We start from the raw sequence: 60,597 nt of genomic DNA on the forward strand, positions 1-60,597 counted from the left end.
TATTGCTCATTTTTATTTCAAAACTATCATCAATAATTCTGTGACAGTCCTAACAAAAATGGATGTATACAAATCTGTATATGTATGTATCAATGTGTAATTTAATTACCATGTTATGACATCCTTTATTGCGTAAATCTCCATTATATCCACAGCATCTTCTGCTTTACTCTTGCAGTTGTGTGATCTCCGATCTGGGGTAGCCTAGCAATAAAAGCGTTCAGTAACATGTGTGACATGGGTAACATGTGTGAAGCCAAAGTATAGTGTCTTTGGCTGGAATGTTGCAAACAGCGGCGTAAGACTCATTCACTCACTTACTCACAGACCTTATATAGTATAGATGAGCTGCAGAGCCCAGAGGCACTGTTCGTACTCCTCTTAAATCTCTTTCCCCCCCTTTTTAACAATCGACCATTCTCTGGAAACAACCACGATGTAGTTTTGCGTCATGAATTATGTATGAGGCCAACTGTATACACCCATGATGGGTCACACATACATATTTATGCTCACGAGTCCAGATTCTCGAAAAAGAATTTGTAAGAATTATTAAATTGTTTTGTTTCGCTTCTGGGTCAAGTTTGTTTGCCACGATACTAATCCACAGTCAAGAATTCTGTAAACATTTTCAAGTGTAGATGCATGGCAGGTCAGGAAAATCATAACAGCGCCTTCTAATCCTTGAAGAATGTCACAGATTAGATATCTTTGTCGCTTAAGTATACATGTGTAAATACTCCATGCACTGCGTGGATTCCAGGGACAATAGAGTGGGTGAATGTGTGAAATTTGGCGCCGCCTTGAGCTCTCTGCAGCTTTATCACAGCGACCTGCTTACTGCGGGAAAGGACAGCTATATGGTATAGCTACAGGAGAAGGATACTGCTAGATGTTGTGTGATCTGTCTTAATGTCTGTCATCGCACCTCGTCGGGTAGATCATTACATGTGGCTATTATAGTGTTGTAAATACTGCTGACGCGGCACAAACATTCACTCATTCTCTCTCTGTTCTTCATCATAATAAGTCATTTAGCTGCGCCATCAAACGAGAGCAAACGATTACTAGAATGTGTTCCACCTATGGCATCGTATCCCAATTGCATAGATCTATGCTCATGATGTTGATCACTGGATTTTCTGATCCAGACTCGATTATTTACAGACCGCCGCCACATAGCTGCAATATTGCCGAGTGCCACCTTAAACAAATAAACAAACAAACAAACGTTCTTCCTGATTCGGGGCGGTGGGGGCTAATGAAATATACCATGTGTGAAGCCCATTTCTGGTGTCCCCGGTATGGAAACTCCCAAAACGTTCAGCCAGACCACAGGACTGGTTAGATGTAAAACTTGCCAGCCCTGACCAAAACTTACCTGCCTGCAAATAATTTAAGTTTGACAAGCGACGTAGTTTATCATCCAATTGGAATTCATCATTTATGTTTATGAGTGAATTTATAATGATTTATTATGCTGAACTATGATGAAGCAGTCGCCTGTGACTGTTCTTGATGAGGCGCACTGGCTCCGTGGTCTTAAGTTCAGTTTTAATTTCTTTTTCGATTTGTAAACCAGTTAATAGAAAAAGACAATGGGTATCGAAAGATACTGGTGAAGTGACTATCAGGCGAGGACGGAGAAGTTGGAAGGCCAAGACTCGGCTGCAACAAGGCTTATCATGTATCATCGTAACACCAATCGGAGTTCGCACCACCGACCATTGGTTTGTCTGACCCTGGCTCCTTCACTGCACAGGCCACCCGACAGCTGACTTACCCGAGGAGACACTGCGCTGCCTAGCCCTGCTCCAAAGGGTGAGTGAGTTTAGTTTTACGCAGCACTCAGCAATATTCCAACTATATGACGGCGGTCTGTAAATAATCGGATCTGGACCAGACAATCCAGAGCTCAACAGCATGAGCATCGAACTACGCAATTGGGAACCGATGACATGTGTCAACCCAGTCAGCGAGCCTGACCACCCGATCCCGTTAGTCGCCTCTTACGACAAGCATGGGTTACTAAAGATCAAGGGGGCGGTGGGGTAGCCTAGTGGTTAAAGCGTTCGCTCGTCACGCCGAAGACCCGCGTGGGTACAATGTAGTAAGCCCATTTCTGGTGTCCCCCGCCGTGATATTGCTGGAGTATTGCTAAAAGCGGCGTAAAACTAAAACTCACTCACTCACTCACTGAAGATCAATTCTAACCCGGATCTTCACGGGTAACCTTGCTCCAAGGCTGTACTGAATGCTAAGCCCATGGATGTATAGTTATTATATCCTTTAAAGAGGCAAGTCTAGATAAGCGGACAGTAAGGACGCCAGTCTATTAGAGGCATTTTCATATTTATTTAGAAATTATCATTTAAACTATTAATTATTACTTCAGAGACTTGTGCAAGTCTAGCTGTCTGTGTGTTTAACCAGCATCATATAGGTATTTCAGTAGTCAACAGTTTAGATTGTAAAGGTGGTTCTTACTTTCCCAGGCTGAGTCTAATTTGAAACCTGTGCAAAAAGATATCACCTGAAATTCCTTTCCGCTGACAGCTTTGTGGAAATCATCCCATCAAATGCTCCTATAATATTACTCTAATCCCTCCGTGTCCATTAAGAAGCCACAAATCTATTACATGCCTTTGCGGGACACCCTGCCATGACATAACGCTCAAAGCGGCATATCATTATGCATGTTCAAACACCTTTTGAAATTCATATCTATATGGGCTACTTATCATAGCGGGTTAGGATACATGATATTATTTTTTATTATTTTTGCAGACATTGCGTCGCCACCCTGAACATTAGGCTTGAAAGGTAATTAAATCTACGCTAACGGTGTTAGTTAGTTAATTAGAGTGGCCTCGTAGAGTCAATTGGTCTCGCTGTACACGCCGGTTGAGGACCTCTATGTAAGTGCTGCTTTTATGAGATGTAATATGCATCCTAATTACCGTTGTCTTTTATCGTGATGGCTTGTTATTAGCACGTGGCTTTACACTTGCGTGGTGGACGGCGTGTTCGGCTCTGAGTTTTGCACATATCTCGGTTTACTACTGACTGACTGACTGAGTTTGGTTTTACGCCGCTTTTAGCAATATTCCAGCAATATCACGGCGGGGGACACCAGAAATGGGCTTCACTCATTGTACCCATGTGGGGATTCGAACCCGGGTCTTCGGCGTGACGAGCCAACGCTTTAACCACTAGACTACCCCACTGTCCCTTGGGTTTACCGACACATGCTATTTATGTATGGTGTGATTACAAAATTCAATATGACATGCATTTGTGAATATATTTCTTTCATCTCTCATATCTTTACATCATTACAAACCGGCGTTAATTGAGATCTTAGTTTAGGCTTGTTTGGGTTTTTAAACAGGGCATGAGTTCATCTTTCAGGTGCTGCACACTTCATTTCTATAGAAAGCCAGTGGCAATAACTAATTCAGAATATTGGTTCGAATTGTTACTTTGGTAAACAGTCACTTCGGTACGGTACCAACAAACTGGCAACACCAGGGACCGGCAAAACGTCAACGAGTAACGTCGACAATGTCTGGTTCACCGGCGTGAACGGCTTTTGAAGGCAACTATGATTGCCCACATCATCGATTTTACGTCCGATCATTGTAAGAATGAGGAATCAATTATGAGAGGGTAGGATACGACCACATTGTCCACAAAGTCACATTTTGCCAGAAGGTCATCGACCTTGACTCTTGGCATGGTCTGGAGATATTGTTGCCGTTATATACAGCGTGGTCATCGCAATTCCCAAACCTTAACGTAGACTTCGATAGTCGTAGTGCTAGGGTTACGAAGTATAACGACACCCTGGTTATAACACTGGAGGTTCGCCCTCTTCACAGAGAGAGAATTCCACGTTTCATTTTGACAGCTATAATGGCCGTCGGGGTATTTACCGACGTCGGAAGCAACGTTACAGGTGTGTTCTTCATTGTTAGACATTCGGTGGTTGAACTGTAATGGTGTGGAGAGACGGCACTGCTCTTCGTATGACCCCCTCTTGCGGTCAGCGATTGTAAATGACATCTGTTCGGTACCGTGACAAAGTTACACCTCCTCCAACCCTGTCGTTCCGTCGGCGGGAAGAATGTCACTTTACAGCAGGGAATCACACGCCTTCGTGAAGTACGTGTAATGATTCCCAGACTCCCTTCCTTTAACGTAACGTCAGACATGCAGACAAACCGATTACTGTGGTCTTCGTCCAGATCTTGAAGGACACTGGTACTGATCTTGAAGGACATTGGTCCAGATCTCGAAGGACATTGGTCCAGATCTAGAAGGACATTGGTCCAGATCTAGAAGGACATTTGTCCAGATCTTGAAGGACTTTAGTCCAGATATAGAAGGATATTGGTCCAGATCTTGAAGGACACTGGTCCAGATATAGAAGGACATTGGTCCAGATCTTGAAGGACATTGGTCCTGATCTTGAAGGACATTGGTCCTGATCTTAAAGGACTTTGGTCCAGATATAGAAAGACATTGGTCCAGATCTAGAAGGACATTGGTCCAGATCTACAAGCTCTATCTTGAAGGACATTGGTCCAGATCTAGAAGGACATTGGTCCAGATATAGAAGGACATTTGTCCAGATCTAGAAGGACATTGGTCCAGATCTAGAAGGACATTTGGTCCAGATCTTGAAGGACATTGGTCCAGATCTTGAAGGACATTAGTCTAGATCTTGAAGGACATTGGTCCAGATATAGAAGGACATTTGTCCAGATCTTGAAGGACACTGGTCCAGATATAGAAGGACATTGGTCCAGATCTTGAAGGACATTGACCCAGATATAAAAGGACATTGGTGCTGATCTAGAAGGACAGTGGTCCAGATATAGAAGGACATTGGTCAGATCTTGAAGGACATTGGTCCAGATATAGAAGGGCATTTGTCCAGATCTTGAAGGACATTGTCCAGATCTAGAAGGACATTGGTCAGGATCTAGAAGGACATTGGTCCAGATCTAGAAGGACACTGGTCCAGATTTTCTAGTACATAGGTCCAGATATAGAAGGACATTTGTCCAGATCTTGAAGGACATTGTTTAAGATCTAGAAGGACATTTGTCCAGATCTTGAAGGACATTGGTCCAGATATAGAAGGACATTGGTGCCGATCTAGAAGGACAGTGGTCCAGATATAGAAGGACATTGGTCCTGATCTGGAAAGACATTGGCCCAGATATAGAAGGACATTGGTGCAGATCTTGAAGGACATTGGTCCAGATCTAGAAGGACATTGGTCAAGATCTAGAAGGACATTGGTCCAGATCTAGAAGGGCATAGGACCAGATCTAGAAGGACATTGGTCAAAATCGAGAAGGGCATTGGTAAAGATCTAGAAGGACATAGGACCAGATCTAGAAGGACATTGGTTAAGGTCGAGGAGGGCATTGGTAAAGATCTAGAAGGACATAGGACCAGATCTAGAAGGACATTGGTTAAGGTCGAGGAGGGCATTGGTAAAGATCTAGAAGGACATAGGACCAGATCTAGAAGGACATTGGTCCAGATCTAGAAGGACATTGGTTAAGGTCGAGAAGGGCATTGATGCAGATCTAGAAGAACATTGGTCCATACCTAGAAGGACATTGGTCCAGATCTAGTAGGATAATGGTCTAGATCTAGAAGCACACTGGTCCAGATCTAGAAGGACATTCAGCAAGCGGCCATCAACCATTCCGTGTCGTCAAGGAGGCGCCGTTGTAAAGCTTGTGTCACTATTGTGGTCCTACCCTGACTTGTGGAACTAAATACTGACCCTGTGCCACTGACACGTGTCGACGCGTGTGTTCTGTTGCATTATCGTTCTTTTCGGTGTCTTTATATCATTTGTACCAGTGATGCAGAGGAAGTTTTCACAGGTATATACAGGTGTGGAATTGGTCGAGCCTAACGTAGGTCGTGTACGTATAGGTCTTATTTCGTCAAACGGACGCAGGGGCCACGGCGCTGATATCTACTCATGGTATCCAGTGGTCTCAGGTGCTGATATTTCATTCCTTTCTTGTGGGTCCAGCGGTCCGATATGTCCAACGGTTTGTGTTGATATGTGTCATTCTGGAACTGGGTATATGGTCGTCGATGCCATATTCCTTCTCACAGGTCCAGTGACCTGCGGCGCTTATGTCTTGTTTCCAAGGATGGTGCATGTGGTGCTTCGGCTACTAAAACAAACATACAAAGGAAAGCACACACCTGCTGTTTTTGGATTATTTAAAAACAAAACAAACAAAACCGCGTGGTGTCTTAGCAACACGTACACAATCAAAACACCTTTCAAAATATTAACGTTTAATTTGAAAGAAATACTCCCAAAGCACCAGATAAGTACTTTTTATCCTTTTCTGCGTCAGTTCAGTTGTCTGAGGAGCCTGAATTCGCGCCAACATCCTCTAATCATGCATTCGAATCTAAATAGGTTAATGGGTGAATGTAAACAGCTATAACCCCGACGAACTTTTCAGTTAATTCCCTCATTCCTTATAACATTACACTGACTCACTGTGGTACAGTTAAACTAATTAAAAAACTTAATCAGTTTTACTCATTAGATGTTGGAAGTCCAGTCGTCGAAGGTGCCGGAGCTCATGTAACTTAGGCAAGCTATAATAACATGATTGTGGGTTCGAATCTCTGATGAATAACATTCTTGTTTTGTCAGCACCATAAGCCTACTTGTTAGTCCCACACATCTCAGGCCTCCATCACAAAGCGTTGTCCTCCCACAAGAAACTGACTAGCCGCAATATTTCTGAACTATTAGTGACCCGTGAAGGTCCGGGTTAGAATATTGATCTTCAGTAACTCATGCTTGTCGTATGAGGCGACTAACGGGATCGGATGGTCAGGCTCGCTGACTTGGTTGACACATGTCCTCGGTTCCCAATTGCGCAGATCTATGCTCATGCTGTTCGTCACTGGATTGTCTGGTCCAGACGCGATTATTTACAGACCGCCGCCATATAGCAGGAATAATGCTGAGTGCGCCGTAAAACTAAACTCACTCACTCACTCTGAACTATTGGTCAACTCAAGTTATTCACCCAAAGACATACCGGCGGGATAGTGTACGTCTAGAAACGAACACGTCCTTCCGTTCTCTGCATCCTCCCTCCACCAGTATAGCTGTTGCCACCTGCGTTCTTACACAACCAGTAAGTAGTCCCCCTCTCACCGACCCCCTCATCAATATTTCTCTTCTGGCCCGGGGGTATCGTCAAACTATCTAAATGGTTACAGGTCGTCTCAGAGGTCACCCTGACATTTTCATCAAACGCTTTCGCGATACGAATCGGTTGGCGGGAAAACATTAACTGTTACCGTTACAAGTGATAGTTCTGACCCTGGTTGTTACACCGCACCCCAGGGTTGTGCTCGGGGGTGGGGTGTAGATGTTGCAGATGGGGAACGGACTATAGGTGATATCCGTAGACTTATACTTCGTAACAGATGATTTCTGATTCGTTAACCTGCAGCGTGTCTCTCTCTTTGAAACCCGTTTGCATGTATTTACTTAACTATATTTGTTGAAAGTTTGTCAAAAAGTGTTTTGTAAAAATAACATTCTGTTATCTTCTTGTACTTCAAAGAATTGTGTTAACCTTGAATACTCCACTTTTAACCATTTTAGTCATCACATGTCAAAAATGTTTACCTGGTAAAAGAAACCAAAACAACCTATCTTTGTGAAAACTCAGGATTCAAATAACAAAACAAGACCTGAAACACGTTCTAATGCAAAACAAGACGATTGTTGTTTCAGGGTTTAAAAAAAACTAGTTCCAACTGTGTCGCTGTTTGACGGGACTCCGCTCTACCCGATATACAATAACGCATAACTAAATCACCGCGCACCACCACAGGTACCATCCAGCTGGTTCAGGAACTGGTACATCTAGTCTGGTACCGCCTGAGCTATACAGAAGCTGGAAGCGATAATACCCCGCTCGCTAGGAAAAGACAATAGGCACGAATTATGACTCGGAGATTGGGTCGTAAGATCGGAAGAGGAAAAATAGCCTCTATGACGTGTTTATTGTGTTGTAATATCTGGATGATATTTATCTAGACTTCTCTGCACGTTGTCGGCAGAACGTATTAATTTCCCCAACAATTGACTATTTGTTCCCTGTTTTTACGACTTTTGTTCCGTTGCCAATGTTCAGATCGTCTAATGCATTAGCTCTCTAGGTAATTGTGTATAAACAAACCAGCAACAATGCCCGATTCAAGTGTGGGGATCAGAAAAAATAGCAGTTCTCTATGACCTTCGTGCATATTCTGCAGTTCCACATGTGTATAACGGCGAGCGTGCGGCACTGGCGGATCATTGTGGAAATACCTGGAGTACCTATACACCTGGAAAAAGTGGAGCACAGAATAATTTAGTTTAAAATATACCTATGTTCTGTCTATATTTTGATAAAATCTGGACATTACATTGATATCATTTTGATAAATGGCCACGTTGCTTCCGATAACTGCCAACACGCTGGATCATGATCAGTATGACTTATAACATGCAAAGATAAGTGAGCGAAGAGAGAGGGGGTGAGGTTTTACGCCGGTTAGTAAAGCCTTCCAGTTACATTAAGACGTGTACTTAATGTGGTAGGAAAGCGCGCGTGCGTGCGTGTGATGATTATGGTTTTAAACCCTAGATCATGGGTTTCTGACGTGCCCGAGGGACGCAACTTAACACAGCGACTAGGCAGTTATAATATGTTGTTTGATAACCGATTTTGATTTCTGTGTTTCATGCATGCTTCTTTGGGGAATTATTTTAACGTCTTTATCATTATCGTCCGAATTTCAGTTTATTCAAATATAACCCAGTTAGGATTCCGGTAATACAGACCTGAACACAAACAGACCCAATAGTGCCCATTTAAGTCTAGAATAAGTCTCCATACATCAGGTACAACAACAATGAGTGCCGGTCAAAACATGTCAAGAGTTCAAACAATAAAACAAGAATATATATGCTAAGTGCCTGTTTAGGCAATCCACAAGTATTATGTGTTCAAGAGTTATTATTACGTTAAGTGTACGAAAATATTCAATGTTGGACACAGTATTAATTCGAGTTTTACACAGTTTTCCGTCCCTTTTAGCAATCAGGGATCAATATAGCGGGATGACATGTACTCATGGAAACGAATAAAGGAACACACAAAAGTGCAAGTGTTCCTATACTCTCTTCCGGGTTTGTTATCATGCTTTATATAGCACTGTGGTTGAAAATCTGGAAATAAGTAAGGAACACTTGTATTTTCATGTACTTTTCCTTATTCGTTTCCATGATTATATATAAGTATTGGACGAAATGCTCAGACATATACCAGTTTGGAGGAAACACCAGAGTGAGCTGGAACCCGGTGCCCATGGAACCCGAACCCTTGTGGTCCTGGACCGCGTTTCACAAAGCGATAATAGCGCTTACGCAAAGGGAGCCGGGAACCAGCTTAGGCCCCGTCTCGCATATCGCAATATACAATAAATTGGCGAACGTTAGCGCGCGCAAAGGGAGCCGGGAATCAGCTTATCATAGCGCTACGGCTATCGTGTCTCCTATACTTTAACATAGAGTTACGACAGTCCAGGGATACTCTACAACATATAGAGTCTCCCTGGACAGTCGTAGCGCTAAGATCGCTTTGTGAAACCGGGCCCAGCGACTTATAGACCGCTGGCTTACCCGACCGTGTGGTCAGTGACTTTGGACGTTGTGAGGCTAACAAGGGACGTTACACATAATATCACTCATTGGATAGTCTGGTCCAAACTCGATTATATACGGACAGCCTTAAAAAAAAAACCTATCCATTGTTGCGTAACACAAACAACAATTTTTTTGTGCATTTCATAGTACGTGACCTCGACCAAAGTGATACATCACAGCAAATACAGCCTAGGATGGCGACTTGACAACACGCAGTATTTTAACTGTCGTTTTGCTGTGACCCGGAACGGAGAACATGTGCGGTCTGAGATACTCCGTACTTTAGATGTAGGTGGCGCGTGCTTGAACCTTGTTTATTATTCGGGCTTATCGCCTGTCGGGTTGACTGTGTTAAAATAAACAAATGATGCACATAGAACTGACATTTATTGAAAATCAGATGTATGTTCAACGCATCATAAACTATACGGGATTGTGCAAACCCGATTAGAATTTAGTCCCTATCCGACAAAACGCGTTGCTTAGCACCTAAAATATCTTCGCCACTTCGTTGAACCATGATTCCATATCATCTTCTGAGGAGGTATAAACGGACATTATTATGCTATCGTAAAAATGTTAAATCATCCTGTCAAAAATTTGATGAAAACAATTAAAATATACTCTCCCAAAAAAGAAACGCATATAGGAATTTCAACTGTATTTTTATGTTTATTTTGAAACATCTTGTAGGCTTTATGAGTCAATGAAATACAGTGTATAGCGAAATTGCACACTGGGAATGCAGACTGATCCGTCTTTGGCACCAACTCGAGGAAAGTCTGTTTGAGTGTCACATGGAGACGTGTGGTGGCGCTGAAGTCAATACCTCGTGTAACTACCGTGGGCACCTAGAACCGCACGGCATCGCCTCGGCATCGAACGAATAAGTCTCAGAATCTCGTGTTGCCCAATCGCAGCCCAATCTGCCTGTAGTGCCTGTGCGAGTTGCTGAAGTGTCTGGAGCTGAGGGTTACGGCATCCCACAGATGTTCGATCGGGTTTAAGTCCGGTGATCTTGAGGGCCAGGGGAGCACATTGATGTTGTGGTTCTGGAGGAAGTCTCTAGTGTGACGTGCTGTGTGGGGCCTGGCATTGTCCTGTTGAAACAACTCCCTCTGGCGATCAATGATTGGAATGAGTTGCGGGCGTAGGATTTCGTCACTGTAAGGTTGCGCTGGATCATCACCAAATCACTTCTCCTACGGCAGATGATCGCTCCCCACATCATAACACTTTCCCGGACGAATCTGTCAACCTGGGGAACGCAAGCGTCGGCGAAACGTTCACGTCGACGTCTGTACACCCGCATTCTTCCATCGCGTCGTTCCAATAGAAATCGTGATTCATCACTGAACCAGATTCTACGCCAATTCGGTAGGTTCCAGGCCTGAACGTTGGTGCACCATTGAACTCGATGTCGACGATGTTGTTGTCGAAGCACGGGACCAAAATAAGGTCTTCTGGCACGTAAACCAGCCTCTCTCAACCTGTTCCTGGCGGTCTGTGCAGAAAGCCTTCTCAATCCGGGTATTTGTCGAGCGGTACTGGTCGCCGTAGCTGTTCGATGACGCAGGTGATGTACCCGGATGTAGCGATCCTGCGCGGCAGTGGTCGCTCGAGGTCGCCCACTACGAGGGGCATCTGCTACCGCATTCTGCCGGCGATATCTCTCCCAGAGCCGTGAAAAGGTGCTTTGGTGAACATTCATGTGTCGGGCAACTGCACGTTGAGACTGGCCAGCTTCAAGCAAACCAATGGCGATATGACGGTTGGCTTCACTTAGACGTGGAATTTTGCATTCGTCAACAATATTCCAAATACAGTGAATAATCGACAGACAGCGATCAACCTTTCATACCCATCATTGAGACTATCTGATCCCCAACTTTCACGTGCATTACATGTGAATATTGTGTATTCTGTGACACTACACGCCGAAATTGAAAATCATACTGTTAAATACGGGTATTTGACGGATGGTGCGTTTTGTTGTGATGTTTCAAAACATAAACACCATAGGACACATAAACAGAGCAAAACCTTTTGTAACATGAATCACGTTTTAATTCATTGCTACATGAAATTGCTATTTTCATGATGCGTTTCTTTTTGGAGAGTATACATCGTTTTGATATTCAAATTAGGTGCAAAATGCTCACAAAGATCTGTGGAGTAGCCAGATAATCAAATATATGTAATATGTAGCTTGTAGATTTTTTGTAATTATTGAAACGATAACTCACTGTGTGTTGCCACAGCCCACGACAGAATGACAACAAAGTTTGATCATACTTCTTGCTGTTTTTCCCTACAGTTCCTTCTGCTGGAGGGAGACATGACGTAAGGTTTTTTGAAAACCTCCAAGGCCATTCGCGATGGTGTCCCCGCCATGATGTTCCTGGGAATTTGTTAAAAGCGACGTACAACATACGTTTAGACACCCAAATGCGAGTTTAGAAAAACTACTTCTGATTACCAAGATATTTTTATGGATTAAACTTCTTTTTTAATTTCTCTCACGACGTTTCGAGACCATTCCAGCTCCCTTCATCAGGTGAACTGATTTAGTTCTAAATGCCACTGAAAAACATCATACTTCTGATTACTTTCAAATCTATTTTCAAAGATGGTTCCGTCTAAAAGTGCACTTTGCATCTTTTTCTGTTCCTTTTCAACATCTTTTCATATATATTTAAGTGGCTTTTAAGAAGCCGAGGTAACTATGACGTCAGAGTTGATTTTATGGGTTTTAACATGTTTATTTTCAGTTAACATTTCTGTACAGGTGTAACGTTTTTGAAGAAAGTGTAAAAATACAATCTGTAAGTCTGTTTTCACTTGCTCTTCTGAGTTTCGGAAAACAAACTACCCCCTAATTAAGGCCCCTCTGTCAGCGTTCAGTGTATCCAGCGTCTGTACCCACCTGTACAGGGCCAGGTCACGTGTACCCATTGACAGGTACACGCTGCCATCACAACAGCTTTCTGTTTGGTATCCGTCCATGGCATGGAGTTGTTGATTCTATCTATATATCTGTGTTCTCCCACTTCTAATAAGCCTAGATATACCAATGCCATGCCTCTGTATTGCCTTCCCAGCTGGTCTGTTTCAGCTGATTGCGCTCTCTCTGCAGATGTCAGACTTAAGTATGTTTATACAAGTGTCCATTGATTCCGTGCCTCTGATTGGTGCGTGGTTTGTCCATTTGGATGTGCATAATATTAAATATAGAGTAAGTGGGGGTTTATGCTGATTTTTAGAAATATTCATGAGTGAGTGAGTTTTAGTTTTAAGCCACTTTTAGCAATATTCCAGCAATATCACGGCGGAGGACACCAGATGGGCTTCACACATTGTAGCCATGTGGGGAATCGAACTTGACGAGCGAACGTTTAAACTACAAGGCTACCTTGCCGCCCCAGAAATATTCATGCAATAGTACGGCAGGTACAAGAATGTTTGACACACTGTACCTAGTTCTTTAGTGAGCTGTTTTAACGCCTGGAGGGACCGTTCATAATTTATGGGTAGGAAGGGGATGATGATGATTTTAAGGGGTCACGCATTTTGTTCTGGTGAGGTAGGGGGGTCATCAATTTTGTACACATGTACTAGGGGGTGGGGGTGGGGTGGGATCGGTCATCAATTGTGTACACAACATTATTAAAAAAAAGTACGCTAAAAAAATATGGGAGGGGGTCAGGGGGTCACTTACTTTGTATATAGATGTTGGGGGGGTCACTTACATTGTACATGCTTCTCCATAAAAATCATCAAACACCCCCAAACCAGTTCCACCTTGTCAAGCAGAGGGTGGCTGGAACCAGCTCCACCTTGTCAAGCAGAGGGTGGCTGGAACCAGTTCAACCTGTCAAGCAGAGGGTGGCTGGAACCTGTTCCACCTTATCAAGCAGAGGGTGGCTGGAACCAGTTCCACCTTGTCAAGCAGAGGGTGGCTGGAACCAGTTCCACCTTGTCAAGCAGAGGGTGGCTGGAACCAGTTCCACCTTGTCAAGTAGAGGGTGGCTGGAACCAGTTCAATCTGTCAAGCAGAGGGTGGCTGGAACCAGTTCCACCTTGTCAAGCAGAGGGTGGCTGGAACCAGTTCCACCTTGTCAAGCAGAGGGTGGCTGGAACCAGTTCCACCTTGTCAAGCAGAGGGTGGCTGGAACCAGTTCCACCTTGTCAAGCAGAGGGTGGCTGGAACCAGTTCCACCTTGTCAAGCAGAGGGTGGCTGGAACCAGTTCCACCTTGTCAAGCAAAGAGTGGCTGGAACCTGTTCCACCTTGTCAAGCAGAGGGTGGCTGGAACCAGTTCCACCTTGTCAAGCAGAGGGTGGCTGGAACCAGTTCCACCTTGTCAAGCAGAGGGTGGCTGGAACCAGTTCCACCTTGTCAAGCAGAAGGTGGCTGGAACCAGTTCCACCTTGTCAAGCAGAGGGTGGCTGGAACCAGTTCCACCTTGTCAAGCAGAGGGTGGCTGGAACCAGTTCCACCTTATCAAGCAGAGGGTGGCTGGAACCAGTTCAACCTGTCAAGCAGAGGGTGGCTGGAACCAGTTCCACCTTGTCAAGCAGAGGGTGGCTGGAACCAGTTCCATCTTGTCAACCAGAGGGTGGCTGGAACCAGTTCCACCTTGTCAAGCAGAGGGTGGCTGGAACCAGTTCCACCTTGTCAACCAGAGGGTGGCTGGAACCAGTTCCACCTTATCAAGCAGAGGGTGGCTGGAACCAGTTCCACCTTGTCAAGCAGAGGGTGGTTGTAACCAGGTATACTGTGTCAAGCAGAGGGTGGCTGGAACCAGTTCCACCTTGTCAAGCACAGGGTAGCCTGAACCAGATCCACACTGACAGGTGTAGGGAACCAGTTCCTAAGCTGTAGGGTGAAAGGGGGTTAGTTCTATACGGATATGCTGACCGAATCAGATCAATGCCGGCAGTTATAGATTATATACCAGGTCTGCCCGACGAGTATAAGATAACGGAGTCCTGATCTGGGACATATCAACTGTCTTCAACGGCTTATCTGAAGAACATGCTTCAAGATACCAACTGACGTGATCGGCTAGGGCGTTGGTTTGGACTCGGGTAACAGGTTTACCCAGCTCGACAAAACATACAGTTGTTGTTTAAAATATTTTCAATTTACAGATAGTGTTAATCTCATTGGTAAGTCGTCAGACGCTCCCGTCAACAGCTCCGCGCACAGCGTGCAACTTAACACAGCTCTCTGTGTGTATCTAGACAGAAGCGCTGATGGATCTTGTCTGGGCTGCCAGAACCAACCACTGGTCTCCCCCTCCCAGACAAGCAAACAACTCATTAGTCTAGTCTACATGTGTGAATACTGCTGGTGGTAGTCAGCACTGAGGTAGTGAGTGGAGTTTAAAGGCCGGGGACCCAACATTCGCAGGACCTTAGCACTAAGACTATCATTAGGGGATCAGAAGATCCGGGTTACAATTGGACTTCAACAACCCATGCTTGTCGTTAATAGGCGACTAACGGGATCGGGTGGTCTGACTCGCTGACTTGGTTGACACATGTCATCCTATCCCAGTTGTGTAGATCGATGCTCATGTTATTGATTACTGGATTGTATGGTCCAGACTCGATTACTTACAGACCACCGCCAAATAGCTGGAATACTGTTGAGTGGGTCGTTAAACAACAAACCTAATCGGCTGGGAACATTTGATGATTCCGTGGTCCCTTCCTTTTACAAAGCAAGTAAAATGAACATAAACATAGCCTTTAATGAACACTAGCCGCATCACGTTTCTTCGTAATACGTTATATAGTATTTGAACATTGTTCTTCTCAAGGAGTCGATTTTGAGGTACTATTCAAATAGTGCATACACTTCCACGCGTAGTTTAAGGGTAGGGAATGTCTCAAACGTTTTGAATTGTTAATACTTCATCTCATCATGTTATTCACCCCTTACCTTAATATCCAGCCCCAGTTGCAGTAAGTGTTTAGTACAGGTCATCAAACCAATATTTATTCAATTGTATGTCTTTCTTCAATTCATTTCTACTATGTACCATTTTAAGTCTGTATACTTGTGCATTCGTGGAAAACGTCCATTGTTGACCCTGATGGTTAAACTTAAAATGTTTTCATTTCTTATCAAAATAATGCCATTTACTACAACATTCAGATTGACTAGTAGTGAACCCAAGCTCACTACTCTCCCCAAGACTCCCTATGTACTTAGTTAGCCTTAGTTTTAAAACAATGCTATTATATCAGGCTTCTCACCAAACTCAATGTCAAACTATTTCTTAAATCAAATTCCATTTACGTTAACATTTTTATGAAGTCAACATTACTATGAAATCAAAATTTTACTTCAAAATCAACATTTTTATCAAAGTGATTTTTTTTCTATAAGAAACCAAATTATTCATCAAAGTCTACATAATTTTACAACAAAATCAACATAAGATTATCGAGTAAAAAAGATTTTATCTTTGTTGATCAGTCTATACTTATACTATCAATTGCGCATGGGGGTGGCGTAGCAGAGGTAACGAACCAGTCATGAATTCTGGGATATCATCCGGGTACTGACTGGAGAAAAACAATAACAAAAGCAACAACCAGTCCACGGAAATTGCTCCGGATCAGTGGCCCTTTAACCTAGGACATGGGCTGTATATAAAAGAGACCTATGTGAGACGGAATATCTAAACTGTGGAGTCAAAGGAAACAAATATTTCTTATTCTCAGTTGAAAAAAGTAAGCTTTAAATTGTCTGAACTGTACTCGTGCTTCGTTGGTTATCTTAAAAATCATATTTCTGAAAAACAATCTGCGTTTTCTACGCACAATTCTACAACATTTCAAACATGATAGGGGTATATTGGTTGCAGATATTCTTCTTACCCAAGTCTTCATTGAACCAGTTCATTCTTTCCTAAACACAGAATAACCAATGGTTAAGTAGGCGTAATGAATTTGAACAAAAATTCTTTCAATGTTCAATTTCATTAAAAAAACAACAACTCAGCTTACATCCTTTTGTCCCTCAGATTCTGTGAAATATATTATGGAAGTCAGTTTGCTATTATGCTAGTGTTCGAAATATCTGCCTGCCCGACCGCCCGGGACGATTTATTTTCAGATTCACCTGGCAGATGGTCGGGTTAAAATTTAGACATGTATATGAAGATATTCATCATATTTCAGGATAATAAATCATCATTAATTCACTCGTAAAAATAAATGATGAATTCCAATTGGATGATAAACTACGTCGCTTGTCAAACCTAACTTATTTGCGGGCAGGTAGTTTTGGTCAGGGCTGGCAAGTTTTACATCTAACCAGCCCTGTGGTCTGGGTGAAAATTTTGGGAGTTTCATACATTGAAATTATGCTCCAATTAATGCTCAGGTCTCACTTCCATTTCTCTGAGCAGCAAGGCCTTCAAATATTAGCATCTATGCAGTGAATGTAAATTACCTCTATCATGACTTCTCTCATATCACACATTTCACAACATATATAACATACATATAAACATCAACACGTTTGTATTTATTCTAAGAACATTTCTTATTTAATTCATACAAATGCTGTCATCTTGAAAAACAACAATCAAAATGGTTTAAAATTTACAAAAGGTTCCGTAATTAGACATTAAATATTCACTGAATAGAAAGTCATTATATCTGTCTGTTCGGATTAAAACTCGTTCATAAAGACTAAAAATAATTCAGCACATCGTCTTCAACCTGGATTACAATCATTTCACACCTTCATGCAACAACTACATGTATACACCTGAGAAACAAATAAACAATTAGGTAATGGGACGTCTCATTTGAAATGATAATCGAATTACATTGCAGTCACATTTCGCCGACCTGACAGTTTGAACTTTGTTTAGAATTCTATTAGTGTTATTGAGTGTGTGAAAAAGACTGTCCACACACTAGCGTAACACCTTCGACAGGACCACCCTGGGGGCACCCGTTTGCTATAGGACGCTGAGGCGCTGTGTCAACACCGATCCTTGGACGACCCTTAGGCTATACAGCATGCACATTGAAACATTTGATTAGAGGGCGTACTAGTTTTTCACAACGTCGTTGTGTTTATTAAGTAAACTTCGCAAGATAAACCGATTAATTAAAGCGTCAAAGTTATGATGTAAGTATAATGACTATACCGGACTTTTATGTCCATAGAAATGCTTTTGTAGTCACCCATAGATAGTAACACCCCCCCCCCCCCCCTCTCTCTCTCTCTCACACACACACACACACATAAAGTTACGATATAAGTATTACAAACTTCTCACTCTCTCAAAAATGTTGATTTAAGCATGACAATCTTCTGTCTCTCTATCTCTCCCCCTTAAGGTTATGACTTAAGTATGACAACCTTTTTCTCTCTCTTAGTTATGATTGACAACAACCTTCTCTCATAAAGTCATGATTTATGTATGACAACCTTCTCTCTCCCTCTCTCATAAAGTCATGATTTAGGTATGACAACCTTCTCTCTCCCTCTCTCATAAAGTCATGATTTAGGTATGACAACCTTCTCTCAACCTCTCATAAAGTCATGATTTATAAAGTCATGATTTAGGTATGACAACCTTCTCTCTCTCTCTCATAAAGTCATGATTTAGGTATGACAACCTTCTCTCTCTCATAAAGTCATGATTTAGGTATGACAACCTTCTCTCTCCCTCTCTCATAAAGTCATGATTTAGGTATGACAACCTTCTCTCTCCCTCTCTCATAAAGTCATGATTTAGGTATGACAACCTTCTCTCTCTCTCTCATAAAGTCATGATTTAGGTATGACAACCTTCCCTCTCTCATAAAGTCAAGTCATGATTTAGGTATGACAACCTTTCTCTCCCTCTCTCATAAAGTCATGATTTAGGTATGACAACCTTCCTCTCTCCTCTCTCTCATAAAGTCATGATTTAGGTATGACAACCTTCTCTCTCCCTCTCTCATAAAGTCATGATTTAGGTATGACAACCTTCCCTCCCTCTCTCATAAAGTCATGATTTAGGTATGACAACCTTCTCTCTCCCTCTCTCATAAAGTCATGATTTAGGTATGACAACCTTCCTCTCCCTCTCTCATAAAGTCATGATTTAGGTATGACAACCTTCTCTCTCCCTCTCTCATAAAGTCATGATTTAGGTATGACAACCTTCCCTCTCCCTCTCTCATAAAGTCATGATTTAGGTATGACAACCTCTCTCTCATAACCTCTCTCATAAAGTCATGATTTAGGTATGACAACCTTCTCTCTCCCTCTCTCATAAAGTCATGATTTAGGTATGACAACCTTCTCTCTCTCTCATAAAGTCATGATTTGGTATGACAACCTTCTCTCTCTCATAAAGTCATGATTTAGGTATGACAACCTTCCTCTCCCTCTCTCATAAAAAGTCATAAAGTCATGATTTAGGTATGACAAACTTCTTCCTCTCTCTCATAAAGTCTCTCTCTCTCTCATAAAGTCATGATTTAGGTATGACAACCTTCTCTCTCCCTCTCTCATAAAGTCATGATTTAGGTATGACAACCTTCCCTCTCTCATAAAGTCATGATTTAGGTATGACAACCTTCCTCTCCCTCTCTCTCATAAAGTCATGATTTATAACCTTCCTCTCTCCCTCTCTCATAAAGTCATGATTTAGGTATGACAACCTCCTCTCCCTCTCTCATAAAGTCATGATTTAGGTATGACAACAACCTTCCTCTCTCTCTCATAAAGTCATGATTTAGGTATGACAACCTTCCTCTCTCTCATAAAGTCATGATTTAGGTATGACAACCTTCTCTCTCCCTCTCTCATAAAGTCATGATTTAGGTATGACAACCTTCCCTCTCTCATAAAGTCATGATTTAGGTATGACAACCTTCTCTCTCCCTCTCTAATAAAGTCATGATTTAGGTATGACAACCTTCCTCCCTCTCATAAAGTCATGATTTAGGTATGACAACCTTCTCTCTCCCTCTCTAATAAAGTCATGATTTAGGTATGACAACCTTCTCTCTCCCTCTCTAATAAAGTCATGATTTAGGTATGACAACAACCTTCTCTCTCTATGGTGTAAGGATAATGCCTATACCGGACTGCCTCGCTCTCTGTCCGTGTATGGGTAATATCAAAGGTGTTCAGTCACGTTCCCATCGGATCTGTCTGTGGCTAATGGGTGTATATACACTGGGAGAGTCTGGAGGAAAGAAGTGCACCTTCATTGACACTTCCCTTAAAAGAGCGCTTCCGTGGAACTCTATTACGTTTGTCAGTACTGGTGACATGAACCGGCTTCCGTTTAGAAATCATGTCAGCCTGGAAATGGCGATCGTGACAGATAGGAGAGTGGTCCTTCAAAGGATCCCGATGAAGTATCAGTTGATTAGGGCTAAGGCCATACTTTCAAAGAAATTCTAAGTAAGCCAACATCCCTTTGAAAGAAATATTTACAACCATCCAGTTTTATGGCCGATGCCCCTTTCCTTTTCAATTTCAGTTACTCTTCACCTGGGAACTGTAGGCTTTTGATGCCTTCCAGTTATTGGTAGAAAACGTAATGGGCGTGTATGACAAACATTCAAAGGTGTTCCATTTGGATCACATCAGAGGCGTCCGTATGATAGTCAAAAGTATATGTACGCTTGTAAGCTTACTACTGAGTACGTGAGTGTATGCAGTGTCGTCCAATACACAGGCCGCAGACCTGTAGCTGGGCTATTGCAGTGTGCGGCGTTAAGCAGCTAAGTTCATGGTCCTCCTATACCTGTTTCTAGATTATACTGGTTATACTGAGTTATACTGAGTTGACAAACTGAGTTGATGTTAAATATTTGTTATACCTTTGAAGTGAGGTATTGTGCAGAACAAATACACGAATATCTAGTAACACCCCGACCATTAGGTATATTTCACAAAGCAAATCTATGGTAGTTTATCAACAATATGGTCCCCTTTATGGGAATGGGATTTGTTGCATTTTATGTCAAAATATGGTTACGCTTTTATACATTTTAATGTCCAGTTGTACAATTCATCGGAAACATTGACATGGGGTGTGGTAAGGAGTAGTGAGTGAGTATAGCTTTTCGCCGCACTCAGTAATATTCCAGCTATATGGCGGCGGTCTGTAAATAATCGAGTCTGGACCAGACAATCCAGTGATCAACAGCGTGAGCATCGTTCTGTGCAATTGGGAACCGATGACATGTGTCAACCAAGCCAGCGAGCCTGACCACCCGATCCCGTTAGTCGCCTCTTACAAGCATGAGTTACTGAAGGTTCATTCTAACCCGGACCTTCACGGGTTGGTATGGAGTAGCGAGGACCAGCCGCAATTGTACTACATTTTATATGTATTCCTTCATATATTCGTTCATATCTCAAGCTTTCGTTAGTAATGCAAACACTGCTTGTGTTGCTTTTTTCACGAACATTTTATTGTTATCTGGAATACCCTAATATCTTTCTCGGTAACGTATCTTTAGTATCTGTAATTGTTGTGAAAATATAGAATATACAAATAGATAATACAAAAAACGTAACTTCATCTCTCATGAGCCACTGTTCATGCGAGTATGGTGCTAACAGACCCAGTAACATAATAGATTCTGGATTCAAACCCATGACCATAGGTTTCTGGCCGGCCAAGGGACGCACTGCTAACTGCAGCCCCTAACACGACTTGCCCACCCTCCCCAGTAAGGTAGGTAACAAGTAGACTAACGCTTAAGTTTCTGAATATATACTACTATATATAATTTTGATTGTAACAAATAAACCCATATATATTGAAAAGGAGCTCCAGCGAGAAGGGAAATTCAGAACCTGGGGAAATCTAGACTTGCTTCATTTAGGGCTTTAGCATTGCACGGAAGGCTAGGCAGTTGGGAAAATAATGTGGTACAGGGACTGTGAGACAGACTACGTAGGTAACAAGGACAGTGGGGCGGTTGTAAAGACTTGACGCTAGAACTCTAAGGTTAACTGTATGTGTCGTGCCTGGTTTCGGGGCTTTCCTATAGAGAAATGGGTCTGCACATGTATGGTTAGACTTGCACAAGTCTCTAAAGTTATAATTAATAGTTTAAATGAAAGATTCTCTAAAAATATAAATAACAGACTGGCGTCTTTAGATTTGTACTGTCACCTTATCTAGACTTGTCTCTTTAAAGGATAGAAGTACAATACATCCATGGGCTTAGCACTCAGTACAGTCTTGTAGCAAGGCTAATGCATGGTGTGTGAACAGCAACTGAAATAGTGTATGGTAAACTAGATGCAGATCAAGATATAATAATACGTATTCTGTATTTTCTATGTATTTTAGCATTTATTTCACTTAAAGCATCTATCATCTTTATCAAAAGTGCATTTTAACTGTGGTCCCGAGAACAGGCCAGAAGAGCGTCCTCCTGTTCAACAAACAACCAAGCTCAGTCGGCCAGTACTTGTATGTACCGTTAATTTTCATGAAATGGATTAGAGATCACAACCGATGTACCATTAATATTGTTATTAACTTTCAATGTAGCCATTGCTCTTTCCAAACGATGCTTAATCCTAAAACGAGAGGTATAATATTGTCCTACGCTATTAAAAGGATTTTACGCTATTTTTTATAAATATCATCGCTTTCTTTTTGTCCTTTACAGATACTAACTAGGCGGTATAACATAGGTGTAGTGTGTAAAATAAAATTTCTGTGACATAATTTGGTCACACAACAATTAAACACTCCTGCCTAGTATCACAGGGGCGTGTCACGCTTAGAAACAGCGTTAGAAAGACATATAGGTATATAGACCCTACCCTAGTACTATGTCTTTCTAACGCTGTTTCTAAGCGTGACACGCCCCTGTGCCTAATATATTAGTCAATGGCTTTCTTTAACTGGTTTGTGGTGACAAATTACTGATATAGTGTAGATATAAAACTCAGATGTATGAATCTGCTATATTCCTTCTCACTATGTAGAACATGTACATTTCGCATATTTTTTTAAAGAAAACGTACTTGGCCGCTTAACATGTATAGATACACAGTGTGGCTGCTTGTGGAGAGGAAACGTGCTCGTAACAGTACCACAGGAATGCAAAGGATTTCATTTGGGATGTAGGATTTTTTTCAATTTTGTTTATATTTGTATACATTCTGTTTGTTTTGTTGCTTAGTGCTACACTCAACACTCCTGCCGTATGACGGCAATCTGTACATAATCGGGTCTGGACCGATCCAGTGATTGACTTCATACCCAGTAACTGGAATACGATGAATTTCATGTGGTGCTGAAGATCAATTCTATTCGGGATCTTCAAGGGTCTTTTTTCAGTAAAACCCCACTAATAGTCTGCATTCAAGCCAGAAACTAGGATTCCTGTGAAATTACAGACACATTTCCGTTTCACCTATTGTAGATGACCTCGAGGCCAACCCCGCTATGTACACCCCCGTACAACTGAGTGACAGGTGTACACGCCACGCTACGCTGTCGATTTCAGTAAACGCCGCTCACTCACGTTAAACTATAAATGTGAGATATGCATGGGAAAAACGCATACTTCGTGCACTTTTGACACGTGCAATATGCGCTTGCGGCATGTCTAGAAGTCAGCGATCTTCGAGCTGCTGCTTTCACAGCGCCATCTAGCGACAAATGTGAACTATGAAATATATGGCGCGTCAGAGTGGTCTGTACAAACAGGATATATCACTGACGTCGATGGGTTTTATACTCGGCAGATATCATGAATATAAATAAGCTGTGAACAACAGAAATTTGAATTTTTACGATCTGGAGTAATAGAGTGGAGCTTGAGGTTATCGAGAGCCAGACGAATTCAATGAATTTGAATCTAATTTGTCATAACGTCAGATGTGGTCTTTTATTCAGTTGCATGGCTGCAGCGATGGTAAAGCTCTGTAGTTTTATAATCGATGAATATTGTCGCTTACACAAAGTGGTACAGCTGCAATAGTGCTGACAGTTCAATGTTCTCTGGTAATAGGGGTAGGACAACCGAGTCGGCAAAACACCAAGAGCTGAAGTTTAAATTAACACACAACTGAAGGTACGTTAGACTGTATCACATTCCTTGAACCGCAATCTGCAATGCTAAAGCTCTAAATGAAGCAAGACTAGATTTCCTCAGGTTCCGAATCTCCCTTCTCACTGGGGCTCCTTTTCAGTTCAAAAGGAAATGTTTGTTTCTATCAAAATTTTATATATATTCAGAGACTAAGCGTTAGTCTAAGGTACATGTACACTCAGATGTGATGAGTATTTGGGCTGGAGGCGGTGTTTAAAACGTTCTCCCCACCAAGACCAATCGTTTAGTTGTTTGGGGAGAAGCGAGAAAACAAAGCAGCAGTTTTAACCGGGATCTCCCAAACACTGTAAAAACGGTGTTTTGCAATCTTTAATGTATTGCTATATCCAAGTACATCGACCTTACTGGTATTCGATACCCGACTCGTACTTAGACCAGTCTCTGTTCCTGTTGTCGGCATTAACTACCATGTTGGTTTCAGCATTAACCACAAGTTCACAGTACCCCACCCATACCATGAACGCACATCGTTACAAAAGTGGTTACACGGTGTAATTTAAAGGACAGACATATAAATTAGGAACTGATTATTTCTGTAAAAATATGTTCACTTCAGAGGCTAGATGTTAGTCTATAATAGTCTATTAGAACACTGAGTGTGTTGTGGGTGTGGGTGCGTGTGTATTTTGGTGTTACATACATTTCATAGCATAAAACAGTACAAATGCATGTTGCTGTGTTGTGCTTTAAATAAAAAGGAGGATTCGGATTCACATCAGCAGTTAATGGTTCCGGAGCTCGATTTCTTTTGCCAACATAAACAGGTGCTCAATTATACTTTTAAACAACGTTGATAGAACACATTAACAGAAATAGCGACTTGTTGGCCTATTCTTTGAACACTTGTCTGAATAAAAGGGGGCGTTGCATTCTCCCGTGCTACCTAACGCACAATAGAAATATTCTTGAGTAAATCTGGGGATGGATTATTTTGGGGGCTTCGACGCTGTCTGGTAATTCCATATTACTGTATGGATTAAACCGCGTCTTTATTAGGTAAAGGGAATACAATGGCGGCATAAAATAATACCAAAGCATTTTCATTTCTAATGTTGTTCATCCTCTTTAAGTCAGATCGAATCGTTTTTCAATATGCAACGTAAAGGTTTAGGCATTGTGCCTCTAGTTATGATAGGCCGTTTCCGTCAACCATCACCCATACCCCCCTATCACACCCCTCTAAAAAATTAAGCGTACGTTTTTTTTATAACAAATACGGCCTGAATATGTGTTTCACGGTAATTGAAGTTAGTTGTGTACGAATGCCAGAATGTTGTCGCTGTAATCTATGACAGGCATGGGAAGCCACTGCCGACCGTAATTCCTGGCATTAGAGTTAACAGCTGCTCAATAACCTTATAACATTCCTCACATGCAACAAAAACAACGTTTGTGTCCCCTCACCGTATCATAACAACGCGTTGTACCCGCCGCATGCCAGGCGTTACCACTCGCTCCGCCTATCGACCAAAAAGATCGGCTTGTCTGATTGGTCACGAATGGCAGCATTCTTGAATCAGCAACTATGAAGGTGTGTGTCACCAGAGGCGGGGATTTGGGAAGAATTTCCTGTTTTTGGATGATTGTCTGTGCTATCAATCAGTTGAGATAAGTGCCGCCATTGTTATCTGATGATGTCACAGCCACGTGACCACAGCTCCGGAAACGGCGTAGAGAGGTCCAAGTGCAATGGCTACTGGTACAGGTTCATACCGCGAAACTTAGACGTACGCGATATAGTGTTTCCTGACAGGACAAGCAAATTGGTTCAGTGGGTTCTACTATAGTCCGTTTGGCTCAAAAGCGGACCGATGAATTGCAATCTAACTCGAAAACTAATAAACATAAAATACTCAATGAAACACTGATCATAATCAAAACGTCAGACCAACTCTGTTAGGCTTTTGCAGAAGTTATGTCCTAAAGATAAAAAGAGTTGTTTAAGAAACTATCATTAAAATTTTGACACTGTTCACTATTTGTTACGAAGGAGGAGTGCAAAGAAAGGGACAGCCAGGTGTGCGAGAAAGGATGGAGACCGAACAGCACAGGTTAATGAATCAATAGCTTTGTCTGCACGTGCTTCTCTAACACCTGGCTGTCCCTTTCTCTGCATGGCTCCCAATTGCGCAGATCGATGTTCATGCTGTTGATCACTGGATTGTCTGGTCCAGACTTGATTGTTTACAGACCGCCGTCATAAAGCTGGAATATTGCTGAGTGCGGCGTTAAACAACAAACAAACAAAACACAACCTTCCAGCCCTGATGCTGTTATAGACTGCGCGGTTTATGCAGATCCGAGGATTCAGCAGCCGTGTCGCCATGCCGTTTTCAGCACTGTTCCAGAAATATCAGGACTGGGAGCATCGAAAATGGTTTTCACACATCGTACTCACTTGAGGAGTCGAATTCGGGTCGTTGGCTTAACGAAGAAACCACCAGGGTAACTCAACGCCCTCGATATTTCGTACGATTATTTGGCATAACTTTCCTTCCTAATGAATAGCAAACTGAAATAAGTATAACAATACCACAACGGGGAACACAGAATAAACTGCGAACATTATACTGTGACATGGCCTATGTGGCATCGAACCCGGATCTTCGACATGAGCCAGTGCATCAACCTGAAGGTCAGTTGTTAACAAACAAAGTACAGCAACCCAGGCACACGGGTCGTTGGGGGTGGCCTAGTGGTTACAGCGTTCGCTCGTAACGCCGATTCCCGGGTTCGATTCCCCACATGGGTAATGTGTGAAGCCCATTTCTAGTGTTCCCCGCCCTGATATTGCTGGAATATTGCTAAAGGCGGCGTAAAACCATACTCACTCACTGATGTCACACATGTTACACATATGTTCTCGGTCCAAAGTCCTTAAAATATGGTGACGTAAACAGACCCTGTCTTTCTAAGAAATAGTTGAGTGTCATTTCAGCAAGAAACAATTGCCAGCACCTAAAGATATCGATCCAATGCGTCATTCAGGTGACAAGACGTGATTTGAAGTGTCTGTTAGTTAATTTCCGATGGTAATTTTCGACAGCTCGTCAAGGCGTATTTGGAAACTGACAAGTCTGTCCCGTGCCGGCTGACAGTGTAAAGCACCTTACACTCGTATATCGTATATCAAAGAGTGTGTTTTTTTCACCTATCACCAGGTAAAGTAACGTATGTGTCAGGTAGCCCTCGGTCTCGACAACGACCCCAGTGAAAGGTATTTCAACAGAAGCATTAGTTGGCTGCCGTGGTGGGAGGTGTTTTTTTCAGGTTCGGCCAGCCGAAATTGATTTTTTGAGAAAACAGCATATTGGTATAAAACACTTACTAACTCACAAAGAGAACATCACTGAAAAAACAAGAGAGTAAGTTAGTTTTAGTTTTACGCCGCTTTCATCAATATTCCAGCAATATCACGGTGGGTGACACCAGAAATGGGGAATCGAACCCGGGTCTTCGGAGTAACCACGAGGTACCTGTGAAGACCCGGGTTAGAATTGGGTCTTCAGCAATCCATGCTTCTCGTAAAAGGCGACTAACGGGAGCGGGTGGTCAGGCTCGCTAACTTGGTTGACACATGTCATCGATCCCAATGTGCGTAGATCGATGCTTATGCTGTTAAGCACTGGATTGCCTGGTACTCGATTATTTACAGACCGCCGTCATATATCTGGAATATTGCTGAGTGTGGCGTTAAACAACAAACCAACCAACCGATTTAACCACTAGGCTACCCCACCAGCCTTGAGGGGCGGTGGGGTAGCCTAATGGTTAAAGCGTTGGCTCGTCACGCCGAAGACCCGGGTTCGAATCCCCACATGGGTACAATGTGTGAAGCCCATTTCTGGTGTCCCCCGCCGTGATGTTGCTGGAATATTGCTAAAAGCGGCGTAAAACCAAACTCAGTCAGTCAGTCAGTCCCCAGCCTTGAAAAACATAGGTGTATCACGCTTAGAAACAGCGTTAGAAGAGATATATGGGTATATAGACCCTAACCTAGTACTATATAAAAGGATATAGTACAAGGGTAGGGTCTATATACCTATATGTCTTTCTAACGCTGTTTCTAAGCGTGACACGCCTCTGTGGAAAAAACAATGCACATGCTAGACTGAAGGTAACAATTTCAACCGTGGCACAAGGTTACTAATGTACCCAGGTGTCAGAGCCCTATGCCATAATTGGTTACAATGTGTGATCTAATAGATCGTGTGTCATGCTACACACACACACTATGAGGACCGTTTGTCACAGTTCAGCACCGTGTCTCACTTCACCTTACCCCCAGGAGGGTTTGCTGGGTACAACAATGTTCCCTGGTTCTCATTGAACAAAGCGATCGTAGCGCAACGACAACAATGTTTAAGTATGGGAGCTACGATCACCTCAACGTTACGACTGCTATGTGGAAAGGACACTGTGGTTCTCGACGTTGTGTTACAAGTCGACTAATGATCCAGGGGATGTTACAGTTTGGGACTTGACAGATTGTGTGTCACGCATCATTTCAGCCAGAAACAGTCCATAAGATGTCTATCCAATACGTCATTCGGGTGACAAAACGTGATTTGAAGTGTCTGTTGGTTAATTTCCGATGGTAATTTTCGACAGCTCGTCAAGGCGTATTTGGAAACTGACAAGTCTGTCCCGTGCCGGCTGACAGTGTAAAGCACCTTACACTCGTATATCGTATATCAAAGAGTGTGTTTTTTTCACCTATCACCAGGTAAAGTAACGTATGTGTCAGGTAGCCCTCGGTCTCGACAACGACCCCAGTGAAAGGTATTTCAACAGAAGCATTAGTTGGCTGCCGTGGTGGGAGGTGTTTTTTCAGGTTCGGCCAGCCGAAATTGATTTTTTGAGAAAACAGCATATTGGTATAAAACACTTACTAACTCACAAAGAGAACATCACTGAAAAAACAAGAGAGTAAGTTAGTTTTAGTTTTACGCCGCTTTCATCAATATTCCAGCAATATCACGGTGGGTGACACCAGAAATGGGGAATCGAACCTGGTCTTCGAGTAACCACGAGGTACCCGTGAAGACCCGGGTTAGAATTGGGTCTTCAGCAATCCATGCTTCTCGTAAAAGGCGACTAACGGGAGCGGGTGGTCAGGCTCGCTGACTTGGTTGACACATGTCATCGATCCCAATGTGCGTAGATCGATGCTTATGCTGTTAAGCACTGGATTGCCTGGTACTCGATTATTTACAGACCGCCGTCATATATCTGGAATAATGATGAGTGTGGCGTTAAACAACAAACCAACCAACCGATTTAACCACTAGGCTACCCCACCAGCCTTGAGGGGGCGGTGGGGAAGCCTAATGGTTAAAGCGTTGGCTCGTCACGCCAAAGACCCGGGTTCGAATCCCCACATGGGTACAATGTGTGAAGCCCATTTCTGGTGTCCCCCGCCGTGATGTTGCTGGAATATTGCTAAAAGCTGCGTAAAACCAAACTCAGTCAGTCAGTCAGTCCCCAGCCTTGAAAAAAACACAGGGGCGTGTCACACTTAGAAACAGCGTTAGAAAGACATATAGGTATATAGACCCTACCCTTGTACTATATCCTTTTATATAGTACTAGGGTAGGGTCTATATACCTATATGTCTTTCTAACGCTGTTTCTAAGCGTGACACGCCTCTGTGGAAAAAAACAATGCACATGCTAGACTGAAGGTAACAATTTCAACCGTGGCACAAGGTTACTAATGTACCCAGGTGTCAGAGCCCTATGCCATAATTGGTTACAATGTGTGATCTAATAGATCGTGTGTCATGCTACACACACACACTATGAGGACCGTTTGTCACAGTTCAGCACCGTGTCTCACTTCACCTTACCCCCAGGAGGGTTTGCTGGGTACAACAATGTTCCCTGGTTCTCATTGAACAAAGCGATCGTAGCGCAACGACAACAATGTTTAAGTATGGGAGCTACGATCACCTCAACGTTACGACTGCTATGTGGAAAGGACACTGTGGTTCTCGACGTTGTGTTACAAGTCGACTAATGATCCAGGGGATGTTACAGTTTGGGACTTGACAGATTGTGTGTCACGCATCATTTCAGCCAGAAACAGTCCATAAGATGTCTATCCAATACGTCATTCAGGTGACAAAACGTGATTTGAAGTGTCTGTTGGTTAATTACCGATGGTAATTGTGTGTTGATCGCTGCTCAGGTTTCAGTAAGAGTATTTTACAATTTTCGCAATATTCGAGCATTATCACTGACTGACTGAGTTTGGTTTTACGCCGCTTTTAACAATTTTCCAGCAACATCACGGCGGGGAACACCAGAAATGGGCTTCACACATTGTACCCATGTGGGGATTCGAACCCGGGTCTTCGGCGTGACGAGCTAACGCTTTAACCACTAGGCTACCCAACCGCCCCTCGAGCATTATCAGCACGACGAATACAAAAATGGTCCCCACACATTTTACCAGCTTGGGAAATCGAACACAGAACTTCAGCTGAACGCTTTAACCATTAGGCTACCCCATCGACCAGGTTCCCGTGAGCCAGGGACCCGTTCCACAAAGTGACTGTAGCGCTAAGATAATCCCATGCTTTAACATAGGCTTACGATCACCGTAGTGCTGAGATTGATTTGTGGAACGGGTCCCCGGCTCATGCATTCAGTCACTGGGGCGGTGGGGTAGCCTAGTGGTTAAAGCGTTCGCTCGTCACGCCGAGGCCCGGGTTCGATTCCCCACATGGGTACAATGTGAGAAGTCCATTTCTGGCGTCCCCCGCCGTGATATTATTGGAATATTGCTAAAATCGGCGTAAAATCCACCTCACTCACTTTCAGTCACTAACATTCCTGGGTAGGCAGCGACAATCTGCACCCCGACGTTTCTGGAATTGAGCAGCATTCACACATGATATGCCATATAATGAGCACTTATAGAAAACGCCACTGCTGGCATAGTCAGAATGCAGGGAAGAGCCCTGTGATGTGCACGCCCGTGTCACCGTCACGTCGACATCCCCTGTCGCTGGGTGCAGTTAATAGAAATCTTAGTGTCTCGGGTCCTTCCCACAACTCATGTCTCTCACTTGTCATATTCCGGGAATGTGTCACGTAACTTCTCCATACTGGGAGAACTGAAAAACCCGTCATATGTTGTAACAATCACAACCAATACTGTATGCAATGTATTACTCGTTCACATTACTTTCTCCTGTCATCCTCAATTTGCATATGGCGGATATGATTTTTTTAGAAATGTTCCTTTACACCAGTAGCAGGGTAAAGAGGAACTACAATTGTTACAAATGTCATGAGAAACTAACATGTCATGTGACATCAATGCTCTGACACAAATGTCATGTGAAACTAACATGGCTTCATGTGACATCAATCCTCTGTCTGACTCTAATGTCATGTGAAACTAGCATCTCATGCTACATCAACGCTCTGTGTGACACAAATGTCATGTGAAACTAACATGGCTTCATGTGACATCAACGCTCTGTCTGACACAAATGTCATGCGAAACAAAAATGGCTTCATGTGACATCAACGCTCTGTCTGACGCAAATGTCATGGGAAACAAAAATGGCTTCATGTGACATCAACGCTCTGTGTGACACAAACGTCATGGGAAACCAACATGGCTTCATGCGACATCAACGCTCTGTCTGACACAAATGTCATGAGAAACTAACATGGCTTCATGCGACATCAACGCTCTGTCTGACTCAAATGTCATGAGAAACTAACATGGCTTCATGCGACATCAAGGCTCTGTCTGACGCAAATATCAGGAGAAACTAACATGGCTTCATGCGACATCAACGCTCTGTGTGACACAAATGTCATGTGAAACTAGCATGGCTTCATGCGACATCAAGGCTCTGTCTGACGCAAATGTCATGTGAAACTAACATGGCTTCATGCGACATCAAGGCTCTGTCTGACACAAAAGTTATGTGAAACTAGCATGGCTTCATGCGACATCAACGCTCTGTCTGACACAAATGTCATGAGAAACTAACATGGCTTCATGCGACATCAAGGCTCTGTCTGACACAAATATCAGGAGAAACTAACATGGCTTCATGCGACATCAAGGCTCTGTCTGACTCAAATGTCATGGCTTCATGCGACAGAAACTAACATGGCTTCATGCGACATCAAGGCTCTGTCTGACTCAAATGTCTGACTAACATGGCTTCATGCGACATGACACAAATGTCATGTGAAACTAACATGGCTTCATGCGACATCAAGGCTCTGTCTGACACAAATGTCATGTGAAACTATCATGGCTTCATGCGACATCATGCGACATCAAGGCTCTGTCTGACGCAAATGTCATCAAGGCTGAAACTATCATGGAAACTTCATGCGACATCAAGGCAAATGTCATGTGAAACTCTGGACGCAAATGTCATGTGAAACTATCATGGCTTCATGCGACATCAAGGCTCTGTCTGACGCAAATGTCATGTGAAACTATCATGGCTTCATGCGACATCAAGGCTCTGTCTGACGCAAATGTCATGTGAAACTAACATGGCTTCATGCGACATCAAGGCTCTGTCTGACACAAATGTCATGTGAAACTAACATGGCTTCATGCGACATTCACAAATGTCGAAACTATCAATGCGACATCAGGCTCTGTCTGACACAAATGTCAGGAGAAACTAACATGGCTTCATGCGACATCAAGGCTCTGTCTGACGCAAATGTCAGGAGAAACTAACATGGCTTCATGCGACATCAAGGCTCTGTCTGACGCAAATGTCAGGAGAAACTAGCATGGCTTCATGCGACATCAAGGCTCTGTCTGACACAAATGTCATGTGAAACTAGCATGGCTTCATGCGACATCAAGGCTCTGTCTGACACAAATGTCATGTGAAACTAACATGGCTTCATGCGACATCAAGGCTCTGTCTGACACAAATGTCAGGAGAAACTAACATGGCTTCATGTGACATCAAGGCTCTGTCTGACACAAATGTCATGTGAAACTAGCATGGCTTCATGCGACATCAAGGCTCTGTCTGGACATGCGACAAATGTCATGGAGAAACTAACATGGCTTCATGCGACATCAAGGCTCTGTCTGACACAAATGTCATGTGAAACTAGCATGGCTTCATGCGACATCAAGGCTCTGTCTGACACAAATGTCATGTGAAACTAACATGGCTTCATGCGACATCAAGGCTCTGTCTGACACAAATGTCATGTGAAACTAACATGGCTTCATGCGACATCAAGCCTCTGTCTGACACAAATGTCATGTGAAACTATCATGGCTTCATGTGAAATCGACACACTTGCAGGTATCGGGTGGTCAGGCTTGATGCATGGCAGTGTATTCAAAATGTGTGGATCGATGCTCATGGGGTCAGTCACTGGATTGTCCAGTCCAAAAACAGATTACTTAAAGTCCGGCGTGTTACAGCAGGAATATTGAGCGCGTTGTGTGGAAACCCGTTTTGGTGAATAAAAAGCAACAACCCCGTACGAAACAACGTCGAACCGTTCTACATGAGTAGACCACGGCTTTTTAAAAATATATGTTAATCTTCAGCTGATCTTGTGCTGATTCAGTCAGTATGCTCCCTGTAAACTGTGTTTACAACCAATCGAGAAAATGATATACTATGTGCAGGAATATTTTCGTCACGGTTTTGTCGACATCTGCACCTCAAATAACTACTGTTCAGATATCAGAAGTGAAATGTGTCAATAACTCAGTTAGGGTAGCGTTTTTTCCCATTCATGTTTTGGCAACAGCGTGAGAAAAAAAGATTTTTCAAAGACGGGATCATATGACATAGCCGCTCACCCAGAGGGGAGCTAATCCCCTCGGTACACTCGAAACGCACACGATAATTAAAGCTAAGCGGCTGAAAATCTTCTCTTTTCTACCGCCCCGTGGAACGGAGCGGGTCTCGTGCTCTTTAAACACCTCGAAATATGGGCAAACAAGCCTCAACGTCAGCTCATTGTGTTCGCAAGAAAGCGGCCTACCATCTAAAAGGAAATGAATATTTAATGCCGAAATCCACCTGTCGTCTGTCCCGTGCCTTTCCAAATTGGCAGACACACAAACACCATCATCACTTCGACAATAACAGGATTATCGGAGCCCCTTTATGCAATACTAACTTTTGTAATAGCCGGCTCGTCATAGTGACGAGCGCCGTTGTGAGGCGATCTTTCTCGCCGACCATACAAACACCCCCTGTTTCCTATGCCGCTCGGTGTGTACAACGTCGGCTAGCTTGATTATTAAGTCATCTAGCCAGACGCACTTTCGTTTGACTCAATACCCGAACTTGAAACTTCACTCAACACGACTCGACACAAGGCGGCACCCCTCATAATGGTACGGCCCATTTCCCCCTGCGACCGATTCATCAACGGTGCGAGTGGACTCGCCGCCCGTCTCAGCCAATGAAACAAGTGAATACAGCCATCAATTAGTTGACCAATTGCGGTGGCATCAACTATCGTATAAAGCACGTTTGTCGTGTAGGAATTACTAGTGCATAGTACATTGTCAAAACAACGTAGCCGCGATAACATCAGTCCACATGTCTGCCAGCACGATCATGTAGTTTGTGAACACAACCGATAAACGACAGGCCATATAGCGTATCACGAGACGTGCACTGCACGTGCAGGAACTGACGCATGAGATAATATTATATTATGCAGAATGAATGGAGCTGGCAACTTATTCTGCTCTTTGGTCGTCTGTATTGTCATTTTTGGAATAACCAACGGGAGAAAGTTAAAGTGTGGAAAATGTGATGAGGGTCGCTGTCCGATTCTACACTACTGTGTCGGCGATGTCGTCAAGGACCACTGTGGGTGTTGCGCAGTATGCTCCAGCGACGTGTACCAGCCGACAAAGAAAAAAAGTAAGTTCATTATCAGTGCTATGATTTGACTTTGAAAGGGGTAGTGTGTGCACTTTATACTCAGTCCAAGTCACCAAGTTACTTGGCTAGGGGCCCAATTAAAAAGTACAGTTAGGTATAGTAAGGCATAGCCGTATCTGAAAAAAGGCATGCGCCACCCCTATCACCACCCCACCAACCTGAGAATCCCCTGTGTTGATGTTCGGTCAAACATTACTCGTGATGAAACTGACAATCTGACATAAAAAATCATCACCTGAATCTGATAACAAAATTATATTTTATAGTTATGTATTAAAAATATGATATGTCATTCAGATCAGTAGGCTATACTGCATGGATATATCTATTCTGTATATTTCCCCATCTCCTAAACGATATATGTAATATTCCGCTCGGCATGTTTCTATATTGTCATTCAGTGGGGTTTCACGACCTGTTTTGTAACGATGTTTTGCACGTCAGGTTGTAAACGACACAGTGTTGACGTACGTACGTGTTTTGTTCAGGATAATGTTCCGAATCTCGACACGGTCTTGAGTACTTCGGCGCGGTGTTACATTTAAGCGCATGTTATTTAGAAAAATGCACATTAATGTGTGAACTAGTTTTATGAAGAAAGCAACTTATTGTTATAGGATATTTATGTAGCGCACATATCCACTCAACTAGTACATGCTCTATGTAACATCCCTGGTTTACGATTAACAAATACCATGTAACTTCAAATTTTGTTTTGTCTTTTTTTCATGTGATTGTGCGGCAGTCTTTTAATAGATTTGATAAAACAAATACCCCCAAACGTACTGAATATTATAAAAAGGAAAATAACACGTTATTTACATATGTCTTAATTCGAAAATAGAAACAGACTTTTTCTCCCAAGAAAGAAGAACCTCTTGAATGTGTGTTAATCCTGTGAAACGGTTCTTGCTGTATGCTATTTGACAAGCGGGCTTGAGTCCAACTCCACCCCCTGTAGCGTAGTATTGCCAGATTGGGGGCTGGTAACGTAATTTTGTAGTAATTTTCACATCACAGTTAACACTACCCTATCATCATCTGGTTCAAAGACTAACCTGTGTATGTGGAAGTGCTTTTGTAGTCTATACCTAGTGACACCCTCTCTCTATAGTTGACGGTCTCTCTCTCTCTCTCTCTCTCTCTCTCTCTCTCTCTCTCTCTCTCTCTCTCTCTCTCTCTCTCTCTCTCTCTCTCTCTCTCTCTCTCTCTCTCTCTCTCTCTCTCTTTCAAAATAAACAACCACGATATGTGTGACAGTGATGATCTTCTTGCACAAGCTGTTCATAGATGATTTATTCTTATATTATTTCTAAAGTTTACATAGGGACAGTTTAGTCTACAGCACGGGCGATACCTGACAGCCTTTTCCCACTTATAAGCTATAAATATTATATACATTTTACAAGTCAGACTGACCTGCATATCTGTACAGTATTATATCGAGTCGACCGGTCCTTGAAATGGGCGCAGCGTCTTGCTGTTGATGACACACGTGTAGAAGTGTTACAAAACATGCATACATGTTGTATGTATATTTCACTCGGCCTATATACATCAAGGCGTTGGCGGCTATTGTCTATTGAAACAGAAATTTGCCATCCCGTATGTTGTCCAAAATAATGATGGGTTAGGTTTCTAGAATGAAGTGTTTGACTGTGACGTCAGCGATGTCAGGTTGACATTTACCGTAAAATGGTATTTAATGTCAACTAAATATATTACTTTGTCTTAGACAGCACACATAATGCCTCGTTGTAGCATTCGGTGATACGTGTGCAATTGTTTCACGATAAACAGTTTTGACATTCAGGGTACGAAAGATCGATCACATTAATTTAAACTGTATCGCTCTGCAAACATTAGCTAACTCACACCTGTCTGTTTTTAGGTGTCTGATTTTGTTGTTGTTACAGCTGGATAGCGCTCAAGTATTCAAACTCCGCACTTGCCGTCTAACTTCTGGCACGTAATAACTGACAAAGTCAGACACGCTTTTAAAAATTTTACGATTACAACTTCATGCCATGTTCGTTTAACACGCGGTGTAGGCCATATATCATTATGCTACAGCACTATAGGCAAATACAAACATATGTAAATTGCGTTGGGGAATAGACTGCTTGACTGGGAGAAGGTAACAGGCCCTGCAAGATGAAGTCGATACGTCTCAGCAGGATACATGTTTGTTTTTAATGTAGGTCGTCCCACACTCCACAGTTCGAGACGCTGATGGGAATTCCTCGCATACACCACCCAAACTTTTAATAGATACACTATCTACGATTAAACTGGAGATCGTGACCCCAGGAAACAATAGTTCAACACAGAGCGGTTGTCGACGCGACTGTGACACTTGCTGCATTTAAGATCATGTATATTTGTTCGATAGGGCTATACAAAACGGAGCCTATGCAAAGGCGTTTGTTGAAAGTATCGGTGAAAGAGTTAAAGCGGTGGGTTTGTTCGCTGTACTAATTTCAGCGGGGTTTAGAATCTCATTTGAAGGGTTATCAAAAGATTTGTATGGGGATTTTTTGGGTGGGTGTTTGCTGGTTAAGATATTAGCCTTCCCCTCGGGTAGTTTTAAAGGGGTGTCAGTAATTGGAATGTGCGTCTTTGATGGTCAGCTGGGTAAACGAGTTTGTCTCAAGCGTCCATCTTGAACTCTGTCGGTTGTATACAATGTAAATAGTGGCCTCTTCAAATCTTTAATGATGTGTAAAAATGTGCGAGTGGCTCGTGTCTTCATATTTCATACAGGTAAACTACTCTTACTGACACATGTTATATTTGGGATTACACTTTCTCAGTAAAGTACAGATTCCAGTACCGATGGGTCTCAAGCCAACAATCGTACTAGAAACTGTACTTTACTGAGAAAGTGTAATCCTCAATATAGCATGTGTTACATTGACCACTTTGTAAATGGCATTGTGTATTCCTGACTCTTACTGTCCTTTCGACCGCCTCCGTGGTGTAGTGGTTAGAGCGTCCGCCCGGAGTGCGGAAGGTCGCGGGTTCGATCCCCGACCGCGTCATACCAATATGGTACTGGTTAAAATATGGTACTTGTTGGTCCCTGCCTGGCGCTCGGTATTAATGGGTACAACAAGGACTGGTCGGCTCGGAGTCAGTACAATGTGTCTGAGTGAGGTATTCATGCTTCACTGCGGCATGGTATCTCAGTGGGCTAGCACTATAAAACCAGCTTCAGTCTGGGCTAGTACAAGCAGCCGCATATACACATACACACGCATGCACGTCGTCATTTGAGCGAAATATTCTCAAGCACGACGTTAAACCCAATTCCACCACCACCACCTTTCAAAAACATCGTTTTCCGAGCCTACAACGTCCTGCCTCAAGTTATACATCAGCTAAAACATGCTGGTATTACGATTGTTCATTACGATTGTTCGCTTTATCATATACTCTCGGACAAAGTATACACCCATGTCTGATAGTGGTTAACGTAAACATGAAACAAGCTATAAATGGTCATCGATGATGATGTATATGATCTTTGTATCATAGTTGTGTTTTAAGTTGTGTGAAACTGTGCTGTGTTTCGGCGACTCCACTTCCTGGTAATGTTTGCATAACGTTCGTAATGTTTTTGTCAAATCCAATTTTCAAGTGTATGTTTTCTTTTCCCCGACAGTTTTCCTCGACCATGAAACTCCATGTTTCTCTTTCTCTATCTAGAGTACACCCCGCCTGTAGTTTTTACCCACTTACATTTATCAGCATAGATAGTGCAACCAAATTTGCTCAGCTATCAAATGCGATAAGAACAAACTGGATTCCAAATACTTGACGTATGCCCTGACAGCGAGGAGACCTATACCAGTGTGGCTTTCGTTGCACTCGATCCCACCTTTGTATCAACGAACAGTGTGAGCTAAACTAACATTTAAAAACATAACCTTATCTTATTTAAATAATTTTAAAATATGTCTACAAAATATTACATAAGATACAAATTGAGCCCATGACGATGCTTAATTTCAAGAGCTGAAGCTATCTAGACTTGCTAAAAAAATTCAATGTATTCACGCGTCTCAAATGACTTCCGAGTCGTTGCCGCGTAATGTCATATCTCTATACAACTATACATCTCCATTCGCCTTGACAACATGCGAAGTTTACCTTTATGTAAGAGCGTAATTTGACCTATGAATTTGGATAAGTGTTCTTTTTAGTTTCAATTTTATTTTCAGTGAACTAGCTATAAAGCTTGTTAATCTACCATTAGTTCAAAAGGTACAAAGACAGGTGTTTAAAGGCGCCACCAATCGACGTCTGGAGCTGTGACTGTGAATCCTTTGATCGTTGATTCGAACCAACTTCTCGCTGATATTTATCCTGTCTGTACCGTGCCCCGCGACAGCGGTACATTTGTAGGACCTGCATCACTTGGGCTCTCTCTCTCTCTCTCTCTCTCTCTCTCTCTCTCTCCGGGTCCGCTTCAGTATGATGAAATAAAGCGGAATTAAACCAAAATCACTCACTTCCTGAAAGAAAGTTGGTGCCACGCCATGTGAGTAAGGGACGAATTGATGCAAGTGTACGCCAGTTTGTGCTATCCAAACGACCCAATGATTTGACTGAAATTCACATGTATTTCACCTCACCTTTAGCTTAAACGTCAAATGTAGGGTATTGTTGCATGTCAGTTTTCAACAGTTTACATCTGAGAGCTTCCTTAACGCCCTCTTTCATGCTCCCCATATGCCACGATAGATAAACTGACTAGGTGATGATCGCAGGTAGTAAAATGTCAACCTGCAGTGTATTCCCGATCATTTTAACTGTTTACGTTCATACAGCCAGTTATCCCAATGCAACGTTGCCTTTAGCTCTATATCCAAATGGGCGGTGGGGTAGCCTAGTGGTTAAAGCGTTGGCTCGTCACGCCGAAGACCCGGGTTCGAATCCCCACATGGGTACAATGTGTGAAGCCCATTTCTGGTGTCCCCCGCCTTGATGTTGCTGGAATATTGCTAAAAGCGGCGTAAAACCAAACTCAGTCAGTCAGTCTATATCCTAATCTAGATTGCGAGAGTTCCCCAACAACCTATGCTTGTTGTACCTAACGAATCGGAAAGTCATGTCGAGTGTACATTGTACCCTGCCGAAGACGGACGTTGACCGTAATATCAGTCACTGGTTTGTCTGGTCCAGACACTGTTGTTTACAGAGCACGTGATGTGTAGCCGGAGTGTTGTTAGTCAACAAACACTGTTCTATGTTACTTTAAAGGCGGTATGGCTGGTACAGTCAGGACAGAGTCCTCGTCCCACACCCTGTACTTGAACTAGGTTCACATGTAGCCGGCCAAGTGCTGCTTCCTGACGGTCGCTCCTATAGGATGTCCTGTGCTCATCATCCAGACATTACCTCATCGTCACTTGTAAAGTGAGACACATATTCCCCAAAATATAGTTATATAGAGGAATTTAGAGGAATCCTTGTTGTTGAATGTTTATTTTATTATATGTATGCCCTAGTGTCTGTAAGTGGTAGATATATTATCACTTTACATCTACCTGTTATATCCTAACAAAGTACCCATAATTTCTGCTTGTTTTGCCCTGTATTATTAACTTGTTCACCTCGTGGTCACCAAAGCCTTAAATACGGTATTGTGGTTCATTCTTAGCATGGAATGTCATCTTTACAAGGCATTCTTCTAGAATGTTGATTTTTCTTTGTACTGCTACAGTCCTTGAAAATGTCGTTAAGCGTTAGTTAGTATATTGATTGGGAACATTTCTGAGTTGCTTCTATGAATTGACCATCGCTCAGTAATAACGGAATGTCGGTTTGCATCCCTTAAACAATCCTTGAAAATGTCGTTATTCCTATACTTGCATGTCTCAAGAATGTTTTAATTGGACCAGGACCAGGTTCCGTAAAGGATCTCATTGCCCCGTCGATTGTATTTCCCATACGTTAACTTTGCTTCCTGGCAGTCGTAGACCCTTTGGGAACCAGGTCCGGAATGATGGAAGCGGTTAAGTCTGTATGACACAAGACTTAAGTCACGGTTGGTGTCATCTTCAAAGTTATGCAATTCCGTACCAACCAACCGTTCAGCGGTACGTGACTGAAATAATAGAATCCGTGATAGAGAAAACATCGCCCCGTACTGTTTGTTACACAGACCTACAACAGTCCAAGTGCAAGGTCGTGTCGTGGGTCGGGCCCTGCAGGTACACTTGCACAAAACGACCTTAACGCGTTTACTACTTTATACGGGAGTATGGCAGTTACGATTACTTTGAGGGACGGGCCCCAAGGCGGTACCTCGAATCTACTTACTGCCACGCGTATCGCTCACACTAAAAGAAATCGTGGTAGCGCTTAGACCGCTTTGCACAACGTAGCCTAGTCTGTCAGCCAGCCCCTGAACCCAATAGTTTGCCCAACCTTTCTGCAATGCTAAAGCCCTTAATGAAGTAAGTCTCACAGTCCCCGAACCGCAATATTTTCCCTTCTGCCTAACGGGGCGGTGGGGTAGCCTAGTGGTTAAAGCGTTGGCTCGTCACGCAGAAGGCCCGGGTTCGATTCCCCACATGGGCACAATGTGTGAAGCCCATTTCTGGTGTACCCCGCTGTGATATTGCTGGAATATTGCTAAAAGCGGCGTAAAACCATACTCACTCACTTCTGCCTAACCCTGTCTGCAATGCTAAAACTCAAAATGAAGCAAGTCTAGATTTCCTCAGGTTCGCCTGCTGAATCTCCCTTCTCAGTGGGGCTCCTTTTCAATTTGAAAGGAACTCTTTGTTTCGTTGGAAATTATATATATTCAGAGACTAAGCGTTAGTTTAAGCGGGGCCCTGACTTTAAAGGTTTCTACGACCCCATGCAACTCACTTCCCGCCCTAGGTTCAAAGCTCAGTGTACCGTTATACGGATAATGTGCATATTGTATCACTGTTATGTCGTGCACCCCGGTGTTGTGGAAGATTTATAACGTATACATTGCAGATAATTAGATTCCATGGCTATCAGTGGCTATGAACTGATTGCCCTTTTTGACGATTACGGATCACAAATGTCGTGTTATTTTTACACTGCCCTTGTCACGTGTTTCTGAAATAGGTGAAACTGATAACCGTGTGTGTTGCATATCAACGCGTGTCTACATCAATGTCACGTCATTTAAATTGATATTTTTGTGCAGTCGGAAACAGGTAATTTCTATTCAGTCTGTATATGACATGTAAGCGGTAAGCTGTTATCGTGGAAGTTATATACGCGTGTACAAGAAATAGAAATTTTATGAAAACATAGTCTATTTTGATCTTAACGGACGGAGAGACAGACTGGAGGTTAAATACTTACAATGCCACGGGGAAGATCCGGGTTCGATTCCCAACATTGGCACAATGTGTGAAGCCCGTTACAAATGTTCTTTATGATATTGTTGGGATATTGCTAAAATCGGTGTATCGTAAAGCGATTTTAGGCTTAGTATATACTGGTTTAGAGGCACAGCGTGAAAGCAGAATTTTACATTTCTGTGCTCTTGAAATGTTTTTATTATCTGAGTCAATAAAGCAATGGACGAGGCCCTTAGATAAAAGGTACACAGGTCACTCGTCAGATCCCTAGAAATCAGAACCAGACCCTTTTGGACTTCTTGGGCTGCCTTAACATAATCCATTGTAGACTAACGTTTTGCCTCTGATAATAGGGGGTTTTGAAACAAAACACTCGATTTCAGTTAATCTCTCTCTGAAAACACATAACTATGAGAAAATTTTGCCCCAGTGAGCTCTGAGATTCCCACTTGAACCTGATGAAATCTTGACATTCTTCATTTGGGGCTTTGCTTTGCAGAGAGGGTTTGTCGGAAACATAAATAGTATGGTTCAGGGAATGTGAGACACACTATTGAACAGGGTATCCCCAGTGAGGTGTTAGAATTTGAAGAGTTGGAAAATCTAGACTTGCTACATTTAGGACTACAGCACAATACGGACTGGTGATCATGATGATGATGATGATGATGATGCTTTGGAGATTTTACAATACAGACCACAAGAAAGGGACATTTATATAGTTCAAGGACTGTGAGACTAAGGGGCATAAGCCCCGTGTGCTTGGTATCTGTTGCGCAATGTGTCACGGGTCATGTATCCACGTGGTTGTGAAAACACACATTAGGAAACTGTTTGGTTACACAACTAATTCCCACCAAACTTCCATCTGTCCGGCTGAACTGTGGTGACTAGCGACTGCAATGCTGAAGTGGACCCGGTCCAGCGCGTACCATGGTCGCTGGACCAGATCCAACATCATCATTATTTGTCGGTGTTCTCAAGCGGAACAGTCTTGCACAAGCTCCTTACGATAAGACGCTGAACAAGGCGTTCTGACAACGCCATTGTCGCCGAGGAGGAGAAGGGTTTGACACGGAACAGTTGAAAGTGATGGTGTACAGTTTCAAAAGTGTCATGTGTTTGGTTTTCTGGATTAAAAGCTCTTTTGACGTCTCACTGTGTAAATCCCGGTGTGAAATATTAGTTACGTTGAAAGGTCTGGCTCGCACATTCATGCGTCAATTTTCTGAGTGTTTTACGTTGAGTCTGGGATATTTGTTAACGGCTGATGGCTTTTGTACCTTCTTGTTAAGCTTTCCGTTTTGATAAGACCGGTCAATTTAAACCCGTGTCACACCACTGAAGTGCTTTAATGGACGTCAAGTACAGCCCAATGGATGACCTTGTGACCTTGAAGAAAGTCGTCTGCCCATAATCATGGAATAATTTGACTTAATAAATTCAATTTTTGATTTCTATGAACGACCTTGTGACCCGCCCTGGCGTCATGTGTCGATGCGTTTGATGTCCCCAGGAATGTAGAACTGTCATCTGCTCATGCAATGAACCTTCACCTCTGTTACTTCACACAATCTTATTTCGCGCCTGGAATTAATTTTCTCTTTATGAATTCCATTCACTTGTTATCTTAAAATTACATCTGTGACCACGAGGACATTAGAATAACCGTCCCATGTTCAGCATGTCGTTAAAGATTGAATTGGAATGTGCAAATAGCCACTGGATTAATAGGAGGGTACCACCTTAGCGGGCCCCTTAATGCTATGAGGCTCTCTACCAAACGGTCAACCTGAACCACTAACGATACCATTAAAGTGGTAGAATATTGTGGTCTGCAAGCCGGTCACTCATTAGTCAGTGCTTAACCATGTCAAAGGTCTTTCATATCAGACTTTGTCATGGTTGTTGTCTGTGTTGAGTGGAATATTGACTCTTTCGTATATTGATTTACCAGATGAACCGATAAAGACATCTCGTTAAAGAACAAAGAAAAATGTATTTTAATAAGTTCGCTTTTGAGTTCAGCATGTGGACCGACCAAGAATGAGGCTTATCAAGAATAACAGAACGGACCAAAATCGTTAAGTGATTAACTGTTTGGCAGAGGATAAAGCTATCTTACCCGTCATGTAACGAGGGTGGTATGCAACTGATGCCCGTTATTGGGAACCTTTTGGTTAAAGCGGACGGTGAATAGTAACTGTTTATTTGGATGAGTGAACACTTCCCTCACGAACTTTCAGCTCGAACATGTTCCTTCAATGAGTCTCTGGAGTCAAACTATTCACATATGTGACGTCATTGTGCTAAAATGATTTTGTTGAGCTGTTATACTCCCAGTGCTGGTTCAAAGCCAGGTTTAACAGACATTGCCAAACAATGATAGGATGTGTTTTAGTCGGGTTGTAAAAGCATTACAGTTATACCGCTTCGTGGATGTTTACGATGGGAGGAGAGCCCTGATGTATGCTGGTCTCACGCGTTTACCGTCCACGAGGACGAGCACATTTACCACCTTGGTGTAATCCACTAGCATGGGTATGGTGCAGACAAACCTTGACACACAATCGGTGGGTATTGAGATTCGAACTTACAATCATAGTGACTGAGAATTGTTAAACGCCGCTGTTAGCAATATTCCAGCACTATCACGGCGGGGGATACCAGAAATGGGCTTCACACATTGTACCCATGTGGGGAATCGAACCCGGGTCTTCGGCATGACGAGCGGATGCTTTATCAATAAGGCTACCCCACCGCCCCTACAAGCATAGGTTTCTAGAGTACTAAGGGACGCAACTCTTCATAGCGAATTGCGACGACCGGGTCACTCCTGACCAATGAAACCAAAAGGTGAAGTGATGCCTATACGATTTCAACATTTTACATCCGCGAAAATGATCTTTGTTTTCGACTTTATACATGACATTTTATTTTCGATTACCAAGATGTTTTATATTCAGACGTTTTCTTGATGTCGGCTGGGGTAACTGTTCGGAAATTGTAATTTGAAGAAACTTAATAATTGAGAAAAGAAATCACATAACTTCTTGGAACTTTTATCTTTTACATGTGACTCAAATTCTTTGGATGAAGTAATTACTACGCTATGTAATGACGGCCGTGTCGCGGCCAGCACAGACGGAGCCGCAAGAGGCATCTTTGATGTATATTACTTGGCCCTTTACACCACCACACCATGTCGGAGATGTCGTCTGGTGTTGATGAGAGGGGATGTTACAGAAATATTACAGATGGATCTATTCGCGAGATTGTCATATGACGACAAAATGCCAAACTGTTTGGTTAACTCCGACTCTCGGTATCTCGGGATCCCTTGGCACCGGAAGTGACATTGTTACATAGACTTCTGGGGTTTTGAACACCGTTACCTCGGTCGTACCTAAAGTTCTGCCAATTACAACATTAAGGGGATGAGGTATGTCGGGATTCCTCCGATACTGGTGTATTTTTAGACTGGCTTAGCATCAGGGAAGAATGGAGAATGTTGCATGGCCTCTCTACGCTCAAAGTATGATTAAATAACCAAGATTCTTTTTCTGACGACCAGAACAGATCAGACGACCAAATGAAGCGAATTGATTTCTGTAATATCACAATGATGGGGAGTCTAGTGGTTAAAGCGTTCGCTACACACGACGAAGAGCATGGGTCGATTTCCACAAGCCCGTTCTTGTTTCCCCGTGGTTACATTGATTTGATTCCTCTGGACTGAAACAAAGCATTGAAAAACTGCGTGTTCACTGAAGTCTACAGTTCTACATAGAACATACTCATCATTGAAGAGGTGACGTTCTGGTAGCCTAGTGGTTAAAACCTTTGTCTGTCCCAACAATGACCCGTTTTAAATTCCAAACATTGAGATAAAATGTGAAACCCAGTTCTGTCGTATCTTCTCCGGGATAAGATTTGAATATTGCCTACAGCGACATAAATCAACCACTCACTCATTGTGGTAGCTATCGGCAACAAGATGCATGGGCTGACTGTCTTAGTGTTACATCATACCCCGACGTATATATAACCTGCCAGTCAGTGGTTTGCCCAAGAGTCGAACACAGTGGTATGGGTTACCTTTGAAGGATATGAAATATTTGACTGTCATTGATGCAAACAACAACGAATTATTAGTAGGATAAAGGGAATACATCTGAGTACATCCTTCTTAGTATCGGGGCGGTGGGGTAGCCTAGTTGTTAAAGCGTTCGCTCGTCACGCTGAAGACCCGGGCTCGATTCCCCACATGGATACAATGTGTGAAGCCCATTTCTGGTGTCCCCCGCCGTGATAGTGCTGGAATATTGCTAAAAGCGGCGTAAAGGTAAACTCAATCACTCTCAGTATCAATAGTTGGTAAGACTCAATACGAGGTGAGGTCACTTTTACTTTCAAAAAATGGTCATTAAGCCAAACATTAAATCAAACTTTAGATTAGATTAGAAATATATATATTGTGCTTAAACTTAAATCCTAAATCTTCAGAAAACAACTGGAGCAGGTGTGTAGTCCGATTCTGCAGACCTGAAGTTGACTTCAGATAAAAGGGGCCGCTACGCGCAGCCATGCATGAACCGACGGACGCCCAATTTACGCGGAAGATGCGAGAAAGACAAGGTCAATATTTATTTAATTCCCGCTACCATCCCAAGGATAACGGTCTATGCCTTCCTACTCCCGATAACGGTGCACCCCTGTCTGGGCAATTAGTGGAGACGGCAGATCGAAACAGTAACGGTGCACCATGGCGCTACCTTTATTGATGTTCATACGACGGAATCAGTGCATGATTGGTGTCCCGAGCATGCACTCTGAGGATAAGTGCTTCGATCTGCACGCACTGAATTCCTGTTATGTATGGTTCGCTGCTATGACAGCTTAATTCGTGGCAATTTTCCCCCGTCAAACCTTTCAAAACACGACCCTACGGTGTCGCTCAGCTTTCGCGAAGCATAGTCCTTTATGTCCGATTTGTCAAAATAGCAACTTCTGACATAATGGAGGACATCCCATGAATATTTCAGTCGAAGCTCGTACTGTTACAGGTTTTTCTGTAATCAACATTCCAGCAATGTTGGCCACTGAGCTACAAGCGTTAATGATGTCTGTCTGCCGGTGGAGCGGATCTGTTCAAGGTGGTGATATCCACGCCAATTGGGTATTATCTGAGCTATTAATGGTAGTTCGAGAACAGACTGGGATCAAGCATTGGCAATGTCTTTATCACTATGGCCCAAATTCTAGTCTTGCTGTGCGTATTAATGCCGGGAGACAGCTATGTTCTAGTGCACTTTATGCTTAAATCATCTTCAAATGAGTGATTGAGTTTCATTTTTAAGCCGTTGTCAGCAATATTCCAGCAATATCAAGGCGCAGGACACCAGGGCTTCACACATTGTACCCATGTGGGGATCGAACCCGGGTCATCGGCGTGACGAGCGAACGCCTTACCCACTAGGCTACAGTACCGCCCCAACTCATCTTCAACAGCAGCGTTAAACAGGGACACGTGCACAAAGTTATTTGCGTTAAACATATCTGATCGAGTCGTGCACACCAATGTCCACTGTCACTGCTTCAGTTAGTGGTCTGGTGGATTCGAACACAGACACGACCATCTGGAGTTGAACACAAGTTTGCCGGGCCTTGAAAGCCATCAAATATATGCTACTGGAATTGGTGACATACAAACCAATCAATTTCTCAACATGTATTTTTACTCAGCAAACTCGCTGAATTTGTATCATGTAAATAGAACAGCAAGATGCAAATCCGATACATCCGTATCTCATATCATATTATAAAGCAATATATTGGATATATGTGATGATACACAATCATATAACCCGACACAGTAGTGATCATGATACAGGGAGTCCCGCTATCCACAGATATACTTGCTGTGTACACAGTATGGCAGAGCAGTCAATGTCATTAAGAAAGTATAAACAACCTTTTCTGGAAGAATATACCTTTGATCTTAATCCCTTCAACGATTATTCATCTCAGTCTCATAAAATATGGATATAAATCATACACCCTGTATTGAAGGCATACATCACCGTTTCAGGTGTTTACTCGGGACATGAATGGTAAAGGGGTCGAGGGGTACGCAAATCGCTGATCATCCCATGAAATTGGCTCGTTCTGGTATTCCCGACTCTCCCTGATGATGTTTTTCGGGGTGGAGGGGTAGCTTAGTGGTTAAAGCGTTTGCTAATCTTGCTGAAGACCTTGGTTCGAACCAGAGCTGATACGGTTAATGAAGAACGAGGTCTGCGGAAGGACCACACTGTTTGCCGTATGGGTACAATGTGTAAAGTCCATGTTTTGTGTCCGTGATATTGCTGGAATACTTGAAAATGCGACGTAAAACATTACTCAATCCCTCATTGTAGTATGTCAGCATCGTTCCAGTGTTCACAGGTCTCACCAAGGCGGTAAACGTCCTAAACTGACATCACTTCAGATTTTTCTCATATACATGACACGTCGTGATATAACTGAAATATTTCTCACAGCGGAGTGACACCCAACTTCAGTGAGTGATTTTGGTTTAATGCCGCCTTGAGCAGTATCTCGGTTTTACAACAGCTAGTCAGCTTGATTTGTGAGCCAAACTGGCAGATAACATTGATATCACTGTGATAAATGTCCACGATGCCACTATGTATATATCACAGCATGGCAGCTTAAGATGGGAGGAAAGACCGACGTCTTTGTGAAACCTACGAGTACTTCTGTCATGCTGAGAATCCTGGCAACGTAACCTTGCTGGGATTCGAACTTACGATCACAGGCTTCTGGCCTACGCAAGAGACGCAACTCTAAACAGCGAAACGCGGCGCTTTAAATCGTTGGTACTGATGCTTAGCCTCTCAATATATATAATTTTAATAGAAACAAATAATTCCATTTAAATTGAAAAGGAGTCCCAGTGAGTGGGGAGATTTAGAACCGAGGAAATCTAGACTTGCTTCATTTTGGGCTTTTGCATTGCAGGGGCGGTGGGGTAGCCCAGTGGTTAAAGTGTTGGCTCGTCACGCCGAAGACCCGGGTTCGAATCCCTACATGGGTACAATGTGTGAAGCCCATTTCTGGTGTTCCCCGCCGTGATGTTGCTGGAATATTGCTAAAAGCGGCGTAAAACCAAACTCAGTCAGTCAGTCAGTTTTGCATTGCAGAGAGGGCTGGGCGGAAGGGAAAGTATTTCGGTTCAGGGACTGTGAGACAGACAGTCTGGTCCGCCTTGCTTCCATGAACGCAGTTTCATAGACACCTCTAGGCACCGTGTTAGTCATTTGCACCACACTCGCGAACATACATCGTACACCTGAATTTGTCATTTGACTGGGCTCTCAGATTTCTTCAAATGGAGATGTTTTATATTCAGACGTTGCTTTCTTGTGTTTGTGATTAAATCAGTCTAAACCCATCTAATCTGTGTCCGTTGAAGCCATCTTCAAGAAGGGAAGATGATTGGTCACGTGCACATCACAGTTTATCAGTGTTCGTGACATCGAGCTGGTGTTGATCTTTGATATCGGAATATCTCGGCACTTTCCGTGACGTTTTACAAAGGATAGGATGTGTTTGTTTGATACATCAGATACGCAGCAAGTGGTAATTCATCATTCACTCCTCCTCACGAAGATACAATGATATTTCCAGATTTAAATATATTAATGTTTTTGATTGTATAGAACAAACAGTTTTCATCAATTAAATACATTTAACATTAGTTTGTTGCTTGAATTAGATGAATTAACGACAAAATGTTACATTAAGGGGTTATTTCAACTGAAGCAATTAACTATTTTGTAATTAGCAATCCGGGAATGAAGTGCATCCTGTGTCAGCATTATCTACTAGAATGAAACGTGTTATCGATCATGAATCGAAGAGCAGTTCAGGTCTGGACTTGGAGTCACGGTAATAATTAGAATGGAAACTAATTACACATTGAGGTTAAATGTACTCTCTGACGTCCGCGCCTCCAAACATGGCTTCCAGTCACATCCGAGGTGTTCTTTCGCAATCTTTAGATCTGTTCTTAGACTAAAGCTTAGTCTCTGAATATATATAATTTTGATAGTAACAAACAAGCCCATTTTAATTGAAAAGGTGCCCCAGGGAGACCAGAGATTCTGAACCTGGAGAAATCTAGACTTGCCTTATTTAGGACTTAAGTACTGCAGATAGAGTTTGGCAGTAGGGAAAATAAAGTGGTTCAGGAACTATGAGACACACTAGTCTGTTCTGAAAGACCCGGCAAAACCTCGCCTCCTCCCCATGTTCATGTCATTGAAGAACAAAGACAAGGGGGAAATTCTTAGCATTTATCAGTGAAATACTATTGGATTAAAATTGTTTTATTTACATCATAACTGAGTCTTGTAGATTCTTCCCCCTGTAAGGTGGTCCTACCAACAAGGAATGAACGGATTTATGGGACGCGGGGGGTACCCGCGCACAATCAAAGCTGTTTTAGAGCTAACGAGTTAAGCAGGCCGGGTTCGGTAACTCACGAAATAGGCACATACATGTGCAAAAAACATCACTTGCATGGGAAATGAAGCACCCTCAGCGGACGCAGCCGAGATGGGGAACGCTCACATCCACATCCAGGTCCCCCCGAAATGGGGACGAACGTGAGAGCAGAAAGTGATGGTTTATTAGTGGTAATCGGCCAGAGCTGATACGGTTAATCAAAAAAGAGGGCTGCGGAAGGACCACCCTGTTTAATCCCGTCCGCGAACTAACCTCGTTCGCACGATACCCACACCGACTTTATTGAGGTTTTGCAGCTAATAACTGTTATATAAACATCTAAACAGATGCACAACTGCATCTTCTGACTGCCGCTACAGGGGGTCCTTGGTTCTGCATCGGCGTGCAGCCAGGGAAAGGCACTTCACCGTTATATTACTTTTATGCTCATTAGACTTTTTGGAGGTGGTCCAACCATATGTTAGCAATTTCAAGTGTATAGAACCATTGTATAGCCGTACTATTTTGACTATTCGTCTTTTCTCTTTTTGTGGGGGATATGTGGAAGCCGACTGGTTATAGCGTCCGTTCATCACGCCCATGACAAGGTTTTGATTCTTCTCATGATGCAATTTGCAAAGACTTTAAGTGCCATTCGCCGTGTTATGACCGGAATGTTGGTACAAGCGGCGTAAAATCTCACTCGCTACCTCACTCACTCGGCTTTCTTATTTTTGTTGGACACTTAATTTCTGCCACACGTTTCTTTCTATTTGAGTGTAGTTTCTGTTGTTCATTACCCATTTTGAGAGGTTTGACATCATTTTGAAATGGACTACACTCACAAAAATGTATTTCGATGATCCAAGCTCTCCCTGCAGGTGTCAATAAACAAATGTAAATATAGGCACGGTGCTAACGGGAGACTCGGGTTAATAGTGATAATCAGCAATTAGTCTCGCACGTGTGCACTATTTTCTACGTGTGAACCTATTTGTAACCCAGCTTCTGAGTGGATATTTGACAGTCACTGTAATGTTGTATGTATGGTCACGGGTCTCACCTGTTCAGGTTTACAAAGAATAACCTACACTTACGATTCATATGATCGATGTGCCAGCTACGTGAGTTGAGTTTTACGCCGCTTTTAGCAATATTCCAGCAATATCACGGCGGGGGACACCAGAGATGGGCTTCACACATTGTGCCCATCTGGGGAATCGAACCTGGGTCTTCAGCGGGCGAACGTTTTAACCACTTGTCTATCCCACCGCCCCATCAGCTTTCTGATGGGTGTCTGCAACTAGACCAACAAATTCAGTGTTTGCCATCACTGGCATCGATCTACGCAACTAGGATACGATGACATGCATCAGCCAAGTCACTGAGCCTGACCACCCGATTCCCTTAGTCGCCTCTTACGATAAGCATGAGTTTCTGAAGACCAGTTCTAATCCAATCTTCACCGGGGTCGGGATTTTATAGGTAAGCGTGGTCACGCTATACCTATGCCCAATGATCAGAACATGTACGCGGCGACTGACATGGGGATTAGGTGGTCACAATGGCAGCTGGTTATGGACAGATCGACGTGTATCACCTACTTCTTGTACGCTGGATAAAAGGTCACGCCATTCACCGACAGTTCACACCAGGTTCCATCTAAGACCTTGAGAATATATTTAACAGGAGTCCTACTCAAGCCCAAATATTTTTGGCAAATCCCGATTACTTCAGCTCTAGAGTTTAAGGGGTTGTTCTGGGCTTCATTGAGATTTGTTTAATATGGGGTTAAATGTCAGTCTGGCCGGGGCCCTAAGGAAAAAGTCAGAAAAGGTGTCCAACTCAAGTCTAGAATGATTGGGCAGGTCTAGCTTGGACTTGTTCTGGGTCCCTTTGGGATGTTATTAGTTCCTCTGTGTGTGTGCGTGCGTGCGTGCGTGCGTGCAAGTGTGTGTGTGTGTGTGTGTGTCTTAAGATAAGTTAACTTTAAATGGGACTGAGTGTTCATTCACTCCGGTGTAACGGGTTATAATCGCTATTTCATAAAATCGCATGGACGACCTAAACGCACCCCACACCATCCCCACAACGCAGCTGTGCGTGCAAAGATTCTACCATGTTTGCAGTTGTTGTATTCATGACGACTGACTACAGGAATTCCCATTCACAAGACGTGGGAGTATACCATTCACCGATACCATGGTGATGAAGCCAAACACATGTCCATCGAAACGTTTTCGGCATCATTTTCAGAAGAATTGTTTTAAAGAAATCATGAATGTACCGCCGAACCCTAAAATTCCCATGCTACATTCTTGTCATTGAAAAACCAGCGTTTCATTACCATAGCAACACATGGCCCAAACGTGGCGTTCAACCACTCGGTAGGGTCTCAGTATGTCATGGTTCTGTTGATGTGACTTTTAAGGACATGTCAGACTGGCTTTCCGTCAGAGGCTCTACAACGTACACCCAACATGCCGTTGTAATGACGAGTATTGTTATAACATTTCACCAGTGAGCCGTCCAAGGAGAGGTATTTATGCCTAATAATAACAAATCTTTAACAAATTATCTTCCGTCTATTCCAGTCGTATTTGCACCGGTTGTAATGATTACTGCACCCAGTGCTTACCCTTCTTTAAAGCCCCGCTTTAGTAGTCGGGGGCTGGAAGATAAAATACATTTGATGTCACTGATTAAGCCCGTATTTACACAACATATACACGTTATGAACCTCCTGATTACATTCATCACATGATGGTTACCGATTGTATACAATCCTGCCACGGTGGGCAAAGATTGGCGCTGGGACTAAGAGCAGTCGATACCAGAAATGTCGATCAGTACATGGTTCTGTTTGACGAGGTCCTGTATGTAGTAGTTCTTCTGTCTCCTGGTATATGTAGATCTATATATTGAGTCAAGCACCTGTTCAGGGATGTTGTATACAGTGTGTGTGGTTGTCAGATCGGAACACTGGAGAGGGAGGGCTATTGTAGGTTCAAAGAACGCCTTGGTTTACTTAAATTATTTTCCTCCAACAACGGTGGTCGAACTAAATATATCTCCTTTTTGAAAGTTAATTTTGGAAAATAATGTCGATATGGTAAAACAACAAGTAAAATAATATTTTGAAATATATTTTGAAAAATTTAAATCAAATCAAATCGCCATTTATATAGACCTACTATGGAAGGTTTTTATTACTAAGAATACTTAACACATTGTGCCTGTAATGTTGGGGTTTGTTTTTGCGAAATAATCATCATTTGGTTTATTTCTTAATTAAATTGCCATATGATTAACATCTGTACTTCCTGACAGTGTGCGCAAGGGATTGGACAAGGACCGTGTGTTGGCCGTTTTATAATATCAACGTGCTATCTGTCCAGATGTTCGAAAATCTATTTCCAGATTGAGAGACTTTGCGTAGACCATAAGCAGTCTCCTGGAATTAACCTCTGTTTAAATGGTGGATATATTGTCAAAACATTACTGTATGTTCTTAACGGTAACGAAAGAGAGAAATGTCAGCTCGACAGCAAGGGTGGGCATTCAATAGCCTTGATCATCAAGCATTAGTGTAAAACGACCCACACTGGAACAGCTAGACAACCACTTCAAGAGTATTGTGTCATTCTTAGATATAATTTATCTGAAAATAAACAAGATTCAGGTAGTGTACGAGGGGAAGACCATGAACATTGATCAATCTGGTGGAAAGGTTACTTAAACAGAAGGGGTTTAGTCTAATGAAACATATGATTGATGTCAACATTGCTCACACAGGCAGAACGGTACCTTTAAGCTGAGATGTTCCACTCCAGATTCACAGACATAAAGTCTGCAGACACCTTTTTCTTATAAACATGATTTCAAAGCACTTACCTATTTCACCCGAACCATTTGTTCCCGTGTTTTGAAATAATCCCATAAATATAAGTGATCTGTTTGTGACGAGTACTACTGGTGGGGCATAAGATGCTAATCTTGTGGCGAATACCTCGTGATATAGTCGTACAATGGACTCAAAGTGTTTTTAAGAACATGGACAGGGTTTTGTCCATGTAATTTACCCTGTATAAGTGTCTGGCTGAACCTGAAAGTTTGTTATTTTTCACTCAAGACGCGACTGAGTACCCAAACTATATTCAGACATGTTTAATTCATCTCAATATTTACCCCCCTAGACCACGCTGGAACTAGCACCAGAGCCTCTTTCTGTCACAAGAACAGGCTATTCCTTTAACCGTCAACGTCGAATATAAGGTGATCTAAGCTCTATCTGCAGCACTGTGTTGTAGCTTACAGCAGGTACATGGCATTACTTCGTTCTTGTTTTCATAATGTCCACAGTTGCGTCCCTTAGTTGAGCCAGGATTCGACGACCGTGGGTTCAGATCCCATTGAGCTACCAGAGCAGCTCACTACTAAACCTGCATTATAGTCTGTTTGCAGTGAAAATTACCGATGAATTTTACTTTAAACCAAAAAGTAAAACAAATAAAGTGAAATTAAGACTGCGAATCCTCATGATTTTACCTTAGCAACTGAACATGTAAATCTCAGAATATTATTCGACTTAGGATAAACGTTGTTTAACAACCGATCATAGTTTCACATGGCTATTATTGGTTGTATTACAAGGGGGTATGCACATCAAATGAAACACCGAAAACGTTGAACATTGAACTGACCCAGTGATGAGACTGAACTACTGTTAACGCTCAGACCTACGGTTTTGAGTATGGATTAAATGGATTTGGGGATGGGAGTACTGTACAAGGTTGATAACTGCAAACGGATGGCCCATAACAAAACAGTTTTACCCTTATCAAATACATCCCCTTCTGATGAATATTCTCTTTTATCCACCATCAAACGTGGGTGTTTACTGTTTTTGTCCGGCACTGTATTTGGTGCGGGTATCACAGTTGTGTGTTTAGGCCCTTCTTCATCTCCCCGACGGGTGGACCAGTCGTAAGATGTAGAATTTACCATGCCTTTCGTTCGCAAACCAATGATCGTTTGCTTCGATATCTTTTCAGTTTTGCCAGCACCTTACCCATCTTTCTTTGTGTCACAAAATGACGACTTTATTCTCATATTAAACTGTTTATTTGTTTGTTATTCAACGCCGAACTCAGCAATATTCCAACAATATGGCGGTGGGTTGTACATAATCGAGTCTGTAAATCCAATGATCAGCATTATCAGCATCGATCTTTGCAAATAGGATATGATCACATGTGAACCAAGTCAGCGAGCCTGACCATCCGATCCCGTTAGTCGCCTCTTACGACAAGTATGGGTTGCTGAAGACCCATTCTAACCCGGATCCTCATGGGAAATCGATAGTAAACTTACAAGCTCTTATAAATACTGAATTACTGATCCATCAGGTATTAAAACCCCTATACAGTGTGTGTGCGGCAAAGCTCCGCAGTACCTGCAAGACCTTGTCTGTGTATACCCCCGCAGGACGTTGCGTTCCAGCACCCATGCAGCTTAAACTTCAAGTGCCCTCATATAAACTGAAACTTTTTGGCTACAGATCATTTCACTTTGCAGCAGCACATCTTTGGATCTCTCTCCCAACAGAACTCAGAACTATTTCTTCACGTGAACATTTCAAACGCAAACGGGGCGGTGGGGGTAGCCCAGTGGTGAAAATCGTTCGCTCGTCACGCCGAAGACCCGGGTTCGATTCCCCACATGGGTACAATGTGTGAAGCCCATTTCTGGTGTCCCCCGCCGTGATATTGCTGGAATATTGCTAAAAGCGGCGTAAAACTAAACTCACTCACTCAAACGCAAACTCAAAACCCACCTTTTCCTTCATACCTGTTAGCGCTTTGAGCATGGAATGCATGGAGTTTAAGCGCAATGCAAGCTGACAATATTATTATTATATCTGTGTATCTCAGTGTCTCAAACCCATGAAGGTGCGGGTTAGAATATTGGCCCTAAGTTACCCATGCTAGTCGTAAGAGGCGACTAACGGGATCGGGTGGTCAGGCTCGCTGACTTGGTTGACACATGTCATCGGTTCCCAATTGCGCAGATCGATGCTCATGCTGTTGATCACTGGATTGTCTGGTCCAGACTCGATTACTTACAGACCGCCGCCATATAGCTGGAATATTGCTGAGTGCGGCGTAAAACTAAACTCACTCACTCATTCAGTGTCTCAATATTCTGCTTTTACATTGGTGACTTTCTTCTGATTTCAGATGGCGCCTGTGAGCAAGTGAAGTGCCCCAAGTTCAAAGTATGTGTAGAGAACATGCAGGGGCTGCCTCTGTGCACCTGCCCCAGTGACTACATCTGCCGCAGCAGACGACAACGCGAGGTGTGTGGCACCGACAATATCACGTACACCTCACGGTGTCACTTACGCATTGCCGCTTGCAACATTGGGAAGCGGATCAAGGTCGAGCACAAGGGGCCATGTGACGTCCAACGTGACGCGGCAGAGACGGTGGAGAAGAAGAAGAAGCGAAGAAAGGCTAAAAGGAAGAATAAAAAGAATAAAAAATCTAAAGGTGGTAAAGCAAAGAGGAGGAATAAGAGGAGGGAACGAAGGCGAAACAATAAATCTATTCGGAAGAAGAGGCGATACAGAAACGGAAAACTTCGATTCGAAAAGACATTTGGACATTATAAGTGGAAATCCTAGATGTGTAGTTGTAGCTTCTGGACATATCGAACAGGGCATACAGGTGGATGTATATTTGTCATTAAGTGTTAGTGCTATGTCTACGTTGCGTTGATACAGCTCGTTCCGTTTGTATTATTTGTATCACATGGATTCCTACATTTGCGGAAACCACGTCGAGCAGACGCCTGGTTGATATGACCTGTTAGAAGAATCCACGTTTTGTGTTTAATGGGTAACAGCGACCACATAGAGACGTGATATGTCGATTCTATGGATTTTATGTTGGAAACATCGTCGGTTGTCCGGGGATTTTTAACGCCACGATCTGATAAGTACCTTGAGGACCACTCGACATCGATCTGAATTACGCGCTTCAAAAAGCAGAACCTGGGGGACGTAGTGAAACAGTCTGATTCTGATTCGCTGAGACAAACTGGGATCATGGTTCGTGCCATGGTAGCGAATCTCACGAATGGGTTGAGGAGCTATGTACCGTACCTCATTGGCAAGACCGCACCGCTTTCATCGACGAGACCAGTCTGGTGACCAGTGGCGTATTAATCCCAAGGTGAACCAATCACAACATGGACTTAAATAACACCCTGAATTCAGAGGATGTGTTTGAGATTTGACTTCAAGTATAGATGGGTATGAAAAGACATTGCTCGTTTAATCGCGTCCTAAGTATTCTGACCCTGCCATCATGATATATAGTTTATCTGAAGAATTCTGTAAGTGAAATATCACAATGAATTGCGAGTATTCAACACACGCCATATTTGTTAGTAATACATTGAAACCTTGTTAGTCCGAACTCTGTTAAACCTGTATTCCACCTTCTACACCACCTCTACTAGCCACGACTATATAATCGTGAAGACGTATGCTACGTATGGGTGATTCATTATCCCGGATATCAGTTATCCTTGCAGTTGCAATAGAGAGGTTGAGTTCGGATTAACCAGGTTTCACTGCATCAGCATCTTGTTTGAAAGTGATCGCTTTCTGTACATCACAATACTCACTATATACTAGACGTCAAAGTATCTGTGTTATATTCAAACAGGAAATAAACGTTTTTATTCCGTTGATGCGCATGTGTCGTATAATTTAACACAGCAGGTGTCATCTGCGCATGCGTTACTCTTGGGACGGTGTTCGTAAACCAGTCTGTCAGAAATCTTATTCAGATGTGGACCACGTGGGATGAATCGAAAATGCATCACTCTCAAAATATATTGCCAGCTGTGTTTCCACTTAGTTGAAGGAAGATAGAGAACACATGACAATATATTTCTTCAGACCACTTAAGAGGGGTGTTGAACCTAGTCTTGGATGGAGATGTTGTCTTCGTATGTGTGTTCATGCTGTTTGTATTTGTCGAATACGAGCGTTGTGTACGTGTTCAAGTTTAATAATTTACAGTTCAGAACTTGTATGTTTCTCCTTACAGTGTCGTGCACCGTGACGACATCTTGTGTACGAGTCGATAAATAAATATGAATAACGTGATGAGTCTGCTGGCACACCCGTACTAGTCGATAAATAAACCAGGAATCAGGTGTTGGCAGATGACGATGTCGTGCTCGTCGATTATCAAGTAATCTGATTTGATTGGCTTCGGGGTCATCAGCGTATAAACACGAGAATCGCGTTATAATGACATGAGATTCTTGTACGGTTTCTATAGTCTGTTGGCAGAGAAAATGTACCGATGAATTTCACTTTAAACAAAAAAGTAAATCACATAAAGTGAAATTAAGATTGCGAATCCTCATGATTTTACCTTGCCAATTGAACTTTTAAATCTAAGAATTTTATTCAACTTAGGGTAAAAGTTGTTTTACAAACGATCATAGTTTCAAATCGCTATTATTGGTTTGTATTACAAGGGGTACGCGCAGTAGTTGGAATAGTGAAACAAATGCACGTGCGGTCCGTGATGAGCGTTACTTAGACTACCGTAGAAACCAACCCTTCATGTTCTCGGGGTTTCATTTAATGTGCATACCCCCTTGTAATACACACCAATAATAGCGATTTGAAACTATGATCGTTTGTTAAACAATTTTTATCCTAAGTTGAATAAAATTCTGAGATTTTAATGTTTAATTGGCAAGGTAAAACCATGAGGATTCGCAATCTTAATTTCACATTATTTGATTTACTTTTTTGTTTAAAGTGAAATTCATCGGTACGTTTTCACTGCAAACAGACTATAGCCAGAATGACAGCTGTACAAGAATCTATCGAAAGGTCGCACCTACGAAATAAAAGAAGTTCTTATCCATAAAAGTTGTCATTGTGAACAACGCCCTACACTGATTTACCACACACACTGAAATATGGCAGATTCCTACTGAAATAACCATTATTAACCATACTATCACGTCCTTCACCGGGTCAGAGAGGGGATACAGCAGTGGAGGGTGGGCACCTACGTTAACGACGTACCCCACTGTTTAATGGTACATATGTATCTTGAAAAACGTGGACTCCTTATATACAGGTGCTCAGGTGTGACAACATTACCTATATATTATAGAGAGAGTTTAATTAGCTACCTGTCTTGTCGTTCAGAGTCTTACGTTGATCAACATGACGGACGTTTACTGTGTTTTGTATGTTCAATAGAAGTGAATACCGATGGTGACAAGTACTTATATAATTACATAGCATTGTAAGGGGTGTCACAAATAACAGAGGGGGACAACCGAAGCGAGGCCATCGCTCTCTGAGAGTATTCATGTGCATCACGTCGTGTCAGGTAACTGGAAAGGTTAGGTCTCTTAATGCCTACAGTGACAAATGCCTACAGGCAATAATAGCTACGGAGTATGTTGTTTTAGGTGAGCAGCAGTGATACGCTTCCCTGCACACAAGTGGTCACTTCCACCCTAATGAGTTTAACCTGTTTACACTATGAAAACTTCCTAGAGATTATCTTGATGTTCAAGAGGCTGCTGCCATGCCCTCCTTCCACACCATGAAGAGTGGCCTGTACAAGCAGAGAAGGAAGACCATGCCTCCACTTCCCAAGACTCTTGCTGACGTCAATCTTCCAGACATCTTCAAGCAGACAGTAGATGGACAGCCTTTTCTACGTGTTGATGATGGCGAAGAAGACAGAATCCTGTGTTTTGCAACAAGTGATCGGCCCAGGCTTCTCAACGTTGTGGACACACTTTACATGGATGGAACTTTTACTCCTGCCCTGCACTCTGGGACCAGCTGTATGTTA

At 42.7% G+C, this 60,597-nt stretch overlaps 1 protein-coding gene across 2 annotated transcripts; it reads left to right on the top strand.

Annotated features, from left to right (window-relative positions):
* Positions 1-34,366: 34,366 nt before the first annotated feature.
* Positions 34,367-58,445, top strand: LOC124255306 (follistatin-like). 2 transcript variants are annotated; one of them, XM_046689189.1, is made up of 2 exons: positions 34,367-34,802; positions 56,929-58,445. In XM_046689189.1, exons 1-2 carry the CDS (start codon positions 34,598-34,600, stop codon positions 57,372-57,374), a joined length of 651 nt encoding a protein of 216 aa, XP_046545145.1. In that variant the 5' UTR covers positions 34,367-34,597; the 3' UTR covers positions 57,375-58,445. The 2 variants fall into 2 exon arrangements, with proteins under 2 accessions (XP_046545145.1, XP_046545146.1); XM_046689190.1 differs by having other exon boundaries at positions 34,703-34,806.
* The last annotated feature ends 2,152 nt before the right edge of the window (positions 58,446-60,597 follow it).

The sequence above is a fragment of the Haliotis rubra genome, unplaced genomic scaffold (genome assembly GCF_003918875.1).
Source record: "Haliotis rubra isolate DU_JTF1 unplaced genomic scaffold, ASM391887v1 Scf6, whole genome shotgun sequence".
In the NCBI taxonomy this organism is placed as follows: Eukaryota; Metazoa; Mollusca; class Gastropoda; order Lepetellida; family Haliotidae; genus Haliotis; species Haliotis rubra.

Excerpts from the sequence above, each read along its gene's own strand:
- LOC124255306 (XM_046689189.1), top strand. The coding sequence starts at position 34,598 with ATGAATGGAGCTGGCAACTTATTCTGCTCTTTGGTCGTCTGTATTGTC. Across the intron at positions 34,803-56,928 it reads CCAGCCGACAAAGAAAAAAA|ATGGCGCCTGTGAGCAAGTG; the intron begins GTAAGTTCATTA and ends TTCTGATTTCAG.